We start from the raw sequence: 72,089 nt of genomic DNA, 5'->3' as shown, positions 1-72,089 counted from the left end.
CCAGCCGGACATTGAGCACAGTTTCGCCTTTGTCTCCCTGCACTTGCTCCTCCCCTCCCTCTTACCAATTCTCACAACTCTGCTTTGGTTTACTGTACCCTACTATGCTCCTGTAACTGATGTAACTTGTAACGTAACAATCCTGTGGTAAATTGCTACAAATCTGTGAACCTACCTCTGACCGTGGAGACCTAACTTTCTGGCCGATGCCCGGTGGAGCTACATGATAGCTATAGAGGAGATGGGCTGTGGACTACCCCTTCGGCTGTCACCTACCCAGCCGGATATCGGGCAGACCTTACTTCGTCTCTCCGTCGTGCTCTCCATCCTACCCCTCTACTCCACCCCCTTTCTTCTTTATGCTCCACTTATTCCTCCTCTTTGCTCTCTAACTGTTTTCTCATTGAGACCTAGTCGCTTGACTGATGCCTGGGGGAGCTACCAGATAGCTATAGAGGAGATGGGCTGTGGACTTACCCCTCGGCCGTCACCTACCCAGCCGGACTTTGGACAGACTCTCCTTCGTCTATCCATCAATTCTGTCTCCATCCTTTTTCCCTCCTATACCTTTACCCCACCCCCTTACCTTTCTAAGCTCCATTTACCTCGTTTTCTGACGCACTTGAAATGTTTTCTTGTAACTGATGTAACTTGTAACTGATGTAATTTTGTAACTTTGTGGATCCTTATGTAAATCGCTCTGATACCTCCGGGTCTAGCCTGTGCTATATAAAACTCATTAAAAAAATGGATTCTGTTGGAGTGAGTCCTGACCCCAAGTCAAAAAGGGTGCATTGGCAAGTCCCAAGGCATAACTAACCTGCCTCTCTATTACCTAGCATCTCACCTCCTGGTTCTCAATGATTGGCTCAGTGGCAGTGGTCTGACCATGCCTACAGGCTGTAACTTAATAAACTAGGTTTCCACCAAATCCTGGCAATGCTTTTGTGGCATGTTTTCTAACACACTCCCAGATGTGACCTGGTTTGTATTTAGTGGGTGGAGAGTGGCCCATCGACACAGAGTGGTGGTCCAAACTCGGTCAACAAACCCCCCTTTGACATGGCACATGGCTGAGAGAAGTAGCAGCATTGGAATGATTTGGTCGGTGGGACGCCATTGGCATTACACTCCTTGGTGACAAGTGGATGGGTAACTGCATGTCTTCCTTTAAAGAACTTTAGCACGCTTACCCTCTGTCCGAAAAGCAGTTCCGTAAATATTGTCTACCGCGCCATGCACTGTGGGTACATGTTCCACTGATACTTCGAAACCAGAGTTCAACCTGATAAAGACAAAAATCATGATGGGTGCCTTAGGCAGAGGGGGGATTAAAAATGTATTGCACACTGGTCATTAATGCCCTGGACATGCTGATGGCCCTTAGCGCCCATTGGGAGGTTTGGATCAGCCCAATAGATGATGAAGATTAGTGGGATGTGTTGATGGCCCTCAAAGTCCTCACTATATCATCCAGGCTCTGTTTGGCACAAACGTACTATCTATACACTGCATACCTCTCACAAGACTGGCTATACAAAGCACGGCTGCTCGCCAGTCCTGCATGCTTTCGATGCTCCTAAGTCTCTGCTGATTTTTATCATATGAAATGATCCTGACCTAAACTGTCACGGTATTGGGAATCAGTGATTGCCGAACTGTCCTATATTTTGAATTTGGAGATAGTGCTCTCTCCATTATGTATCCTACTGGGGGTACTTGAGGGTGCTGGAGGGATAGGTGCAGACCGAACTATCCTGGTGATGGCACTGATGGTAGCTAAACGTGACATAGTGGCCAACTGGAAGGCTTCCAAGACCCCGACAATGGCACAGTGGAGAAGTGTGGTAAACTGGTGTGCCCAGCATTAGAAGCCAGTGTAGGAGGCACAGGGATGCCCCGCTTAATATACAAAAGTATGTGGTAAATGGCTTGGGGAGGCAGACACACACTCATTATGAGGCCGATGTGATGAGACTGATGTCATTTTCTTGGTATGTACTTTCACACGCTGTAATAATCACTAATGTAATGGTATCAGCCTCCCTCGGGGGCCAATTGTCGGTTTTCAATTTGACATGTTGTAAATATAGGAAAACAATAACATTTACTTAGCAAAAAAAAGTGACTCTATTTTTCTAAATTGGTGTGGGATTTCTTGTGTTGAGCTTGCACTTAATTATTGTTTGAAGTGCTACGTAAATACTTTACACATTGCCTCCAAGTTAAGCCTGACTGCTTGCGCTAAGCTACCAGAGGGTTAAGCGCAGTTTCATTTGAAAGAAATTATAAGAAAAAAAATAATAAAACACATGTAAAAAAGAGAGAGTAATAGAGAGTGGGGAGTGGGGGAAGGCAATGACAGTAAAAAGGCACCACCTGAGGAGGGAACAGAAACAAGCATTGAAGAGACCAAGAAAACACATGCACTTTTTCAGAGTGCAAACTGCAAAATATAGGAATCTAGCTCTGGACTATAACTGAAACTCATTATTCATTAGATTGAGTGATTTTGCGAAATTCATATATAATCAAGAATATTTCATTGCTTGGATGAATAGATAACTGATTGAGTGCAAAGAGGCTGATGAGAAAAAAGAGAAAGTAGAATGAGTATTGCTCACAATGTTTACATACCCTGGGAGCGTGGCAAGCCGTCAGTATAGTGAGAGGTAAGGTGCCCCTGTTACTCAGGCTGTAAAATTTTGTTTTATACTCTCATTCAAATCTTTACTTGCATGCAACTGGTAGAGCATCAAAATGGAGCTCACACAGCATGTCAAGAGTTTCCATCATGATTTCAGGGCCATTACCAAGACGAAAGTGGATATCATTGAATGGATTAAATGCCCAGCATGAGTCACTGGTGTGGGCAGCATCATTACAACGATGCCGATAGTTACCAGCATTATTCTAAGACTAACATGAGTCCCATGCGATTACCATTATGACAGGATCGCCTTATTATGGCAAGAATTGCAATCATTATATTAACGTTTACCATCTTAATACTAAGGCCTAAATAATGCTAAAATTAGGTACCACAATGGCAAGGTGCCGACGTCTGTAAACACGTAAATACACCTCGGCCTTTAGGTGTCAAAATGAAAAATAAATGATAGGACATTTACACTGTGCCAGCCTGAAAGTAATTATTGTTTTTTTAATTGGAATAAGTCTTTCTTTTTTAAAACGGCATGGATTTTTTAGACCTGAAAATGATGAAAGATTCAGTGTCCTGGTTTGACTTTAAAACATCCATTTGATGCGCTTTTGTCAATACTTAGCAGGAGACGCACAGGCTTCTCTTGATGTGTTTATTTGTATTATTTACAACAAGGGGTGGTGATGGACAGAGTCTCTGAATTAAGCAGAGTACTCTCACCCAGTCAAGAGATCAGGGCTAGATCCAACACCGTGTGTACAGATATCTACATATCTCAATTACTGCACCTGTCCTGCAAACTACACTTGGTGATTAACTTATTTTCGGACACCTCTCACAATAGCAGTGAATACTTTACAATTTGGAATCAAAAATACAGAGTCAAACTACCTTTATGTTCAGGGTGAGTGTGATGTGGCTTATCTACCTTGCCACCACATGAGCAATTAACATTCCATTACAATCAAACCGTGGGTAATCTGCTAAATTCACAGGAAGAAGAAAGTTGGATGAGCAAGGCCGGGCACTGAAATTGTGGTAAACACAATGCCTGGGTGGAGTTCTAAGTGACAAAAAATCTCTGGGGAGTTCTGCAAGAGGGGGAGTGTAGCACAAAGTGCCGTTCACGCTGATCTTCCTGCTGCTCTTGTAAAAATTCTATCTGAGCGATAGCTCATGCTCGCCAGCTTACCATTGGCAAGCGCGAGCAAGGAAAAAAGTCTGTTGCATCATGCTGAGCAGCGTTTTCTGCACGCTACGAGCTGCCCAGAGTGCGTAGTGCAGAAAACTCCACAAACTCCAAGAACAGAGCAGAGTTAACCACCCAGGCCTAGAGAACACTATTATAAAGTCACTTAGATACTAGCTCAGATGTTTGAATATTCTATAGACTATTTTAGTCATTATCTGAGGACAGCTAAAAGCTTAAATTCAGATCTAGGAAGAGTCTCATCAAATCAGCAGTGAAAGGAGAGAAATTATCCCTTCACAACGCTATGAAGGAGAAATGCTCGATGGGCAGGCAAACACAAGAATATGGAGGAAGGTCATTACTCAGGAATTAGGAAGTGGAGTTGGGACGGGAGAAAGACAACAAAGTTATCCAATGATGAGCAGGAGGCTAATCAAAAGCTCACTCTAAGTGTGTAAGTGTATGTTTTGGAAGAAATAGATCTTTCCAAGACTGTATATAGTAGTATAAGTATCTTTAGTCACTTCTATCCCCTTCCTTTCTTTGCTCCATGCTTTCATTCCCATGTAGAATCTTGTCTTATTTTTATACCTGGAAATCAACGTGAATGAGTCAGAGTGGCAAAATGAAAAGCTAGACATATATATCACAATCCCACAAAGCATTATTGGGCCCACTGTCAAGCTATGTAATGCATTTAAAAAGTGCTTTCAGCAAACATGTGCCCTGGCATTTGATGTGGGACTGACATTTTTCAGTGCCACATTCCAATTGATTTCAAAGTCTAAAGGGCCTCATTTATGGCACTTGTGCCCCCCCAGAACGTCACTTTTTCAAAGTTCTGGTGGCACAATGTGCCACAGCATTTGTAAGAAGCCACGGAAAGGCACTTTACATGACTTGTCATGGCCTTATAAATATATGCCCATTTCACTCATAAAACTGTGTGAAAGGGGCATTCCATGGGTGTTGCTGTGGATGTTCCCATGCAACACCAATGGAACCTGACACCTACCCAGATGTATGAGAAATCGTAAACCTGGGATTGCATAAGAACCTAACGCCACCCAAGGGGTGGCATTAGGGGGGCGCAAGAGGGAGAAATGTATCAATTTCTCCACGTGCTTTTCTTTATCTATGTGTGCTGCCTGAATTGATTGATTTTGTGAAGGAAGGTGTCCCTTCCTGAACAAAATCAATTAGCTCCACAAAGCAGGCACCCTTGCACCTGCGTTTGAGCAGAGCAGCCAATTGTGCACCGGGGCTGGGGAAAGGACAGGAATGCGCTGTATCACATAGACACTGCACATTCCTGGCCTTTTGTTTTGACGTAGGGCAACGCAGCAAGATTCCTTGCAGCATTGTCCTATGTCAAAACCTCATAAATGAGGCTCAGAATCTTTTTTGCGCAACAGACAATATGGCCTTCCTACAGCTGTACTCTTGTACACATATGGTATTAGCTAACATGCATGGCAAAATAAAGGTCTATAGGTTGTAATTCTTTCAGGATTATTCTATTTAGTTAAAATCGTGTTGTGCACTAATTTGTGGTGCATTTATTCACCACACCACTTCCCTCTCAATGCTCAAGTGGAAGGTGTCATTTGGGCACAGCAAAAGGTTGTAAGCGCTACCGCTATGGTGGTGATTGTCAACCCTGTAACCTTTTGGCACTCCCAGTGATTTGTCATATGTGACTACATGACTTTCAGAATTAGCTATGTCTTCAGCTTTTGTTACTATACACTTTATTTTTCAATACATACATAACGTCTTTGTAAACATCTGTGTATCTTCACTTCCTGTGATGTCATCTGCGCATTCAGGTGTGTGATGTATTTTCTCTTACCACTATGAATTTGCTGAATGATATAATATCTCAGCGCACCTTTTATTGCAAATTTGCGATGAACAAACTAAAGTGCAAACTGATATTGCGATCCGGGGTCTCTTTCTTCTGTTCACAAAATGATCGTGCAGAATTCAATTTACTTTACCCCTTTCCCGTCCCTTGAATGCATGCAAACCCTATATCTTCAAATGAAATCAGTGACACAGGACTCAAATCAAGCAAACTGCTTGGGACAACAGTACTTCCTTAACAGATGTTGATTTGGTCAGAAAAAAAAAATCACATTTTAAATGCTACTGAAAAAATTCTTCTTGTACTTAAGCCGCACACAAGAACATTCTAGTAAAACTGCGATAATATGTGTTGACGGTTTCATTGATAGCTGACTGTAGACACTCCAAAAACTGACCGTTTTATTATGTTCCTCACGAGTGTGATGGCTATAAAGCGTTGCGAATCAGACGTTACGCACAGTGTACAGCCTCATTTAACAGTTAGCAGAGAGCCATTTAAATATGTAATCACTTTGAGCAGCGAGCTACATCGTGTGCGATTTAATAATGTCAAGCCTGTGCCAAGACACTCAAGCTGCTTTTAGGCAGAAACTTCTTGATGGCTCAATCAGCTTATTGTTATAAAACCCTTTCCATATATTATGATCCCCTGAGATAAGAAGGACTGGCGTGTTTATTCTTTCGAATACATTCTCATTAAAGTAACTGCAAAAATGTGACATTTACATCTATACGACTTGTTTCCTGTTTTCCTCAAAATGTACTATTTATGCGTTCGCTCGTGAAGCTGGAGTTTTAATTAAAGACTTAGTTTAACAGACTTTTTAGTAATGGTGTAACCTCGTGGGTATAAGGACATTTTCATTGCTTTGCAGTGAAAAAGAATAAAGGTATCAGCATACATAGTAAAATTCGTGACATTAGTATGTTAACCACATATATGCGAAAACTATATGAATGTCCCAACCCACCCAGTTTCGCTAGAATATTTCACAGACTTTAAGAAATCAATTCAGGAGCAATGATGGGCAGTTGCCACAAGCTAAACACCACACAAGTGTAAAACTACTATAAAATACGAATAATGGTCTGCCATCCAGTTACTAACTTTGCATAATGTTTTCAACACCAAAAGAAAATGCTCGGCATAACCCAGCTGTCGTTTTTGTAGAATCAAAAATTTTTAAAAAACATTGGATACACGTTTTTGCAGTTGTGTGGTGGGCATATCGTGAGGTAAGAGAAGTACTGCGGTGGAAAAATGTACGCTGGCATGCTACTGACACCAGCGTGTGAAGAAGATAGCACAGAGATTTAGACACCCCATGTTTAGGAACGAGGGGAAGGTTTAGGTTATTCATGGACAGACTTGGAATGGCCATACAAAAAGTGTCTATTCCGGAGATACTTTGAAGGAGAAAACTACTAAACGTTGTGAGGTAATTAGCATACCAATCCATGTGCAAGAAGGTGGTAATATACATATATATGTTGAGACTCTGTATACTTAGCCCCAGGACAAATATACTTCCGTGAATGCATGAAAACGCAAATTATAAGGGAACATCCATGAATTTCATTGTTACTACCCTTGGTACCTATTTATATACAACACCTAGTGCCCACTGTACGGCAGTGCACTGTAGTTACAGCAAATCAATCCTGTGTTGTTAGCATGTGCAAGGCTAAACAGAGGATGAGCATGTGTTTGCCACTGCAAGGGCACACACGCACACACACACACACACACACACCCCTATACATATATGTGTGTTTGTGTGTGTGTGTGTGTGCGTGTGTGTGTGTATTACCTAATGGTGGTCACCAGTAGGTAGTTATAGTTAGGACCCAGTTACCATAGGAAAATCACAGCATTCTATTGACAATAATTTTGGCACCGATTGACAAATCTTCGCAAAATTTTCAAAACAAATTCTTTGTTGATATCAGCTCCTATGTTGAAAGATTGGGTGTGATTCGTCAAGGGGGCGCTGAGAAAACAGGAGGGTCCCAAAACATGTTTTCTCCATGTTAATTTCCATAGGAAACTATAGACAAGGCTACAGGTCGAACGGGTGAATGGAATTACCCCAAATTTGGCATGGAGAAGGGTCTTGGTCTAGAAAGCCCGCTTTTGTTTATTTGGTGTACATCCGTTCAGTAGTTTTCGAGAAATATTGAAGTTTACAGATATCGATATTTGGGAATTCTGCCATCTGATTAGATGATGCGTTACGAGCACAGGCTTGCTGCAGATTGGCTGTGAGCAGTGCGAGTGGTTGCAATTAGGAGGTGTTGACTGCCATTTTGTGATTATGTTGAAGTGAGTAAGGGGAAAAAGGGCAAAAAAGTGGGAAAGAAGAGGGTAGGAGCACTGTAACCTTTGTGGGGTGGTTAGGGTGTGCTATAGAGGGGGTGTGAAGAGTAGTGTTCACCCCTACCGGTGTGAAAGTGGTGGACTATGGAAATTAAGTGAGGTATTGCCTAGAGTCTGATGATGCTAAGGTGAGCTGGTGCGGGACTCGGGGATTAAAGTCTGAGCCCAAATTGTGTTCCTTATGCTGTGAAGTCATGTGCCGTGGCCGCTGCACTTCAACTGTGGAAGTAGTGTCAGCATGTGTTTATACCTACTAGGTTGAAGTACTGACCCTTATTGGTCTGAAAGTCCTGGGGTACAGATAATATGTGAGGTACTGTCTAGAGTCTCATGCTGCTAAGCTGAGCTAGTACCAAACTCGGGGATGAAAGCATAAGCTCAAACTATGTGTCATATGCTGTGAAGTCATGTGCTCTAGGCACTGTGTCATACCTGTCCAAGTAGTGTGAGCATGTAGTCATAGCTACTTGGATGAACTTTTGTTTTGAACATTGTAGTTTGTATATGAGGCTTAGAGGGTGTTATAGAGGGAGTGTGAAGGTACATTTGTGTGTATCAAATCAATTTGGTATTTGTGAAGTGCTAACTACTCACTCCTATGGGTCTGATGGCGCTGGGGGAGTAAGCTGAGCTGCTGCCGGACTCGGGGTAAAGGCATTGAAATACTGACCTCTACCGGTGTGAAAGTGTGGTGTACAGAAATTAAGTGAGGTATTGCCTAGAGTGTCATGCTGTTAAATTGAGCTGCTGCTGGACTTGGGGATGAAACTGTAAGCCTAAACTGTGTGTGTTGTGCTGTGAAGTCATGTGCTCTGGGCGCTGTGCCACACCTGTCCAATTTTTATATGGTGCTTAGGTGATGTTGTATAGGGAGTTCGAAGGTAAATCAATACAGTATTTGTAAAGGGCAAACTACTGACCCCTATGAAACCTATGGTGTAAGTGCGCTTGACAAGTTCTTTTTAACATAACATATGGGTGAGTAGAGCTGGTGATCAAAGCGAGAGGTCTGTGCTGCAAAATGAGAAGGTCTGGCCACTGCGCCACAGCTGTGTGGAGAACACATTTTGGCGAGGGTCCGGGAGTTGCCGCTATCTGGCCCTAACATAGCGGGCCTAAGTTGCAAGTTATAGGGTGGCTCTAAAAAGAGCCCTTGTGTTCATTAGTTGGAGCTACGTATAAGTGCGGATGCACAGCTCCAAGTTATTCAGGAAAACTCGGTTTCCCTGATCTGTGAAGTGTACTCCATCAATTATGTACATATCCGCCATATCAAAACGTATACTGTTGTTGTATATGGACCTCATTTTGTGGTCTCTGAGGTATGCAGAGACAGCTTTGGTGACTTTTTTCCAAGATTTTTCAATCAGAGGGCAACATTTTTGGACCATTTCCACTTCTGTATTTGGCATATATTGGAATATACAAAGAGAGTTTGAAGCAGAAGTAACATCAATTGTCCAAAGGAGTCCTTCAAAAGCATTTCCAAACCTACCCCAGTCAATGTGCCTAGGTCGTTTCCACCACAGTGCAAAATCATGAGGCCAGGGTGTTGGAGAGGCAAACAGGTTTTAACAAAAGGCAACAGTTGGTTCCACTTCAAGTCCTCTCTGTCCAAACCATTTAATGTCCACATTTTGTAAACCGAGGTCTAAGTCAATACGTCTCTGTTCTGTATTCGTCTTGCACCAGAAAACAAAGCAATGTCCTACAATCCACACTAACATTTTGAAGGTATGGCTGGAAGGTATGGAAAGATGTCTATAGCTCATGCAGTTCTTTTGTAGAATAAGAGATATGTTTAAAGATGGGGAACTAGCTCCTATTCACATACAAAACGGTACCCGATTGGGAGATGAAATGCATTGTTTTTTAAAAGTAGGGTGCACAGGCGTTTTGTGGAAAAGCATCTTTGTGATTGGTGAAGAAAAAGCAGTTTGAACGTGGAGTACATATTATAGGATAACATTTGATCAACTCAACCACACCTGCTTCTTGCATTTGGAATGCAGTGTTCGAACCTATAACAATTGTGAACTTTTAACCTGCACGTGCCGTTAAATGTTGGAGAAAATGTTGCAAAAGCATTTCTTAGGTTTAAACAAATTTATGAACTTTTAACCTCCACGTGTTGTAGAATGTTCTAGAAAGTCTGTTGATAGAAAACGTTGCATTTCGGACTTGTGTACTTAAATATTAAAAAAAACTGTTTTTATGGAAAATTAGAAAGACAATAATAGAGAGAAGGTTTTGAAAGCTAAAAGAGTCAAATAACTATTCTAATTTGTTCTTTGCTACCTACTTGCGGTTGCCAGTAGGTAGTTATAGAGTTAGGACCGAGTTTCCATAGGAAGAGCATTTTTTGTCTTGATATATAACTTTGGCGTCATTTGATAAATCTTCATGAAATTTTAAAAACGTATTCTTTGTTCATATCAGCTCCTATGTTTTAAATGTGGGGATGATTCATGAAGGGGGGGCCGAGATAAACGGGGATCCCAAAATGTGTTTTTTCCATGTTAATTTCCATAGAACACTTTAGAAAAGGCTACAGGTCGAACGGGTGAACGGAATTACCCCAAATGTGGCAGGGAGAAGGGTTTTGGTGTAGAAATCACGCTTTTGTTTATTTGGTGTAAATGTGTTCAGTAGTTTTTGAGAAATATCGAAATTTACAGATATCGATATTTGGGAATTCTGCTTTCTGATTGGCTGAGGCATTACGAACAGGAGCTTGCTGCTTACAGGCTGCGAGCGGTTGTAGCTAGGAAGGGTTGGCCTCCATTTTGTGATTCCGTTGAAGCGAGTAAGGGGAAAAAAGGCCGACAAAAGTAGGAACGGAGGGTAGGAGCACTGTAAGCTTTGTGAGTGCGAAGCGAAGTAGTCACTGTTACCGGTCTGAAAGTGCGGTGTTGCCCAAAGTGACATGATGCTGATACGATATGGTGCTACACTCAGGTATGAAACCAAGAGCCTAAACTGTGAGGTCATTGCTGTAAAGTGATGTGGTCTGGTGTTTATAGCATACGTGTGCAAGTAGTGTTAGTAGGCGTTTATACCACACAGGGAGTGGGAAGCGAACTACTGACCGGTATTGTGTTTATAGTATACCGGAAGCGGGAAGCGAAGTACTCACGCCTACCGGTGTGAAGACTTGGGGATAAAACCAAGGTGATTGCTGTAAAGGGATTGGCTCTGGGTGATGTAGTATAACGGTGCAAGTAATGTTAGTTGGCGTTTATATCATACAGGGAGTGAGAAGCGAACTACTGACCGGTACCGTGTGTTTATACTATCCCAGAAGTGGGAAGCGAAGTACTAATGCCTATCGGTGTGAAGAGTCAGGGATGAAAGCGAGCTGATTGGTGTAAATTGATGGGCTCTGGGCACTGTAAGATAATAGCTGCTGTAGTATAAGTGTGTAAGTAGTGTTAGTATGCGTTTATAAAATATAGGGAGTGGGAAGCAAACTACTTACCCCTAGCGGTGTCAAGACTCGTGGATAAAACCATGAGCTTATTGCTGTAAAGTCATGTGCTCTGTGTAGTATTCCAATGTAAGTCCTAGTAGAATGTTAGTATGTAATGCTACTAGAATGTAAGTATGTAATTTTAGATTTTAAGACTGTCATGAAGGGAACCCTATGGAGTTTGTACACGGTGCTGGAGAAGACGGTTGCTTTGCTGTCTGTTCCTGTTGGTGGCTGTTTCAGCTGTCTTGTTTTCCTGTAAATCTACTTATTGGATCCACTGCTGTCTGCCTCTTCACTACATAAATTTGGCAAGGAGCAGGAGAAGGTAAAAAGAAGGCACCACTCACCAATATTTCAAAATTGCTTCCGTTGTGCTGAAGACTTGTTTTTTTCGTGTAGCTGTTTCTACTCATGCCAGGGGCGTTGGCCTATTGAACTATGTCATTCAACTTCTGGTAGGATTTATATTTTTAGATTTTGCGCTTCCTCTGCTTCTTCACTACATTCTGGTCGCTGTACTACACATGTGTGTGTCGTGTTACTATGTGTTTATACTAACAAATGCATCATGGTCCTAGGGAGGGTGACCTCTCAGGTGCAGCTCATACAATGTTCCAGGGTGTGCATTCAAGGGACATTTGTGTTTGCTATTAGAGGGCTGGTGCATGGCTTACACCCTGTGATAGCAAATCCTTGTTTGACTATGTTAGATTTGGGGGTCTCTAGTTGGCACAGGTAGGTACATGTGACAAACAGGGACCCTCTCCTCTAATCAGGATAAGGGTATTACCCTCCTAAAATAACCCCTGCTCACCCCCTTGGTAGCTTGGCATGAGCAGAAGGGCTTTACTTCAGAGGCGTTGTAAGTTAAGCAGTTGTGACCACATACAGTAACCCAGTGACAACGCTACAAATGGACACCACACAGGTTTTATATAAAAAATAAGTAGTCTTTATATAGAGTTACCACAAGACCATAAACAACAAAAATACACACTATGATTACTTTAAGATGGTAGATTTAAGCTTAGTTCAGTTTAGTTCTTAGATGCGACACTCTGCGTCAATGTACCTTAAGTTGCGTTGCGTTTCCACGACAAGCAATGTCGCAGCGATGAGAAATGCCGCAAAGTTCAGATACAAGGAAATAAAGATGTGAAGATCTTCCAGATGCGACACACTTCTAGGGGATACAAGAAGTTCTCAGTTCGATGTGTGGACTGCAGCGGCGACAACTTTACGATGCGACGACAACAGCTCCAGCGGCGACGCTCTTCTTCCGAGATGCGTGAAGCTTCCGCTCGATGTGGCAACTACAGCGGCGACATCCAATATGCGATGGCAGCAGCTCCGATGGCGGCGTGCTTCTTGGGGATGCAAGGTGCTCTTGGTCGATGCGGTGAATGCGACAGTTCCAGCGGCGACACCCTCCTTCGAAGTTGCGACGGCAGGCACAGCGACGACGACATGCTCCAACCTCGTTGCGAGATTCTTCTCCTGATGCGGTGCAGTGCGACAGTTCCAGCGGCAACACCCTCCTTCGGAGTTGCGACGGCAGCAGCAGCGACGGCAATACGCTTCCTCTTCATTGCGGCATGCTTCTCTCCCCTTGTTGTAAATATTTTTGTCCACCCTAAGCGCGGAAGGGTATACTCAGATGTGAGTCCCTTGCTCATTGCACCATCAGGATTCAAGCAAGCCGGGCCGAAGACGGCTGAAATGCCAGAAACCAGTCCCCGGAAGCTTGTTTCCTTCCCAGTGTAAGAATTGGCTTTTGTAGTCTGGTCTGCCCTGTTCCCATGATGCACTGGGCCAGGGACAGACTAATTTGCATACAGCCAGGTTCTGAAACTGGGATGGTGCAATGAGCTAAAAAACGGTGTTGGATCTAGCCCTGATCTCTTGACTGGGTGAGAGTATTCTGCTTAATTCAGAGACTCTGTCCATCACCACCCCTTGTTGTAAATATTTTTGTCCACCCTAAGCGTGGAAGGGTATACTCAGATGTGAGTCCCTTGCTCATTGCACCATCAGGATTCAAGCAAGCCGGGCCGAAGACGGCTGAAATGCCAGAAACCGGTCCCCGGAAGCTTGTTTCCTTCCCAGTGTAAGAATTGGCTTTTGTAGTCCGGTCTGCCCTGTTCCCATGATGCACTGGGCCAGGGACAGACTATTTTGCATACAGCCAGGTTCTGAAACTGGGATGGTGCTGTGGAAAAGTAAATTTTGCCATGTTCTGTGTCCCTACGCCTCATCCATCATATGTTATGTGTGCATGACCAATATGCATATGTTATTCCCCATGTCTGATTAATGACGCAATTACAGTTGTGTCCACCTCTGGTATGTCAGTTTCCAGTCCTCGTGAATACTACGAATATCATGCCTATGTAAAGTAATGTTGCCACGGTTCTCAGTATGCACGTTATTCCAGTATAAAGTCCCCGTTTCTAGGCCTCAAAAGGGCCCGGACATCAGATTCAGCTCCTGTCTCCTGAAAGCCTCGCTGAGGAGCGATACAGCCCCCACCTGTATCCTCGACCCTTCACTTACTTCCTGCCTCGCAGTGCCCGGTGCAGCTTGGCTCTGCCTCTGAGTCTGCCAAAAGTATGTTATAGTTCCAGTTATCAGTTCAGTCCTCCTTCTTTGCATTCCTAAGCTACTGAACTGCATCAATAGTTTCCGTCATTGTCTAGCCTATTCGGCTCCACGTTAGAGAAATACTGTATTAATGGTCATTTAATATTCTTCATCACGCACTACATGTAGAATAATGCATGGTCCAGTCTTAGAGTCAAGTTAGCTTTTCCCCTCATGACTTCTAGTTTATATCAACATGTTCCCTAAACATCAGATACCAGATAGGGTTTAGGTACATGTCGCTCCGACCCTCCAGACTCTAGTCTCTGCTCCTAGCACAGAGTTCGTAGCCCCCAGCTTCTCCTAGTAACACGTCATTGCCAGTTTTCGCGCACCATTAGGTTAGAGGTCCCGGCTCCTTAGGTAGCCCCCTCCAATGTTTCCGCCCATTCATGACATATTCTGTTACGTTTGCATCACATGCCTAAGTATACTCCCAGTTACACCTCTTTCTACTGTTATCTTTCGCGACTGCTACGCGTCACGCCTTCTGCTCCACCCACTGCTACGCCTACTGCAATGTAATGCTATGTGTTTGCGCTATGTATATAAGTCGATGTATTGTTATTAAAAGTTAGCGCGCTCATCCCAGATCAAGCCCCGGCAGCTGCTGGGCCCCAGTTGTCCTGCTGGGCCCTATCACCTCTGTTCCTATGCAGGTTGTCCTGATCCTGTCCTTATGCTGTAATAAACCTGCAGAAACTCCTACTACCTCGAATCTTGACTCTTATTTTATTGAGCTATCTGTTATTCATTCATACATTCAAAAATAGATCCGGTATTTTTTATTTATATACCACATAATGGCGCCCGAATAGGGACTTGCCCTTTCCCCACGCGTCGGTGAAGCCACGCCGACCCCCTGACCCTCTGCAGCCGTGACGGAACCATACCGGCCACGTGCAGATATTTCTGCTTCAAGTATCCCTCAGGCCCACGGAGGAGACGGAGGAGGCGGTCCAGCATCCGAACGAGACGGTGGAGGAACGCGGCGAGTCCCGACCAGAGCCCAAGCCGAGAGTCCAAGGTCCGAGGTATCCGGAGGCCCACCCGTAACTGAAGTCCGAAGTCCGAAGTTCGTCGTCGTAGCAGTCCAGTCCCGTCCGAGGCCTTCCGTTCCGTGCTGCCCGGTGAGTACCATTGCTGGGGTAGTATCTAGACAGGACCAATCTAAATTGACTCCTGGTCCGTGGGTTGGTGGTGCCCAGACTCACAAACGAAGTGTTCACCTAGGTGGATACGGGTCTTGATGCGTCCCTTTATGGGACCGGTATGTTCCGTACTGTTACAGCAGTGCATCCAGTAATTCTAGTCTGTTCCGTTCTCGAGAAATTCTGTTCTGTTCTGTTCTCAGTATTCCAGGTAATATTCTGTTCGAACTGACATTTATAATGTTGTTCAATGTATTTCCAATGTCGTGGTATGCCTGAATTGTTTTCCCAATTGTTATTGTTTTTCGTGTATTGTATTGTGTTCCGATTCAAGTTTACAATGCCGCTCTTTTCCAAGTTACGTCAGTTAAAAACTAGAAAGGGTTTATTAGAAGAAGCAGTTCCTGTTCCACCGAGGGACAGTCCAGGTCATTTTATGTATCAGAAACATGGCATAAGCGCCATAATGTATCTAGATTTATGGGTAGAGTATACCAAACAGTTAGAAGAAAAGTATAGATGGCCCGTATCGGGTACATGGGATGCCGAATGTATCATGCGAGTAGAAGAAGCATTATGGAAAAAGAAAGCCAGACAGTCACAGAAAGATGCCATCGAGTTATGGCGTAAAGAAGCTCATAAAAGAACGGAAAAGGAAGTCAGAAAGTCAGAGTTAAGTAGAGAATCCCAGGAACGAGCCCAAGAAAGAGAATTAATCGAGATAGGGGAACAAGTCAAAGCCGAACAGTCAGACAGACAGAGGCATGCCCTTATTAAGGGTATGTATCCTCTCCTTGCCGAAGGTTTGCCAAAAGCGACCCCAGAGGCATCCAGTAATTTCCCGCCACCATTAGTTCCGACCAAGCTACGTCACAAACCGACCGCAGCTGATATTTTTATTTCGTCCTATTTGGACGACACAGTCCCTGAATATGCAAATCCTGTTCGCGCTCCGCCCGTCCCTGTAAACCAGGTAGTTCCTGCGCCTCCAGACACCGGGGTGCCCTTAACAGCTCCCCCGGGTCAGCCCGCCATACAAGTCCAGCCCACGTTACAATTACCGACCCTGCCAGGACGAAGAATGTCAGTAGACGATTCTAGTCTAGGGGCCGCAGGAGGAGGTCTTCCTCAAACCCCGCCGCCACACAAGCGTTTAACATTACTCGAATTACATGCTCAAGCGTTACAGCGCACGCCCAAACATCAGTCTGTTACAGAAATCAGGCAAACCCTTAACGAATGTGTCTATGATCCGGTTCCAGGCGAATATAATATGGTTTTATATTCCTTACGTGTAAGGAGAGTGACCGAGTATCTAGTCACCTTGCCAAATATGAAAGAAGATCTAGACAGAATATATCGTTTCATCCGTACAGGGGATGATCCAGAAAGTATTGGCGAGATTATGTCTCAAAGGAAAGCCGAAATTCAGCTCATGATATTAAAGTTCCTGATCAATTGTCTAATAAGAGAACAAGACTACCCGTCTAAAGATCCTGCCGAAATGAGAATCCTGACAAGGTGGAGTGATAATATAGCCGAGGGTAAGCACAAGACCGTCGGTGCTATGGAGAGTATGTACAAGAAAATTCGTAAAGAAATAATAAGGTTACACGACCAGCGTAAAGCAGCACAAGTAAGCGAGAAAGAAAGTATCTCTGATCCTGAAGAGGAAGACGAGAATCCCGCCAGAATAGCGTATGTAGGAAAATCTAGATTTCCAGATCGCCATTTACGTCTAGAACACAAGTCTATTTTTCATCATCCAGCACCAGAACAAGGTTCTCTAGAACAAGTATTTCAAGCTACCGATCACATTCTGAAATCACGAGTCGGTTACAGTGAATTAAGTACTATGCATGAACAAGAACTAGCCCGATCAGCAGTCCGATGGATTACTGATTCTACCACTTTTCCAGACGAAATAGTGGCACAAATGTTTCTGAAACTGCCCCCAGCCGAGCAGCGACTGGTGGGCATGTATATGATCCAGCACCTCATTACTCTGTATGAGGGTCAACATTCTGATCCAGGCCCGTTACTCGATGTCCTGAACGAGTTACTCCAGTATAGATGGAGAGGTCTGGGTACCGATTTAGTTAGTGTCATTCTAGAACAGCGTCACAAGTATAGAACGTTTCTGAACCCGCATTTTGTTCATGTCTCACCCCCAGAAAGTAAATCATTCTACATAGACAGACAGAATCCGTTACGAGAAGTCCACCCAGTCCAAGGGGCGGGTGGCGTAATGCAACGAGTGTTTGTATACACTCCAATATCAAAGATGGAACTTCTTGAAATGAAGAAATTAATTCCCTGTCATGACAAAGATCCAGCAGGGTTCCATAGAGAATTAAAAGACATGCTCCGTATGGGAGAATACACTTACCCAGATATCATTAAAATGTTAAAGGTCCTGTTACCCGCAGGGGTGTATGAAAAGTTAAAAGAAAAAGAATGGGAGGTGGGAGAGAAAAAGATCGATTGGACAGCTCTAGAAGCTGAAGACAAGGCACGAGTACCAGGTACCGGTCTTGGAGATAAATGTAAAGAATTACCAGAATTATTGATTCAAGTTTTACCCAGATTATTGACAACGAGAAAAGAAGACTGGGATGCAATCTCAGCCTGTAAACAGAAACAAGATGAAGATATTAGTGATTTTTATTCTAGATTTGAAAAATGTTTCAGTATCAATAGTGGTCTCAAGACAAGTAGTGAGTCATACCCTCACCTTTTCGTTACTAAATTAGTCGAGAATTCAAGCCCACAAATTAAAAACCGAGTTTTGAAAGTCGAAAGCACCTGGCAAGCTAATACCCCGTCCCAGATGCTCCAGATGCTCCAGTATCACCAGAATAGAATCAGGGAAGAGCAAGAACACGAGAGAAAACGTATGAAAGACACGAAAATGAAAGTACTAGTTGCACAATCTGTTCCCCAAGACAGTCAGAAGAGGGGTCCAAATCAAGCCAATCAAGCCAGTCATCCTGCAGCTCCCGTTAAAGGGAACTGCAATTATTGTAAACAGCCAGGTCATTTTATAAACGAGTGTGCAGTCCTGAAACACAACATAGCTACTGGTAAGACTAAAGAAAGACCACGTCCGCCTAGACAAGAACAAGTTTCACAGATTCCTCAGCCACAGAATGCACAACAGACAGTTCCCGCACCACAGCCTATTGCTGCAACACAGCACGTTACATCGCAGATGTACCAGTATGCACAGTCCGAGTATCCAGAGTACCAGCCATATTCATGAAACAGCCTAGAGAGGGAGGTAGGCTTGCCTCTCATCGAGATACCTGTAGATCAAGAAGGTCCCTATGTTCACAGTCAAGTATTAGGGAAAGATAGAAAGTTTTTGATCGATACAGGGGCAAGTAGGACCACAATTAGTCACGCCGAAGTTCCAGGGGCTCCGCTCTCAGGCTCAAGAAATGTTTCCCTTGGATTTTCAGGAAAGCCAATAGTTAATGAGATATCTAAGCCAGTTACTCTAGAAGTAGGTCCATTGTCCCGCACTACTGATCTGTTACTTACTAAGTCATGTCCAGAAAATCTGTTAGGCATTAAGACACTGAAAGAGTTAGGTGCAGTCATTTGCTGTTCCCCAGAGGGAATACGTCTGTTCCTACGTGACTTTAAGGGTCACTATGTATTACGAGATTTTGATTCAAGATTGTCTAAAGTTCCACAGCATTTATGGGCGCAAGGTCCAACTGATGTAGGTTACATGCAAATCACACCCCATCGTGTGACTCTCAAACCAGGTGTAGTGTTACCCCGAATCAGACAGTACAGATTGCCACCCGAGGCTGTAGCAGCCTTATCCAAAATTATTGACGAGCTCATGGCTCAAGGAGTAGTTGTAGAAACTGACTCCAATGTATGTAATTCTCCGATCATTCCAGTCATGAAACGTACTGATCCAAATGCACCCCCAGTATATCGATTAGTGATTGATTTACGAGAGCTTAATAAATGTATTATTCCGCAGTACCCAGTTGTCCCAGATATCTCTTCCCTGTTAACTGCTATTGATTCCGAAGCCATGTTTTTCACTGTCATAGACCTCAAGAATGCATTTTTCAGTGTTCCCATTCATCCAGACAGCCAGTTTCTTTTCGGATTTTGTTTAAATGGAAGGAGCTATATGTTCACACGCGCTCCTCAAGGTTTCACAGAAAGTCCTAGTATTTACAGTCAAGCACTCAAGAGACAACTAGACAACATTCACATGCCAACTGACACTGCCCTACTCCAGTATGTCGATGATCTACTGATCACAGCCCGTTCTGAACGTGACTGCGAGCGAGCATCACTTACAGTCCTGTATTTCCTTGCCGAGATGGGGCACAAGGTGTCACCTTCGAAGCTTCAATTCTGTGTCCAGCAAGTGGTATACTTAGGACACTTACTGTCCAAGAGGGGTAGGCAGTTGACACCAGACCGTATCCAGTTAATAGCGAGTCTTCCCCAGCCCAGAACCCAGAAGGAGGTACGTGCCTTTATCGGCCTTACTTCTTATTGTAGACAATGGATTCCCCAGTATGCATTTCTAGCCAAGCCACTGATACAGTTAACGACACAGGAGGCAGCCGTATCGACTGTCCTCCCTTGGACATCTGACCATACACTTAGTTTCAATGAGTTAAAGAAAGCCCTATGTCAAGCTCCAGTTCTAGCTACACCGAACTACAGTAAGCCTTTTACACTTTTCGTTATTGAACGCGAAGGTACAGCATTATCTGTTCTCACACAAGATCAAGCAGGACAATACAAGCCCTGTGCTTATTTTTCGAGCACATTAGATCCAGTCGCCCAGGCGTTGCCTGCGTGCCTCAAGTCAGTTGCAGCCACAGCACTAGCTATCAGACAAAGTGATTCCATAGTTTTAGGGCATTCCCTGACAGTACAAGTTCCACACTCCGTAGAAGTTCTTTTAAACCGAACACAAACACAGCACTTGACAATTGCACGTTTAACAGGTTATGAATTGACACTGTTCCAGCCACACATAGAAATTAGACGCTGCAACGTTCTGAATCCTGCTACACTGTTACCATCAGTTAATTCAAATCCAGACCCACATGATTGTGTGGAAGTAGTTAATATTACGACAAAGCCAAGACAAGACCTGACAGACATTCCGTTACCAGATCCTGACCTGACACTTTATGTGGATGGTTCATGTATGAGAACTAGTACAGGAGAACTAGTCGCAGCATATGCAGTAACTACTGACACCGAAGTTATTGAAACACACCGTATTGATACCCTGTCCGCTCAAGCAGCAGAGCTAGTCGCTCTGACACAAGCCTGTATACATGCCAAGAACCTGAAAGTTAATGTTTACACAGATTCACGTTACGCATTCGGAGTTGTACACGACTTCGGAGTGCTCTGGCAGGAGAGAGGTTTCATGACTTCTCATGGAACCAAGATTCAGCATGGTCTCCTTATTCAAGCCCTGTTAGATGCCATACATTTACCGACATCTATTGCTATCATGAAATGCAAAGCACATACGAAAGTTACTGACATTATTTCCCAAGGTAATGATCTAGCAGACCGCACAGCCAAGCTTACAGCACAGACTCCAGACATTCCAGTTAACATGACACATACTCCAGATCTGACTACATGCATGACAGTTAAGGACCCTACACAAGATGTCATAGATATCCAGTTACATGCTACTCCCGACGAAATCAAGAAATGGTCTGAACAAGGAGGGGTCCAGACAGATCAAGGATGGTTAACGAAGGGTAGAGCCACATGGTTTCTCCCCGATTCTATGGTTCAAGTCATTATTAATACCGCACATAGTCCAGCACATTTAGGAGAAAAAGCTATGTTAGACAGTATTCAGAACATTTGGTTCAACAAGCATTTACGAGCTGCAGCCAAGCAGAAAGTCCGTACCTGTATGATATGTTGTCAGTTTAATCCAGGTAAAAGTGTCCCGGTGGAACAAGGTGGTTTCCAGCCCCCTGACCACCCTTTTGAGGTCCTCCAGATGGATTATATTCAGATGGAGCGATGTCGAGGTTTCAAGTATGTCCTTGTAGTTGTATGCGCTTTGTCCAGGTGGACAGAAGCATATCCAGTCCCAGATTACACAGCCGCGACCACTGCCAAGCAGTTGGTTCGTGAATTCTTCCCTAGATACGGACTCCCTAGAGTCGTATATTCTGATAATGGCCAGCCATTCTCATCCGAACTCATGAAGCACGTTTCCCTGTTGTTAGGGTACCAGTGGAAGTTTCATTGTGTACGCCATCCTGAAGCAGCCGGTCTGGTCGAGAGACATAATCAGACCCTGAAAATCCGTATTGCCAAAGTTTGTAAAGAAAAAGGTGTGGACTGGCTAGTAGCTCTGCCAGTCGCCCTGTTTTATATGCGCATGGTTGCACATTCCAGATCAGGTCTGTCCCCGTATGAGGTCGTATTCGGCCGCCCCCCTAACATGTGGGGTACTCCTAGACCCCGAAGTATTACCGATGTTTCATGTAATATGCTGACAGATTACCTAGCTTCCTTGATGTCTGCCCTCAACTCATGTCGTTCACAGGTTGCTGCCGCCTTTCCAGACAATACCGAGGTGGCACCACATGAAATCGTTCCAGGCTCCCTAGTGATGGTCCGGAATTTCGACAGATCAAGTCCGCTGGAACCACGTTGGAAGGAGCCACGTCAGGTCCTCCTCACCACCCGTACAGCCGTGAAGTTGGAAGGCAGAAAAGGATGGATCCATCTGTCTCATGTTAAACTTTTTAAAGGATTGAAATCCGTTTCTAAAAACATTTCCCAGGATTCGAAAGATTGCCAGAACATTGTTTTAAAGGACTGTCCCGCAAAAGACATTATTACAACCCCTCCCTTGTTAGAGAAAACTCCGCAGCAGGAGTATAAGTTAAAGCTCAGGTCTAGTAAAATAAGTCAGTCAGTTTGATTGTATAAGTCCTCCCCTAGGTGAAACGGTTAGACTGTTTCTGACATGTATAAAATAGACTCCCATAGTGAGAGAGTCAGTAATAACTCAATTCAATGTATCGTTTTTCTGAGTTTCGTATTATTCATCAGCATAATGATTTCCTGCACCAGCTATGCGTTCTATTTGTATTTTCCAGTTCCTCATGTAAATATGTCTGCTAATGCTACAGTAGAGCACACGTTTAGTGATCTGCCTCCTCACGAATATTCTTACCGCCTCGCTATGCGCAACAACACATTTATCCGTATGTTACATTATTCACACCAGACCAGCAATGCCACTAATTGTTGGGTGTGTGGTCGACTCCCCCCTTTTCAGACACCGAAGGGAGTTCTGCCACTCTTTCCTTATCCATTCTCACATAATGGTTCGTGTGGAGCATGGTCCACGTTAACGTCATCCGCAACAGATATGTCTTTTCTTAACAGTACATGTTTCCCAGACAAGCAAGGTCTTCCCCACAGAACAGGGTTAGATCTAGAAAATGAAGTGTATAATTTAGGTAATTATTCGTCGAATTTTATGGTCCTGAATGTTCAGTCTGATACTACTCCAGACTTACCTGCTATTTCAGTACTACCTGTCAAAGGCGAATTATGTGTCCGTAGTTATGGTTCCGTACACGTAGGACATAGTGATTGTACTACTGTTATCCAGTATAGTGACAGTGGGAAATCTGTTTTCAAAGCTTCACGTCATTCTTATTTTATTTGTGGTCAAACTGCATATGTCCGTCTGCCCCTCGATTGGGAGGGAACCTGTTACATTGCCTTCCTACTGCCACCTGTTTTCCTAGCCCCATCTGATTATCACAGAAACACACATCTAGTACACATTAGACATAGAAGGGAGTCCCCAATTGTCGATTATACTGAAACTACTCTAGAACAGTATACAGATTTCAATAAAGGTTTCTTCTTCTTTGTAGGACCTGTCCAGAATAGTAAACTGATCCGTAGGTTAACAAGAACCCTTGAAGCTGTAGTAAATGAGACTGCCTCTGCTCTAGGTAACCTAACCGAAGAACAATCTGCTATGAGATTTGTCGTTTTGCAAAATCGTCTCGTCCTTGACGTCATACTGGCCGATAGGGGTGGGGCCTGTAGAGTCATCGGATCTAGTTGCTGCATTTTCATTCCAAATAACGCGCCGTCTGTTTATTCAGCTATAACCAGACTTCATAAAATTGCCCATCTGTTACACCAAGATCCAGGCACCTGGACATGGTCCGGTTGGTTCTGGAATATAATTTCCGCCTGGGGATGGAAAGTCCTGTCCTTTCTAGGTATTGCAGTAGCGATCATATTTAGCTGCTGCCTCTGTATACAATGTGGCCCTGCGATTTGCAGCATGTGTGCTACCTCTTGTATTCCTAGTCCCAAGCCCCGTTCTAAGTCCCGTTCCAGGATAATTCGAGACGAGCAAATGGTACTGTATGAAATGATAGACGGTATCATGAAAATTGATGTTTCCTGATGGAAACGTAGTGACAAGGAGGGAATGTGGAAAAGTAAATTTTGCCATGTTCTGTGTCCCTACGCCTCATCCATCATATGTTATGTGTGCATGACCAATATGCATATGTTATTCCCCATGTCTGATTAATGACGCAATTACAGTTGTGTCCACCTCTGGTATGTCAGTTTCCAGTCCTCGTGAATACTACGAATATCATGCCTATGTAAAGTAATGTTGCCACGGTTCTCAGTATGCACGTTATTCCAGTATAAAGTCCCCGTTTCTAGGCCTCAAAAGGGCCCGGACATCAGATTCAGCTCCTGTCTCCTGAAAGCCTCGCTGAGGAGCGATACAGCCCCCACCTGTATCCTCGACCCTTCACTTACTTCCTGCCTCGCAGTGCCCGGTGCAGCTTGGCTCTGCCTCTGAGTCTGCCAAAAGTATGTTATAGTTCCAGTTATCAGTTCAGTCCTCCTTCTTTGCATTCCTAAGCTACTGAACTGCATCAATAGTTTCCGTCATTGTCTAGCCTATTCGGCTCCACGTTAGAGAAATACTGTATTAATGGTCATTTAATATTCTTCATCACGCACTACATGTAGAATAATGCATGGTCCAGTCTTAGAGTCAAGTTAGCTTTTCCCCTCATGACTTCTAGTTTATATCAACATGTTCCCTAAACATCAGATACCAGATAGGGTTTAGGTACATGTCGCTCCGACCCTCCAGACTCTAGTCTCTGCTCCTAGCACAGAGTTCGTAGCCCCCAGCTTCTCCTAGTAACACGTCATTGCCAGTTTTCGCGCACCATTAGGTTAGAGGTCCCGGCTCCTTAGGTAGCCCCCTCCAATGTTTCCGCCCATTCATGACATATTCTGTTACGTTTGCATCACATGCCTAAGTATACTCCCAGTTACACCTCTTTCTACTGTTATCTTTCGCGACTGCTACGCGTCACGCCTTCTGCTCCACCCACTGCTACGCCTACTGCAATGTAATGCTATGTGTTTGCGCTATGTATATAAGTCGATGTATTGTTATTAAAAGTTAGCGCGCTCATCCCAGATCAAGCCCCGGCAGCTGCTGGGCCCCAGTTGTCCTGCTGGGCCCTATCACCTCTGTTCCTATGCAGGTTGTCCTGATCCTGTCCTTATGCTGTAATAAACCTGCAGAAACTCCTACTACCTCGAATCTTGACTCTTATTTTATTGAGCTATCTGTTATTCATTCATACATTCAAAAATAGATCCGGTATTATTTATTTATATACCACAGTGCAATGAGCTAAAAAACGGTGTTGGATCTAGCCCTGATCTCTTGACTGGGTGAGAGTATTCTGCTTAATTCAGAGACTCTGTCCATCACCACCCCTTGTTGTAAATATTTTTGTCCACCCTAAGCGTGGAAGGGTATACTCAGATGTGAGTCCCTTGCTCATTGCACCATCAGGATTCAAGCAAGCCGGGCCGAAGACGGCTGAAATGCCAGAAACCGGTCCCCGGAAGCTTGTTTCCTTCCCAGTGTAAGAATTGGCTTTTGTAGTCTGGTCTGCCCTGTTCCCATGATGCACTGGGCCAGGGACAGACTAATTTGCATACAGCCAGGTTCTGAAACTGGGATGGTGCAATGAGCTAAAAAATGGTGTTGGATCTAGCCCTGATCTCTTGACTGGGTGAGAGTATTCTGCTTAATTCAGAGACTCTGTCCATCACCACCCCTTGTTGTAAATATTTTTGTCCACCCTAAGCGTGGAAGGGTATACTCAGATGTGAGTCCCTTGCTCATTGCACCATCAGGATTCAAGCAAGCCGGGCCGAAGACGGCTGAAATGCCAGAAACCGGTCCCCGGAAGCATGTTTCCTTCCCAGTGTAAGAATTGGCTTTTGTAGTCTGGCCTGCCCTGTTCCCATGATGCACTGGGCCAGGGACAGACTAATTTGCATACAGCCAGGTTCTGAAACTGGGATGGTGCAATGAGCTAAAAAACGGTGTTGGATCTAGCCCTGATCTCTTGACTGGGTGAGAGTATTCTGCTTAATTCAGAGACTCTGTCCATCACCACCCCTTGTTGTAAATATTTTTGTCCACCCTAAGCGTGGAAGGGTATACTCAGATGTGAGTCCCTTGCTCATTGCACCATCAGGATTCAAGCAAGCCAGGCCGAAGACGGCTGAAATGCCAGAAACCGGTCCCCGGAAGCTTGTTTCCTTCCCAGTGTAAGAATTGGCTTTTGTAGTCTGGTCTGCCCTGTTCCCATGATGCACTGGGCCAGGGACAGACTAATTTGCATACATCCAGGTTCTGAAACTGGGATGGTGCAATGAGCTAAAAAACGGTGTTGGATCTAGCCCTGATCTCTTGACTGGGTGAGAGTATTCTGCTTAATTCAGAGACTCTGTCCATCACCACGCCTTGTTGTAAATATTTTTGTCCACCCTAAGCGTGGAAGGGTATACTCAGATGTGAGTCCCTTGCTCATTGCACCATCAGGATTCAAGCAAGCCGGGCCGAAGACGGCTGAAATGCCAGAAACCGGTCCCCGGAAGCTTGTTTCCTTCCCAGTGTAAGAATTGGCTTTTGTAGTCTGGTCTGCCCTGTTCCCATGATGCACTGGGCCAGGGACAGACTAATTTGCATACAGCCAGGTTCTGAAACTGGGATGGTGCAATGAGCTAAAAAACGGTGTTGGATCTAGCCCTGATCTCTTGACTGGGTGAGAGTATTCTGCTTAATTCAGAGACTCTGTCCATCACCACCCCTTGTTGTAAATATCTCTCCGATGCGGAGCAGTGCGACAGTTCCAGCGGCAACACCCTCCTTCGGAGTTACGACAGGAGGCACAGCGACGGCGACACGCTTCTTCTCGTTGAGTCACGCTTCCAGCTCCTTGCGACACGCAGTTCCTCAGAAGGCCCAAAACAGCAGCAGGCACTTCCAAAGAACTCTGTGGAGCTGGTGGGTGAAGTCTGTTGTCCCTGAGACTTCAGCAGGAAGCAAGCTCCTTTCCAAGCCCTTGGAGATCCTTCACAAGTTGAAAGCAAAGTACACAAAGTTCCTTTCTCCTTCCTTTGGCAGTAAGGCAACCACTGCAGGCTAATCCCCCAAGCAGCACTTTAGCTTGGGAATAGTCTCCCCTCAGTTTCTTCAGGTTCCTCTCCTCAGTAAACGTTTTTGCTTGTAGTTCAAAAGTGATCTGATATCATGGGATCAGGGTCCCAATATTTATACCCCAAAATCCTTTGTTCTCTGAGGGGAGCGGGGCCTTTGCCCAGTCCAAACCAGTTCTGAAGCACTCTGTTTACCAGACTTCTCCTTTCCTTTCACAGTCCAGGGCATGCACATCAGACTCCCCACAGGAGGTGGAGCCAGCATTGTGGAGCACTTTGTTTACAGGACTCCTTCTCTTCTTTCAGTGTGCAGGGCAGATACATCAGCCGCTCCCCAGGGGGTGGAGCCACCATTGTGGAAGGCAGGCACAGCCCTATTCAAGGTTCAGGTGAAACTCCTCCCTCCCAGAAAGATGCAGATCTCTCTATTCACCACAGGGTCATCACTGATGTCACTGACCATGTCATGAGTGATGTAATATGTGACATCATCAGCAGTGCATTTTCAGGGATGTTATACTTAGAAATGATAATTTAAAAAAACATAGACAAGCATAGAAATTCACACAAAAAAACAGGTTTCAGGGGCGTTATAGTTAGTTGGACATTTATATATATATATATTCACTGAAAAAACCATAGGTTATAGACCATATATAGTTAGGAATTAGCATTTAAGAAACCTTTTTTTTACTCACACAAAACCATTGAAATTCCATATATAGTTAGTTGTACTAACTATATATCGCGCACCCGCAATCCACTGCTGATCATGTCACATATTACATCATTCATGACATGGTCAGTGACATCACTGATGACATCTCAAATGACATCACTGATGACATCACTGATGACATCTCAAATGACATCACTGATGACATCTCAAATGACATCATTGATGATATCACTGATGACATCACTGATGACATCATTGATGACATCTCAAATGACATCACCAATGACATCACTGATGACATCACTGATCACATCTCAAAAGACATCACTGATGACATCACTGATGACATTATTCATGTGATAATACGATGAATCTCTTCAGACTCTAATAAAAACTTAGATACACTCAGTGTAAACAGACACTCACAGACTGTCACTCATCCATGGAGTTACTCACACACCTAGTCAGTCATGTAAAGAATCAATCACACCTCCATTTCCTCAACTATACAGTTATACACACCTTACTTATTCAAACATATACTAACACATATTTACTCTCTTATACAATCCCTGATACAAGTTCACAATGATCCATACAGCCACTCACACATTCACTGGCTCTTATGCATAGGTATTTATATATGTCAACTCTCACATGTACTGTGTTTTACATATGTACTTACTTTGACATGTAGCACTTAGATATCCATTCACTCACCAATACACTCATGCACACAGTCAACTGCCCATACAGCTGTTTCCACATGCACTTTTGAACCCATACATCTAGTGAATCAACTGCTCACACATCTATGCACAGAGTTATACACCTCCCAGCCACCCACACACACACTCAGTCTCCCATACAAATACTTAGGCAATCAACCAATAACCCATATAGTTACTCATATAGCTACTGATCAACACATGCAGCAGTTTACAGAACAACAGACATAATGATGCACAAATTAAGACAGTTTAGTCACTAACCCATGCACTCAGTGAGACACATTTAATCAGTCACTCATACAGTCAGTCATGCACCTAATAAATCCTTCATCCAGACACTTATAAATCCACTCATTCTTCAATATGTAAGACATATTTTAACTTTATAGAAACATACAGTCACTGGATGTTGTCATCAGTGATGTCATCAGTGATGTCATTTGAGATGTCATCAGTGATGTCATCAGTGATGTCATTTGAGATGTCATCAGTGATGTCATCAGTGATGTCACTGACCATGTCATGAATGATGTAATATGTGACATGATCAGCAGTGGATTGCGGGTGCGCGATATATAGTTAGTACAACTAACTATATATGGAATTTCAATGGTTTTGTGTGAGTAAAAAAAATGTTTCTTAAATGCTAATTCCTAACTATATATGGTCTATAACCTATGGTTTTTTCAGTGAATTTTCAAGGTTTTGTAAATGCTAATTCCTAACTATATATGGTCTATAACCTATGGTTTTTTCTGTGAATTTCAATGGTTTTTTAATAGCAAATATCAAAAGCTTTAAAATGTATTATTCTTTAAATCAAAAAATATATTTTATATGTTTATTAATAAAAAATGTATGTATTTTTTTTATTATTATTTTTTGTTTCGCTCCCGGTCCGCTAACCGGGTCGCTTCCCGTTAGCTCAAAATGGTGCCGCGACCCGGTCCGCAAACCGGTAAACGTTCCGTTTGCGCAACTGCCGCGTTAGAAAACAACATCGTGACGCGTCGCGTCAGCGTGACGTATCGCTTTGTCGCCTGAAACGTCATATGACGCGCCGCGTTAGCGTACCCAGAAGTGAACCGGTACGCGAAGCGAGGCGCGAAGCGAGGCGCGAAGCACAGCTTCCCGGAAGCGATCCGGGACGCGGCGCAAAGCGCGTAACGTAAACACAACAGGTCATGTGACTTGTTAATAACACTTTTCATTGGTTCATTTCACTTTTGGTTTCCTAATGATGTAAGACTAGGTCATGTGACCTAAAAGTAAAACTTTTCATTGGTTTAGAAGTATTGTTTTTCCCAAATGATGAAAACCCCTCCTTCTTTCCTCACTCTGACTTTCATCTTTGTGAGAGGAAGACCCTTTGTGATCACTGAGCAATGGCTTCATTAGTAGCTTCAGCTGGTGCACCCCCACCACCTCCACCACCTTCAAGGAAGAGAGGACCACCTGCTGAAGTTATCATTCAGCAAGAGGAGGAAGAAGAGGAAGAAGAGGAACAGCAGGAAGAGAGGCATTTTTTGCCTGAGGAGCCCAGGAGGTCTCATCTGAAAGAAAACTTTATTTGGCAATTTTTTAAATATCCTCGGGGCCAAAAAAAAGTCAATGCACGGTACGTAACTTGCCTGATCTGTAAGAAGGATTTGTCCAGAGGGACAGATAAGAAGTACAGTTACGGGAATTATACTATGCATCGCCATATGGAGAGGTGGCATCCTATCAACTACAGTGCTGCACAGTTACGTGACCAGCAAGATAATCCCCCTTCTATGGCCAGAAGATCAGTTGTACAGGAAGTAACGGGACCAGAGGCGAGGGAGATGGTCCCAAATATACAGATGAGGTTCGGGGAAGTGAAACAAGTGTGCGTGCGTTGTAACCAATTCATTTGCTACAGAGAAAGTAGCATCACTCTGATCAACAGAGCTATCGACAATCATGATTGTCCGAAACGCCCCAGAGAATAAATTCTTTTTTTTTTGTTGCTCCTGTTGAGCCCTTTATAATGAATCGTTTTCGTTCCCCCCCCCAAAAAAAACCAAAAAAATATATAAAACCGTTCAAAAAATACTAAAAAAGTAAAAAAAAATTCAGAAAAATAATAAAAAAATATAAAACAACAAAAACAATAAAAAAAAAGTTCTTATCAGAACTACCTCCCCTTTATAAAAAAATTGGTAGAATATTTAGCAATCTGCCAACATCTATTTCTTTTGGTTCGCTTCCCGGTTCGCTCCCCGGTACGCGAACCGGGAGCGAACCAAAAAAAATTTTTTTTTTAAAAAGAAGAGTAAGTATAAGGGAAGGAAACAGAGAGTAATGTTAAAAGAAAGACAGCTATAGAGACTAAACCAAAGATACTGTTTAATAGATCTATTTACCGAAGAAAAGATGGAAGAGGGTATAATTGAGAAAAACAAAATAGATAAGGAAGTGAAAGAAAAAAAGGAGAGTAGAGAATGTGACTGAATGATTAAATTAAGATTAAAACATTGGAATAACAGAGAGAAAAAACACAATGCAGAAAAGAAGAAGTAACAGAAAAGGAATGATTGAAACAGCAAAGAAATATAAATAACATAGGGGCATATTATCAACATAGGCGATAAAAGTTTTGCTGCTTTTATCAGCAGAAATCTGACGCTAAAGACGCTTTTGCGGCAGTTTTCTGCCGATAATGACTGCTTTTATCGGCAGAAAACTGCTGCTAAAGCCGCCTTTGCGGAAAAAAACTGCCGCTAAAGCTACTTTTGCGGCAGTTTTCTGCTGATAAAAGCAGCGATAATTTTATTGCCTGTGTTGATAATATGCCCCTTAGTGTGCTTGAACTACAGAGAGAAAGCATAATGAACAAGTAGTGAAAGAGTGATCAGTCAGAGACAGTGAGAGTAATAGAGACGGAGTGAGTGAACAAGAGTGAGGAAGTATGAGAAGAGAGGGACTGAGAAAAATAGTGGAAGGAGTGGAGTAAGTAAGTAATAGAGAAAGGAATGAGGGAAGTAGCAAAGGCAGGAAAGTGAGGGTTAAAGAAATGAAGTAGTGAAACTAATAGCAGTTAAATGTGATAGAAATGTAACGAAAAGAGTACAAAACATTTACCTTATAATTGTCGTTAACTTAGTCACTTGTTATTTTTATACTTTCAATCTGTGAAAGAGAGAACAAACATTTGAAAAATATTAATACATGTATTTAAAAATTAGAAAAGACAAGGGAAAAGATTGAAGGACAAACAGTTTTTCAACAACTTTGACACTTACAGAAGCCTCTGCTTCTCCATGCCCCTACACAGTCCTAAAAATATACATTTTAAACTAACAGTATCTTGATGCAGATGAAGTGAGGCCTATCTTGCAACATGGTGCATCTTTTGCACTGCTGCTGTCTCACAAAAGTGATGCAACGGCAGCGCAAAAAAGGTGCACAGCCATCATAAAATTGTCCCTAACATTTTAAATGATTGTTTCAGGATGCCAATAAGGTGTGTCCTATCCAGAGGTTTGTTTGAGGTGAGGCCTACTCAGGGTTGCAGATGAAATTTAGGCTTGTTGAAGAGTACAGAGGAGAGCATACATGTCCATGCCTACCAATGAAGTGAGTCATGTCCACTTCACTCTTGAACAAAGGCCAGACCTCCTCTGTTTCCTTGGACAGGCCTAAACTTGATCTGCACAATGTGATGTGTAATGTTAGGAAACACAGGTGATGTAATTGAAAAACATGCAATTTCTTTTGCTCATTTCACAATCACATCAATTGTGTTTCCTTTGCTTAGGTATCTCATTGTGCAGATGTAGTCCAGCATATGAAAGAGTACCCAGAAGTGCAGCACTGCATGCAACAACTTTGACACTTACTGAAGCCTCAGCTTCTGCATGCCCCCTACACAGTCCTAATTATATACATTTTAAACTGACGGTATCTTGCTGGAGATGAACTGAGGCCTATCTTGCAACATGGTGCATCTTTTACACTGCTGCTGCGTCACAAAAGTGACGGAACAGCGGCGCAAAAGAGGCGTATGGCCATCATAAATCTGCACTTAACATTTTAAATGATTGTTTCTAGATGCTGATAAGGTGTGGCCTATCCAGAGATTTGTTTCAGGTAAGTCCTACTCAGGGTTGCAGTGAAATTTAGGCTTGTTGAAGAGTATAGAGGAGATAATACATGTGCAGGCCTACCAACGAAGTGAGTCATGTCCACTGCACTCTTGAACAAATGTGAGACCTCCTCTGTCTCCTGGAACAGGCCTAAACCTCATCTACACAATGTGATGTGTAATGTTAGGAAACACAGGTAATTTAATTGAAAAACGTGCAATTTTTTTTGCTCATTCCACAATCACATCACCTGTGTTTCCTTTGCTTACGTATCTCATTGTGCAGATGTAGTCTATCATATGAAAGACTACGTAGAATGTGAGCACTGTATGCAACAACTTTGACACTTATAGAAGCCTCAGCTACTCCATGCCTACTACACAGTTCTAAATGTATATCATAAATACAAAAAGTACAGAATTAATTATACATGTTAAATGGTTTATTTTTGCTGTTCTCAGAATTTATCAAATTTCACTAAAAATAGTGACTTGAAGGTATTCATCATATAACAGCGGGGAAAAAAAACACAATCAAAATGATTGTGTTTAAAAAACCCATATAACATAACCAATCAGAAATCAGAACTCCTGAAAAGTAACTTACTTTCCATGACGTCGAAGGATATCCTATGAACAGCTTACACTCTGTTGTGCTGCTATTATTTTCAGCCCGCCACTTTCTGAAAGAAAAGCTCCATCGTTTTGAAAAATATGTTACATACAATAAATGACTTCTCGCTCTCTACCGCACGTTTCCACAAGGCCAAATCATGTAAGAGCCATTTATAACTCTTGGAATTCTTCTAAGCAAATCCCGTCATTTTGTATTTCCGCAACTTTCAGAAAGAAAACGTTCAAGATCACTTTCACAATCCTGGACTAGTAATATCTTACCCTTCTTGCTCACTCATGTTCTACATTTCCTATGACACTGATACTGCTTACTATGAAGCAGACTTACACTACCTCTATGACTACTACAATTATTTAATTCTCTGCATCACTTTTAATCACAAAGCAATATAAAACAGTAGATAAAATTATATCAACCCCTAGAATCATTATACGCCAGTTACCTACCCTAAATTCTCTTTTCTGAAAACAGAAAGTAAGAATATTTTTAAATAAAAAGGCAACATTGTATCGTAGTCAAATGGGAATAATTTCCGAAACAGCACATTTTTTTACATTTTCAATAAGCTGTGTAAAAAGCGGATCTGTCAAATGACCATCATGCCATATATTAGCTGCAGTTACAAATGTTCTTCCTAAAATCAACGACTGTGTAGCCACAACATTTGTAATTAAAGTTGAAGACTTACTTTCATCAGGTTTATATAGTTGGATTTTCAAAATGACATTATAATCAAAAGTTTGGACCAATAATCTAGACAGCATTCCCTCTACTCCATGTTTTGATTGGCTGCTTGAATTAGCTTATAAAAAGAAACAGTTTTTCTGAACTCATACAAAGTGCAGTTATTTTTCCATGACGTCAAGTGTTATGGTAAGAACACCGTTTGCTTTGGGAAATACTCTGTTGTCCTTCAACTAATCTCTGCCCACCACTTTCTGTAAGAAAATCTTCTTTTTTTCCAGGAACTATTTAAAACTCAAAAATAACTTTTGACTCTGTACTACACTTATCCTCAAGGCCAAATCGTGTAGGAGCCATTAGAACTTCTTGAAATTCCTCAGAGCACATCCCGAGATTCTTTTCCTAAAATTTTGGTTTTAAAAACACCAGGTAAGAGTTTTTAAGGTCATACGGCAATTTTTTTGTGAAAATTAAAACAGAATCATTGCAGAATGACCAGCCATTTCTAGACTTTAAATAAGCTGTGTAATGTCCTGATGATATTGAAGGACCGTCATGATATATAATTGCTGCAGTTACAAAAGTCCTTCCTGATATTGACAACTGTGAAGCCACAACATTTTTAATTAAAGTTGTCAATTTTGTTCCATCAGGCCTACATCGTTGGAACATTAAAATGACATACTGGCCATATGTTCGTATAAATAATGTTGACAACATTTGAGACTTACATTGGCAACACTCCATGTTGTGATCAGCTGCTTTTACTAGCTTACTAAAGGACACTGATTTACTGTCTGGCAAAGTTAAATATATAAATTTTTCTGAGTCTACACTAGTAGTACTTGATACCATACAGTTCTCGCAGTCATGCTGCCATTGATAAGAAAGCCCAAACAGGTGATCTACATCTACACCTTCAGCATGCAATACATCAAGCATATACATTAAAAACTCCTGACAATCTTGCTGAATATTTTGAGAGAATTGTGTTTGGCCTGAACATCTGTCTAACAGATTTCGAATTTCAGACACACTTTCTATTTTTGTTCTATCAGTGCTACATTTCTCTAACACAGAATTTAACAAACTGCAAAATCTTTGATCAGAATTGACCACAATCTCTTCTTTTACATTTTCTAGAGAAAACAAAACATTAACCACTACATTAGCATAGCAGTTGACACCAGAACTGTTTTCAAATTGAAAACCAACAACATCTTCAACAGAATCCTTTTTGTTTCTGCTTATAATTTCAGGTTCATCGACTTTTCGTCTTTTTCCTACAACCTCCCCAGTATTGGTCACATTTCTTCGTTTCCGGCCTACCACACGTTTCTCAAACAAAGGATATTGAGGCAAATGTGGCGCATACTCTCTTCTTAATCTATTGTATTCCTTAACACAATCTAGATCCGCACAAATGTTTGTGACATCACACTCAATCAAGTACAATCCCGATAAAGTTCTAACTCGTGACAATGCCACATAAGCCATACCCTCCTTGAACACAGAACTGCCAATATTCACCAATGCACTGTCTATACTTAAACCTTGCGATTTATGGATTGTCACCGCATATGCCAAGCAAATGGAAACTGCTTACGGCGAACATATAAGTCTTTCACAAGCAAAAATCTAGCAGAACAACGACCAATTAGCTGTACTTCCTCAATGCCACCAAATTTAATTTTTAAAAATTCAATTCCATCTCTATTTCTGTATTTTACAAAATCAACAACATTACCCATTGATCCATTTACCAGACCTCTTTCAACATGTAAATTCCTTCTTAAAATTATACGGCAGTTTAAGCACACATTCAGAGTCTTTTCAAAACCTGCAGTTTTAGATATAGTCTTCTCTAATGAATCCAATTTTGTTTTCAAATTCTCAGACAAAATAATTGTTGATCCCATATGCTCTACTCTGTCAATAGCTTCCAGTTTCACAATCTGTTGCTTTTCTAAATGCAACATTTTGTTGTTGAATTTGGCACATTCTGCAAGAGTTGGCATCAAACATATTCCAGATTTCTTCTCAGTAATTTTCTGAAAAATATTCTCAGGCACAACATCTTGTTCTGGATATAAATTTGACAGTAATCGTGCATGTAAAGCTTCTTTCCCATGCTCGGTCACTTTTCCAATTCTAACATCTTGTAGAATAGTCTTGTAAACTTCATCCTTCGCCTGACGCATATTTTCATGCAGTTCAGCATAATTGAAGTTTAACCATATATTGACGTTGCCAATGCTCCCTAGGCACTTCCTGGTATCTTCATGCGTGAGCATTTTGAACACAGGTTGCCCTTTCACTGGTGTCAGCTGCAGAAGATCTCCGAAAACAATGATGTGTTTGCCACCAAATAACACATCATACTCTGTTTTGAGAACTTCTTGCATTCTCAAATGCACAAAGGCAAGCATGACATTGGAAACCATGCTTACTTCGTCAATGATAAGAAGTTTCATTTTCCTCAAGATTCTTGAAACTTCACAACAAGCATCTCCAGATAGCTTGTGATATTGTAATTTGTTGTCATGCTCCACTGGCAGCATCAGTAAACGATGTAAAGTAATCCCTTTAATGTTATGTGCTGCCAGTCCAGTTGGAGCGGTGACAACACAAGACAGCGATGACTCTGTCCTTTCCTGCAAATAACATGAAATTGCTTTAATAAGGAAACTTTTTCCAGTTCCCGCTTCTCCACTCACGTACAGTTGGACAGGCTTCAACGACGTACATGAGCACTCTTTCTTGTCATGACTTAATCCATGATCAATTTGCATGGTAACTTCGTCATATATTTTCCTCTGCTCAAAGTTGAGTTGTCTTTCCAACTCTTCTAAGTACACTCCTTTCTCAGTATCTTCTTTGATGTTCCTCTTGAATATGTAATTTTGAAGAACCTCATACAGACAAACATTCTCGAGGTGACTGCTTCGATTTGGATAATATGTATCCAACATGTTGGTCTTCAAAATGTCGGTACTGTTTGGCTCCTTTTCCGCCAAATACTCAATTTCCCGCACAGGTTTCAGAACTCGATTACGCGTTGCAGCAAGACCAAGACTCGCCCAAACGATACTCCTGGACTTGGCATAGAGACTTGCTGAAGACAACCGGTCAGAACATTCGTAAGCTCCGATTTCTCGATGCGACAACATCTTCAGACTGAAACTGTACAACTTCTTGCTGAGGCTCTTTTCATGGGAAATGTCCTCCCACATATCCTTCAATTCTGTCTTCTCTTTTTTGGTGATGTAAGATGTCACATACCGAGCCACAGCCATACAGTTATCAGCCACAAACTGTATATCCATGTTAGCATTCCACATGGACAAAATCACCGGGTTGTAGTCGTTGATGTACTTAGACTCTTCGTTCCTCTTCAAATTGTATGTGTTTTTAGGTGATTTCTTCATCACATTATGTCGCAGTGAAGACATCAAACTGTTTACTCTTCCTTTAGAAATCACCGGTCGTGGAAAGCCGAAACGACATTTGGTGTAGAACTTGTCCTTGTTTCGGAATTTACGACGACAGTACTTTCCACATCGATGGCTTTGGAAACGTAGACCTTTTTCTCTTAGGCTTTTCTTCTCCTTTGCGTTTGGAACAGCACACGTAGAATACTGTTGTATGAAACTCATCACTGAGTCTTCTGGATCCGTTCCAAATTTAGGTGCATCCTTGATCCACAGCAACATATGTATATGAGGAGCACCTCTTGCTTGGTACTCCTTTCTCCAGAAGAAATCCAACACCTCTCCAAGAGGTGGATTCTTCTTATTCATGATGAAAGACATCATAGCTTCAAATCTATGATTGAAGTACCTGCATACATTGACTGGATCCAAAGAGCACAGTTCTCCGGGTGTCTTGAATTCGATGTTTTCGATGTTTCCATTTGCCTCTCGTAGAAATTCAAGTAAGTCTTCCCAGCCATACTCGGCACAGCTCAGAGTGAGGAACCATGTGGGAGTTCCTAAGTTCCTCAGCATACATTTTAAATCACCATGACGACGGTACCAGTACTCATTAGTACCACGCTGACACGCCATGAGATTAATCAGGTGAGAATCCAAAATACTGTCCTGGACATTGACTTTATCCATAAAGTCACTTGCCGAGATGTTTTGCATGTGTATACCACTTTTCAAGATGTGGTTCACTGCATATGACAGTCCAGACAGATCGCTTTCAAACAGGAGATGAAACAAATAGGGAATGCATTGTCGAAACCTAGCATCTCCTGCATACAATCACAAAGTCCGGTATTCAGAAGCAGGAATTTGATGAGGTCGCTCATCATATCTTCCTCCCTGACCTGTTGGAAAAAGCTGTGGGAAACACCGAGCTTCCAAACTTTCCTCCCAAACACTAATGGGACTCCCTTTGGCTTGTTTCATTTGAAACAACTCAATAGCATTCCCCATGACTTCCTTGGAATGCAAAGGATGAACACTATAATGTTCATATATTTCTTCACTAGTAGAGGGTTCTACTTTCTCAATTTGACCAGCACACAAATAGCTATCCTCTTCCTCACTTACTTCCTCCTCTGCAACATATACATTCCTTTAGTATTTATTATTTTTTTTCAAATACAATGTTGCCTTTTTAACTTTCCTAACATCCACTAAATCTTGCCATATTTTCTTATTCTTTGTCGGAACCCCATTAACTAAGATAACCAGAGGTTCCTCTTCCACTTTTTCTACTCCAATTGTGTTAATGTTTTTCTTCAAATCTAGAGGCAAATAAACAACTCTTCCCTTTAATCCTCTCTGTAAATCTGATGGAGGCAATTTCCCTGTCTTTGGCTCCATTCTTACAATAGCCTGAAAGGGATGGATACTTTGAATCAAAATAGATTCATAAGTATTTAAATCCTTCAATTCAGAAGGAATCTCAACCAATTCCAGAGTATTATGAACTGCTCTAGCAGGCATCTGGTTTTGATTTAATTTGTTACAACAATAAGTACACACACGTTGATCCAATCCCAAATCAAAACAATTTTCTACCATCAAGTATGTTGTGAAATCCTTCCATTCACTATTATTTTCCCTTTCACTTTTTGCATATAAATCCACTAACTTAGTCTGATTCTTATAATAACTGCGTCGACAACACACACAAGTGAAATTTGGCCTCTCACTTGATTTCACCTCAAACGTCGCAATTTCCCTCTGGAAATTATCTGTACTGGAAACCTGTACACTATCTTCCACATTACCCGCTTCTTCTTGGTCAATTTCAACATTCTCCTCTTTACTTCCAAAGTAACAAAACTCAATTTCTTCACATATATTCTTCACATCTATTTCAGAACCATGCAAAAGAGCAGCGCATAATACAACATTCTAACTAATTTACTCACTTTATTATGATGCACTGCTAGCATCCTGAAATGATGAAAAACACTCTGGCATACTCTCCTGGAAAGACAAGCCAGTGAATGACCATGCAAACCTGTCACTTCTCTCACTCTGCAAGGATCTAATTCTTGCAACAACTTCATTTTCTGCTTCAAACTTTTCTTATTAAATGAGCGTACAAAATCACAAAGCAGATTGATGGAATCCTGTCGCACACTGCAAATACTACTACACTTCCAGGTATACACAGGACCCTTAGGACGTCTTCCTAAAATCTCATTACCTAACACCTCTTCTGCCTCTGTTGTCACAAGTTTTTCTTTTTCAACTGGACAACCATCTTTCACTTCATAAGCTCGACCACTGGTGTCAACTGCATGCACCAAATCATTATTCTGGAAATAACTCTCCTCATTAAAAAATGCCTCACAGCTTGAACTATGCATCCATTCTCCAGAAAAAACTTCACAAAAATTACTACGATTAACTATTCTCTTCCATCTACTATTTCTTTTGAAATCATAAATTGCCTTGTTTAGCTTCCTAATTCTATTGATTATCAAAATAAATAACTTACGTTTAATTTCAAATGCCTGATCAATAACTTTCTCAACTATTTTTTTTCTCTTATAAAAAACCACTTTCTGTTGACCTTTCTTAATATTTTTTAACAAATTGCCAATTATCCTGTTGCGGAACATTCGTTTACGAATGTCCCTAAACTGTTGTTTCCTTCTACTATCATGCACAGAGTTATCTCTTGCTCTAGCAGTAACATTTTTCATTGGCCTTTCCTTTCCGTTTGATTTGCTTCTCTTTTTCTGGACTGAAACATTTTCTGTAGTAATATTTTTTTTACTACAGATATTTCTTATGAATGTTTTTGTACTCTTACCCGGTGCTTTCTTGGTGACTTGACAAATCTTTTTGTTAGAGGACTGCTGCTTTTTTTCATTGACCTGCTGTCTTTGACGTTTTGCAGCCTTTCTCAGTCTTTCTTTGGTTGGCATGCTGAAATCTTGAAATGATCTGCAGTTGAATCTGTGGTAAAATATATTAAAAAATGTTATTAACCACTATTACCCAACAGTAAATCAATAACAGTAATCAAAAACTTAAAACACTACTTGACATTTTTACATAGAAGAATTTTTTAGTGCTTGGCAAATTTAGAATACAGAAATAGCAGAAAAGAAATGGAATTTATATTCATTTTACCTGTGCTGTTTTATATGTGAATCTGATCTAATTTTATGAGCATATTTTAATATTTTATTGAAGACACTACACATAACCTGTTTTTGAAGGTGTCTTTATTTTTAAATTAAACGGTTTACATTTTTACTTTTTATTTATTATAAATTTTTAAAATAAATGTTTATAGTTCCATAGGCTCAAGCACGTCAGCTTCCCATCCTATGTCATACAATTCTGACAAATCTGCATCCTCATCACGTTCTTCTTCATCCTCAGGATTTAAATCATCCAAGGGATCAACATCCACTGATGTTTCAATTACGAGTTCAATGATGAGGTCGAAATCAACTGATTGCTGATTGTCGCTCATGTTGATGTTGTCTTTATCTTTAAAGAAAGATAACAACAATGAGATGTTGCAGAGTAAGAGACAAATCTCAGAGATTATAATAGTAAAATTGTTTAACAATAACATTTTGTAACATTTTGCACCTATTATTTAGCCATGTCCAGCGATGCTGAGGAGGTGAAGCCTATGTCCAATTTTTCAGTGAACAGGACTCATCTCTTCTTAACCTTGGATAAGCCTCACCGACTCTGTGTCCCCTGCACATACTTAAATGTAAAGGGGCAGATTTATGTTAACTGGCACATCCCCAGGGATGCACCAGTTAACGTGCACCGCTGCTCTGCCACCCATGGTGTGCCGCATTTACAATCAGATAGGACAAAGCTGCGTCAAAACCCTGCACCTGCTTGAAGCAGGCATAGGTCTTGACGCAGCATTGTGGAGATGGAGCACCCCTGAGCCTTGCTGGAGCTGCATCGCACTTGCAATACAACTCCAGCAATGCGCCACCTTTACGGCACAGATGCGTCACGCATCTGTGCCGTTTTTGCCCCATGGTGCGCCGCATTGTAAATGCAGCACACCATGGGTGGCGGAACAGCGGCGCAGGATGACTGGCACATCCCTGGTGATGCGCCAGTCATCATAAATCTATCCCTAAGCTTCTTATCTTGTTAGAGATGAACTGCCATATGTATCATCAAACTATTTTGCATTTCCTAAATAGCGAATTTTAAAGAATAAATAGCGATTCTTTACCATTCCTAATTTGCGATGAGCAAATTGCTAATTGCAAATTACCCATTCATTTCCATGGGCCAGGACGCCCATAGGAATGAAGGTGCAATTTGCGATTAGCAATTAGCTCATCGCAAATTAGGAATTTTTCCAAGGGTGCAGGGGTGTCTCAAGAACACCCTGCTGCACCCCTGAAAAAGAAATTTGGGGGCATATGACGCACATACATGCCCTAAGGGCATGTATGGGCGTCATATGGCACCTTTTGTTTTTTGGAAAAAAAGCTTTTTGAAAAGAATTCGCAAATTATCACCAACTAGAAGTTGGTGGTAATTTGCAAATCCTTAATGGCATTTTTTGCATATTTTTTGTTTGATACATTGCATTTAAGGAATTGCAAAATTTGCAAATCCTTAAGTGCAATCGCAAAATAAGGAATAGCAAATTTTGCTATTCCTTATTTTCCATCAAACTTGTTTGATACATACCATTTGTCTAATTAGCATTCGCAAAGGCCGAAATTCGCAGAATTTCGGCCTTTGCGAATGCTAATTAGCTTGATACATATGGCCCCAAGTGAGGCCTGTCTTGCAACATGGTGCATCTTTTGCATCACTGCTGCATCGGTTTCATGTGGCACGGTTTTTTTACAGCATAACACATCTGCCTAAATGCATCAATTTGTAATTTTGTCGCCTCATAGCAAATCTTTTGCACCGCCGCTGCATCACAAAAGTGACGCACAGTGGCGCAAAAGAGGCATACACCTATCATAAATCTGTCCCTAGCATTTTAAATGATTAATTCAGGATGACGATAAGGTGTGGCCTATCCAGAGGTTTGTTTAAGGTGAGGCCTACTCAGGATTGCAGATCAAAGTTACGCTTGATGAAGAATACAGAGGACATAATACATGTAAAGGCCTACCAATGAAGTAAGTCATGTCCACTTCATTGCGCCAGTCATCATAAATGTATCCCTAAGCTTCTTATCTTGTTAGAGATGAACCGCCATATGTATCATCAAACTATTTTGCATTTCCTAAATAGCGAATTTTAAGGAATAAATAGCGATTCTTTACCATTCCTAATTTGCGATGAGCAAATTGCTAATTGCAAATTACCCATTCATTTCCATGGGCCAAGAGGCCCATGGAAATTAATGGGTAATTTGCAATTAGCAATTAGCTCATCGCAAATTAGGAATTTTTCCAAGGGTGCAGGGGTGCCTCAAGAACACCCTGCTGCACCCCTGAAAAAGAAATTTGGGGGCATATGGCGCACATAAATTTTAAAAACATTCCTTTACCTCAAAAACGATTTTCAAGTCATAATTTAAAAACACTGCCCACGGGGAAATGACTTAAAATGTCCTTAAGACACATGAAAGTGTTTTTTTAAAGCCTTTGCAACTTTTTTGGGTCACTTTTAACATGGCTATGTAACTCAAACAGTCAAAATCTAAATTTACCATGCACAGGTGGGAGCATATTTACAAGGAATTTGCTCCACGGGGAAAGGTCTTTTAATTTAATATGGGAAAAATAACATCAGAGACACTGAAATGCCTTATAAAGAAGCATACACCATTATGTCCTTGTCATAAATTTTAAAACCATTCCTTTTCCCCAAAAACGATTTTCAAATCATAATTTGAAAACACTCCACATGGGGAAATGACTTAAAATGTCCTTAAGACACATGAAAGCGTTTTTTGATTGCCTTTGCAGCATGTTTGGGTCACTTTTAACAAGGCTATGTAACGCAAACATTCAAAATCTAAATTTGCCATGCACAGGTGGGAGCATATTTACAAGCAATTTGCTCCACAGGGAAAAGTCTTACATTAAAATGGGAAAAATAACATCAGAGACACTCAATTGCCTTATAAAGAAGCATACACCATTATGTCCTTGTCATAAATTTTAAAACCATTCCTTTTCCTCAAAAACGATTTTCAAGTCATAATTTGAAAACACTCCACAGCTCCTATGCACAAAAAAACCCTGTCAGTACTAATACTTCACATTTTCTCCAATTACAATTTCTCAAAGAAACAAAATCTATTTGTAAAACACTTGAGACAAAGCAACATTTGAAAAACACAACTTTCTTCATAATTTTCTCCTTAAAGCACACTATTCTCTATCTAAATTAAAGAAATCTTTTCTCACCTTAGCAAATACTTTGAGTTTCAAAACAGTCTCAGAAACACACCAATTTGTCTTCAGCAGAGCAAAAGGTATGCACTCCAGAGTCTGCAGCTATCAAAAGCACAGAAATGCTGTAATTCTTCACACATATCTCTCATGTCACCCAATCAAAACTCTTCCCTCACTTTTTTTCAAATCAAAACCCTTCCCCCCTCTGCCCTCTCTGCTTTTTTTGCATAGCAACCACCTCTTGGAAGACCTCTGGTGTTTGCAAGTTCACACAACAATGTTGCAATTGAACTCTGAACTCTCAGTGCACCTGCATATCCAGTGCATTCTTTCATTTAATGATTTTTTCTTGACCACTCAAAATACATCATTCAAAGAACTCATCCATGCACCCTAACTTTCTGTTTTCAGCAATCAAAATCCACCAATCACTGTTACTGCTTCATTAACACAGAAACTCCACAGTTTTTTTCATTTTAAACTCTTATTTTTTCAACTGCCATTTCATTGCCACACTTCATCTGACTGCAGGAGAACCTTCTCTCACCATGTTTTCTGTCTGGATTGTTGGACATAGTTACATCTATTGGGCTCAGAGGTATGCTGAGAACAGAAATTTACCTAACCTCAATTTACAAGATGTGGAAATTAAGTGGTTTGGCCACAGAGGATTAAAATGTCACCAATTGATACCATTGGTGAAAACCTTTATGCATTTGCCAAAACCTGACCTGTTAATTGTGCACTGTGGAGGTAATGATTTGGGCACTTTGACTGGGGTAGGTCTGGAAATGCTTTTAAAGGACACCTTTGAGCAATTAATGGCACTTTTTCCTCAGACTGCCTTGGTATATTCAAATATATGCCAAAGACAGAAATGGAGGTGGTCGAACCAATTTTGTCCACAAATTGAGAAGTCGGGGAAGCATGTAAACAAATCTGTTTCAGCTTACATGAGAGACCATGGAATGGGCTCCTTGTACAACAATAACTTGCGTTACTACATGCAAGATATCTACAGAGGAGATGGAGTTCACTTCTCAGATGAGGGCAACAGAGTTTTCATTCTGAATTTAAGACTGTGCATTGGTACCTACTTATAAGTACCTAAATGTACCATAAACCCAAAAGCTCTTCTCAGAGCTACCCTACATCTGATCACTCACAATTATTATTTTTCTCTAACTTTTTTCACTAATTTTCAACAAAGTACGCTCCCCGGGGCGCTACCCGGTACGCGAACCGGAAGCTAACCTCGCGAATTTTTTTTAAAAAAGGTTTTTTTTCGCACATATAAGCCTCCTCAGCCACCCTCAGAAAACCTAGGGGGTCAAGATAAGTCTACCGTGCCCCCTTCTACCCATTCTGAACATTATTTGCCCTCCATCTTGTATCTTAAGTCGACCGAAACACAAAATGGTGGACTCCCGTAACGCTTAAGGTTCGCGTACCGGGGCGCTCGCCAGTTCGCGTACCGGGGCGCTCCCCGGGAAGCGCACCATCAAAAAAGGTGGGAAAGTAATTTACAGAAAAACGACTGGAGACACTCTCACCAAATATAGATTAGCTCATACTACATACCAATCCCTACCATTTTCACAAATTTGATTGAAATTCCATTTAGCCATTTAGCCTGTAGACCTCTCTAAATACCCTGAGGTAAATTACTTCACAAAACACATCTGAAGTGTTGGAATTGACAACCAATGAAAATGTTACTTTCATTTTCTACTTTTATTACCTGACATTTGATTGGTTATGTACCTGAATATATATTAAAAAAAGAGAGAGAAACACAGCCATTTTGACTACTACTTCCTGAAGTACATTGCAAGTGCATTTTCACTGACAACTTAAACTTGTTTTTAATAGGTAAGATGTTATTTTATAAATTTGAAAGGAGAACTATGTTATGCACTTTAAATTAATTTGGGAAAACATTTTCAGATAGTTATATACTGTCCCTCTGTAAGAGTTAGACATTGAGAAAGGCTTTTTTATTATAATTATGGATTGATTTAGGTTTCTGTGCTATAATTATGAAATTACTTAGACTTCTTCACAGGCACTTTTTAATAGTACTACTTCACGCCTGAAACCATACAGTGCCCATAGATAACTTCTCTGTTATAAACTCACAAGTACCTGTCTGAACTTAAACCCAACAGTGCCCTATCTCTACTGATATATTTATTTTTTATGCAAATTACAGCAAGAAAATGGAAGGAGAGCAGATTATTTCCTTCAAAATTGTTCCGGAGAACAACACAGAAAAAGATATTGAGGACAATGATGACTCAGATTTCATGGATGAATCACGGGACCATGAATTAGTTCAATGTGTAGATGCAGTAGATTCGCTGATTGAAAATGAGGACATTTCCGACAATTTGTTGTTAAATGTTCTGTTAAATTTGGAAAAAGATTCACAAAAATAAAATTATTTAATAATCAAAAATTGTTCGAGACTTTAATCATTTTTATATGTAATTCATAAACTAGTACCTAATTGATTATAATGTAAAGTCAGACTTATAGTATACTGTGCAACTTTTTTATGTTACATAGTAATTTTGCTCATAGTTACTTCCTTTCTCCAACTATATTATCTCCAATGTGTATTTAACAACTCTTTTTCATCTCCTGCCTCCATGTTCTTTCTGCTTTCCTGACAGACTATGATATGGATTCCATATTCCACAATAACTTCTGAAACAACATGCAAGATATCTACAAAGGAGACGGTGTATATTAATTTTTTGACTCTGCATTGGTACCTACATATTGCTACTTAAATAAAATAAAAAATAAAAAAAAACAACAAAACGAACAATCAATAAACATACAATATTTTAAAAGTCTATCATTCTTTTTTCCTCATAGTACGCTCCCCAGTACGCTTCCCGGTTCGCGAACCGGGCGCTCACCACGCAAAAAACAAAAAAATTTTTTTATTTTTTTTTGCCCTGCGGGGCCCTTTTAAAGCCTCCACATCAAACCTAGGGGGTCAGGGAGGATCTACTATGCCCCCTTATGGTAATTTCCCCTTTTGTTTTGGCCTCCTTTTGTCTCTCGATCCTACCGAGAGACAAGATGGCGGCCGCTCCGGACTGTTTAGAATGTTGACAGACACCGGAGAGCCAATCAGCTTCGCTTCGCGAAGTTCCGTTACGCGTAAAGTACGCGAACCGGAGCGCTGCCCGGAGCGCGCTTACAGATATATATCTTTTTTTAAATGTTAATTTCTCAAAATCCACTGGAGCACATATATTGAGACCTAGCAAAGGCACATCGGGCTAACAGTCCCTACAATTTTGCCAAGTTTCGTGCAAATCCATTCAGCCGTTCGGGCTAAAAGTGAGGCCAACCGCCCTATGGAAATTAACATTGGAAAAACACGTTTTGGGACCCCCTTTTTTCTCGGCCCCCCCTTGACGAACCACCCCCAAATTTTCAGGGGCTGCTCAGAAACAAAATGTTCCATTTTCCTGAAAATTTCAGCAAATTCCGTCCACAAACGCCAAAGTTATTAGACATAGAATTTTCAAAAATCCCATAGAGAAAAAATCCTAACTATATATACCTACTGGCGACCGCCAGTAGGTAATATATATTTATTTATGCTGTCCCATTCCTGTCATTCTACTTTTTCGTTAAAGATCCAGTGACAAACTGCCAGATACAGATGCTCAATAGGTTACTTATGTTGCGTGGTGTTGTTTTGAGTGCCCTTTAAGCTTGTGGACCCACACTCCATTTTCTCTGAGACCCTCATTACACGTAGTCAATACATTCCACTGGGCTGCAGCAGGAGTTACCAGGTGTCGGAAACTGGGTTATTGTTATGGTAGATGGTAACCCCTACCAACTTACAAACACAGGGGGGCATATTCTCAAAAACGTGTGATAACCATTGCAAATGTAATTTAACGCAACTGTCAACATTGCAGCCTATCGTGGGAAAATTACGCCGTGTTGACCAAGCATTCTCCAACATGACGGTGCCATGCGATAGTCGCCAGATAATGCAGCAAATGTCCCCGTTAAAATCAACGCCATGCCACCAAAATGCAAAACGCGAACGCAAAAAATCCTGCGATGAGGCCAATCGCGGTACAAAAAGCACCGAAAACCAAACAACCAGCCTGCATATCCCACGTGTCTGGCGGGAAAATGCACCATATAAGCAGTGATTCAGAACAAATGACCATTGTCCAAATCAGATATGCAATTCCCCACAAACAGCCACAATGTACCACGAGATGCATCCAGTATGTAACCTGTGCCAATGCGAAAACAAACATGGCACACACCATGAAACCGCATCTTCCCCTCACATGCAGAGGGACATACAACACCCCCTGCACACCGACATGCCATATCCATGATCAAACAAGAATGAAAGCACTGACTAATGTTGGGGCAGTGACCCCCCTTTACGTACATGTTACCCATTTTGTGGGACTTGAGACACAGGGTGCATCCCTGCATCATGGTGGCACATATCAGAGCACAATAGAATCCCTGTTGTCACTTGTAGACCATATATGATAGCCAAAATGAAATGATTTGTGACACATGTGAAACGCCCAAGAGTGGGATACCTTAAGAACTATATAAGTGCCTGTATATGTGACATGCATGCAGGGAATGTGTATCAGAATGCTTTTATTAACACATGCAGTGCTTGTGGTCAGTCAACGTACTCTGGGCGGAGCATTGGAGCTTCAGATGGGGAGGAAACTTCAACTTAACAAGAATTAACTGAAGCAGCCATTTCTCAGTTTGGAGCCAACACAAGCCCATTCAAGCCAAAGTCCAATTTTACGCCAAATATGCCCAAGGACACCATCGACACCCTCCACGATGTAACAGTGGAGGATTTGAAAAAGCTGCACCATAAAATCAAACATCAAAAGAGATATAAAAGTGTACAGGAAAAGGACTATGCATCCCTAATCAAAAGATTGAATAATGATCATCAAATTATTGTCACTACTTCGGACAAGGGAGGCAACTTTGTTATTTGGCCACAAAAATAATATATTGCAGAAGCGCAGAAACAACTAAGCGATCCTTTGTGCTATGCAAAATCGACTCTCAAAAAATACAATGTTGCCAGAGATCAACTCAAAAAAATACTTTTAATATGGAAAAGGGAGGGGATGATTTCAATGCAAGAATTTCAATTCCTACATGTAGATAATCCTGTCTTACCAAGGTTATATTTAATACCCAAAGTGCACAAAGAGATATTTCCAGTTCCTGGGCGTCCCATCGTATCAGCCATTCAAAGTGTTGCGGAACACATCACTGAATATATTGACTATTTTTTACAGGACCTAGTAACAAGTTTGCCAGCTTATATTAAAGATGCCAGTGATTTTTTTTAAAAAGATCAGGAATATCCCTTGGATTGGAGATTTGACATTCATTACTTTGGATATTGAATCTCTTTACACGAATATAGAACATCATACTGGATAAAAGACATTGGAACATTTTTAGGAACTAGACTATTACATTGTTATAGTCATAACAAAATGATAGTGTAACTTGTAATCTGGTATTTAAACAATAATTATGTTATATTTGGCAACAAAATACATCTATAGAAGAGGGGTGTTGCGATGGGGGCCTGTTTCTCTCCCAGCTATGCGTGCTTGCACGTAGGTTGGTGGGAGGTGCCATCACCGCTATGGACCCACACACTGTGACGTCAACCAGAGAATAAATTGTCAATGATGTAATCCCTAAGGGCTATTCCTGCTGTGGCTGCAGTGGGGTTAGGCCCACCTGCCTTATCTTTATCATCATCGTCCGGTGCATCTGGCACTCATATCCATGGGGCCTTGCTGCGTACACATATGTTGTGCAACACACAACAGGCAACGATGATCTAGCACACGAGGTCTGGCCTGTACAGGAGCTTACCACCTGTGACGTCCAGGCACCTGAAACAAGACTTCAACACGCCAAATGTGTGCTCCACCATGCCCCTGGTGCGTTTGGGGGCCACATTGTTCTGCCTCTGGGCCTGTGTGTTTGGGGCACCGAGGGATGTCATCATCCAAGCGAAGAGTGCATAACCTTGGTCACCTTTGACAGTGCAGAGGAACATGAGTCACAACAACGTACTGCATGATGTGTTGGCAGACTCACTGGTTCATTGGTGTGGGATATGTGTGACCTAGTGATTCCTGAATGACATGTACTGCGTGTTGCACAGGAGCTGCATAACTGTGTACTATGTAGCCTCACTGCTGCACCTCCCCCAAGCACATTCACTAGTGTGCGCAGCAAGATTACATGTTGCGTAGTGTAAGCCACCATTCAGGGGTTGGGTGGTGCTGGCAACAACCACAACAGTGAGTAGACATTCAGCAGTACAAGGTACTGAAATCATGTGTCCCTGACTTGAGCAGCACAGAGTTTGTGGCCCCGGATACACAGCAGCCAGCACAGGCACACCGCCATGGAGCGGTGACTTGCGGGCCCTGAGGTAGGGCCACACAAGCTGAGCGTGTACTCATCAATGTCCAAGGGGGATGACGCATAGGGTTGCGGAGGACAGCGGAGGGTATCCCTCCAGAGCATGATGCAGAGGGCAGAGGTTAGCAGGAACAGGCACATGGCGGAGTTGAATGCTACAGACTCCACTTTGCCACCTTGTCAGTATCAGCTACATGTGGAGGGAGACAACCTCCAGCCCATAGGCCCACACGCCACCAATGTACAAACAGAGATAGATCATGAATTTCAGGGCACACGCTCAGGGGCACCAGAGCTAGAAGGGGATGCAGTCTACGATGAGGCCTGACGATGACATTGACTCTGCCATGTAGAGGGAAAGACTCAGTTCTAACTGTGTGACCTACTCTACCGCAGTGTGTGCCTGAGCCAGCGGTCATCAGGGGCCCACAGCCACGTGTGGTAGGCATGCGCTGCACAGAGTCAGTGGCACCAGTGCAGTTGTTTGGTTGTGTTCCATCACCTCCGTAAAGGTGAGCCTTTTCTCCTCCAGACTGAAGCGCGTCTTCCTCTTACTACTCTCCTTGCGTACTGTGACATGTACACTGCCATGAAGATATCAAGATTCAGTTCCAAAAATCCTACCACGTTGGCCGCAGTGTCAATGGTGGCTGCGGTCAGCGCGGGTTAACTGCTGTCCAGCCGTCTCCTCCTGGATCTCTAACACATGACGTTGGAATGGCATTTGTATATGATTTGTGGGTGACATTGGTAGTGGCTGCAGAGCAGAGCATGTGTTTAGCCAGCAACAATGTTGTGTCCTGCCGGTGGCGGGCTGCATTGGATTGGTGTGAAGCCTGCAGGACCGCAGTGTAGGCTGATGGACGCAGTCAGCTACTGCCCACAGACACGTTTGGTGCGAGTCCTATGCACAGCCTTGGTGGCACCACATTGAAGGGAGTATAGTGAAATAACATCAGCCATAAAAAAGTGTTCTCTGCCATGGTGTGATCAGGATTCAGTTCCAAATGTGTTTCCTACTTGTCCGCTGTGTATGCCGGTGGAATACGTCAACGAGAATAGAGTTCTGTGGGCCTGTTTTGCGGAGCCCGTGATGGTCCGAGGAGGCTGAAAAGGTCTTTGGCCCGGGGCTTGGAGCTTGCACGGGCACGTGGTGGGCCCTCTCCGACACACGCCAGTGTCGGCAGTTGGGCATTGAGGTCTGGGTGTGCAGGGGCGGGCAAGACGGGTTCGGGAACCAGCGGCCCGGGGAGAATCAGGCCCACATGATCGCAGCCAACACCGCTCATGACGTCGGCTTCATGGCAGGGTGAGAGGCGCAGCCCTGGCAGACACGTTGGGCATTCCAGAAGAGGACGACACCCAGAGCTACATGCTTTTTATTCACACTCCTATATACGCCAGGCAAGCCCTCTCTACACACGCTTATTTATTTATTTATTTATTTTTTGACATTTCTAAAGCGCAACAAATACCCGTAGGCGTCTTGGCGCTAAACTGCACTTATTTATCACTGGGAAAGCTAGAAACCATGGTGGGAGATCATTGATCAAAGAGCCAAGTTTTTAGGTGTTTACGAAACTGAAAGAGGGAAGAGCTTTGCCTGATATGTTGGGGAAGAGTATTCCACAGTTTCGGGGCAGCCACCAGGAAGCGGCGATCGCCCCAGGAAACTGTTCTGGCCCGTGGAACAGTTAGCTGATTGAGGGTGGCTGATCGGAGCAGTCTGCTTGGTTTATAGTATTGGAGTTGCTCTTTCAGGAAATATGGACCTTGATCATTAAGAGCCTTATAAACTATGCATAAGGATTTAAAATGTATTCTGTTCCGGATTGTGAGCCAGTGATATTACTTTAAGATTTTTGATGTGGGCTCAAACTTTGTTTTCCTCGAGAGTAGGCGAGCTGCCGCATTTTGAATGGATTGTAGTTTCCTTATGACTCTGGATTGTGCATTAAGGAATAATCCGTTGCAGTAGTCCAAAGTAGATAGGACTAACGAGCTAACCAAGGTTTTAATGGCTGTTTCCGGGAGAAAAGGGCGAATCTTCCTAATCATCTTCAATTTAAGATGAGCTGTGGATGCTGTTTTTTTTGCGTGGTCCATAAAATGTAATCCATCGTCGAAGATGATGCCCAGGTTCCTGACCTTGGCTGTTGGATTCGGGGGGGGTGCCAAATGTTTCTGGCCACCAGCTTGATGGCCAGCTTGGGAGAAGGGGTCCAAAGATGATCACCTCAGTTTTATCTGAGTTCAGTCTCAAACAGTTACTGGCCATCCATTCTCCTATGTCTAGCAGTCCTTCATTGAATTTCTTTGCTACTTGAGGTCCATCACCTTTGATAGCTAACACCAATTGGGTATCGTCAGCATAGGAGGTTAGGCTCATCCCATGTGCTTTGATGACATTAGCAAGGTCCGACACATAGATGTTAAAAAGTGTCGGACTAAGGGATGAGCCTTGAGGAACTCCACATGGTGACGATTGTGGTGTCGATTGAAAAGGTCCTAAAGTGACCGCTTGCGTTCTATTGGCTAGAAAAGATGCAAGCAGGTCCTTGGCGGAGTGACAGAGGCCGATCTTTTCGACACGGTCGACCAAGATGGTGTGGTCGACCGTGTCGAAGGCTGCGGACAGGTCCAGCATTACCAGGATCGCTGTTCCCCCTTGATCCCTAATTGCCCTGATGTCATCAGCAGCCTTTATCAAGGCTGTTTCCGTTCTATGGTATTTCCGAAACCCGAATTGCGTGTCATCCAAAAGATGATGTTTTTCGATATATTCGGATAACTGGGCATTCATGGCCTTTTCAACTACTTTGGCCACGAAGGGGAGACTCGCAATGGGCCTATAGTTTTTCAGATCTTGTTTATCAAGGGAAGTTTTTTTTAGTAGGGGTTTTAATAAGGTGTTTTTTAGCGGGTCTGGATATATACCTGAAAGCAGAATTGAGTTGCAGACTTGGGTAAGTGCTGGAATAATAGAGTCCATTACAGGCGGGAGAATTGAGAAAGGACAAGGATCCAGAGCCGATCCTGTTTTTATTGTTGACACAATTGTTCTTATGTGGTCTTTTGTTACTGTTTGAAAGCTTGAGAACATGTTTGCCATACGAGGCATGAAGGAACTGCCTGTCCCTGGAGGTGGTTTAGCGGAAAAAATTTGGTAGATCTCATCAACCTTGATGTAAAAATAGGTGGCCAGGGAGTCACATAGTGCTTGTGATGGGGGAGGAGTGAGATCTGGGGTGTTACCTGACAGGAGTTTAGTAATTTGGTACAGTCGTCTGCTTGAGTTTTTTGCTTTATAAATTTGATCCGAATAAAACGCTTTTTTTGCCTTTGTGATCATACCTTTATAAAGTGCCAGTGACTCTTTATAACATATTTTACTGGCTGTGTCGTAGGTGTTCCTCCATAGTCTTTCTTTGTTCCTATTCATTTGTTTTTGTGCCCTCAATTCTTTAGTATACCACGGGGCAGTGGGTTTAGCTCTGTTTCTAGAAATTACTTTAGTCGGAGCTAGCTGATTTGCTGCCTGACCCAGCCAGGACTGAAATTGTTGTAATGCAGAGTTTGGTTCACCGGATATGATTGGGCAAGTTTGGTCCAGTCTTGTTCTGAGGTCATCCTGATTTATATTTTTCCAGTCTTTGAACGATTTTTGAGATGTTGGGACTGAAATTTTATTGGGAAGGGTGTTAGTGGTGAGCTTGGCAAGTATAGCACGGGGGACGTAACAAGCTACATTTCTGCAATCTTCCCCACTGGCTGAAGTGACATGGTTGCGTCCACTTTCCACTACACTCCAAACACCAGTGGTGTGTGTCGACATGGATATGTGTGTGGTCTGCATCCTGCAGTCTGGCCATCACATCCACGCCACACTTGTGTAGTGAGGTTATGGGATTAACTGCAGACATTGCTAAAATAGCATTACTTAGTATATGCTTGGCCGCCATCTTGCCGCTTTTGCACGCTTTACTACATGGCTTTATTCTCGTGGATAGATTGCTAGTGCATTTTTGCATGAGAACTGTCTGCTTTTCACACATTTTGCTGTACACTATGCTCCTCGTCTGCACAGCCTGTTCAATATCGAATAACAATGTATGCTGTTGATTCACTTTGGTCAGTCCCACGCACATAGACAAAACAGTGAACACAGTGGCAATACTGAAAGTCGAGTGCTTTTAATATGGCATTGCATGCATGAAAAGGCACTTGGAGAGATTAATTTCAATGAAGAAGAGCTGTGCTTGTCCTGAGATGTAATATCTTTCATTTAAACGTGGATGTATGGGGTCCCCCTGACAAGCCTAGAGGTCTTCTATACTTATAATAAACTAGCTTATAGCACGGGGAGGGAGGTAAGACACAGTTGTTCTGATTCCACTGTCAGTATAATATGATTTCTCCTTTTCTGCTTTATGGAAGTGTAACCATGCTGATCTATTGTTCTTATGCATTTTGCTGCTAGAATTCCCTTGTGTACTGCATTATTGAGCATGTTAGTTAACAAGAACATTTTAAACTACATTGTGTCTCTGTTTACTCACGTTGTGGACAAGTATGAGTGTTTGAACGAAAGAGTGTTATTCTACCCACGATTCCTGGGAGTGACGTGTTCTAGGATGTCTAATCATTGGTAGCTTTGCTGTAGTACGGAGAACGAATGAGACACTATAGCTAGTCGGATTGGGGTTCTGGGCACCGAGGTGGGTTTTCTGATACACCACTACACCGAGGTCCTGGTTTCCTGCACATAGTTCTGTGTATGTGCAGACTCCCTGCAACACTTGGCATTGTGTACACGCTTATTCATGGGTCACTTGCCTCCTTTGCACATGCCTGGTTCCCACCTCTCCCTAAAATCTGCTATTTTGTGGCTGAGGTGCCATGCCGTTCATGGCTTGTGTACATGGCTAGCCCAGGTTCCCACAGTAAGTTGTGCTGTCGGGTCTGGTGGGGCGGCATGTTGTATATGGGTTTGTATCGTGTGCATTCCCAGAGTTGTGAGTTGCATGATTGTGAAGTTGAGGTGTGTGGTGTGTTCATTTGGTGCTTACCCACGAGCTGTGCTGTTCCATAGGTGCCATTCTGGAAGCGTTGGTTGATGATAGACTGTCCGAAGATGAAGGAATCATGCACACTGCCGGATTAGTTGGCGACGACATTAGTGAAGAGTCCCTGTGGTCCACTATTGCCTGCAAATTGATGGAATGCGTGTGCTTTCTGTTGCGATAATTGTGTGCAGTCTCAGCAGGGGACACAAGTAGGACGTGTGTGCAGTCTATTGCCCCCAAAACATGTGGGAATCCAGCTATGGCATTGAAGCCTTGCTTGGTCACCAGCTCTTCCTGCGCAGTGTGGGTGAAATGTAGGTACTGGGGTACCAAGCTGATGATGGCATCCAGGACAGGTTTGGTTGTTGGTTAGAAAGTACCAGAGGCCAACAGATGCAGCACAGCCAGCAGCTTTTTCTGAGGAGGGATGTTGGTTGTCCGCTGTGTTGGTACCAACAGCCTGTGGGCAATGATGTTCAGGATGCAGGGGATGGTTGTCCTTTTGAGCCTGTAGTGGGCAATGACATACTCTGGTTCATGTCTGAAAGGCTGGTGCATTTTTTGAAGGCCCACGGTCTGTGTCTGCGCTGCCTCTGTGGTGGTCCAGGGGGTGGTGCGGGAAGGTTCCGGGAGGTGGTGGTGGGCCTGGGGGTGGTGGCGGGGGGTGTTGTGGGCCTGTTGGGGAAGCGAGCTGCATGATCAGTAGCTCCATGGCATCTGTTGTTCCTCAGGTGTGGCTGTGGGTGGGTTCCCTTTCATGGTGCAGGCTGCCGTCTGGCTTTGCACCAGGTTAGGGCATGTGTTCATTTCCTGCTGCTAACAGGCCTTATTGAAAGTTTTGTGGTCGTATCCCTGATCTGGCTGGTCATTGAGAATGGTGGGGAGTAGTGTTGGCGCGACATAGGAACGTCTACTCTGCATCTCATTAGCAATAGTTGCGGGGGTCATCTGTGGTGATGTTTTTTGCGGCTGCTATCACAGGTAAACTGGTGCTATGGGCTGTTAGCACCAGCTTGTGAATAGGGTGATAAATTTATCGTGACTTTGGTTGCAATAAAGTGCCATTATATCGGCGATGGCTCCTTGAGAATATGTCCCAATTTGATTAGGTAAACACACAGTTCTGAGAGAATCTCTGCTCAATCACTCATAGCTATGGAAAAACAGCATGCAATGCTCGCCCAAAGAAATGTGTATCAAATTCAAGCTGAATTCTTAAACCAATCTAGAAAAATAGAAAGAAATGTAATAGTCTTAACAACACCAATAGCATCAAAATGAGCTAAGAAGAACCAACGACATGACTGTTTAAAGCCAAAAGGTGTTTCCTCGAGAAATTTTTAAAATTACTATGTCCCTTTGAAAACCACCAGCGCCCCCCTTACCTGCAGAGGATAAAGAGGAAAGATGCAAACATTTGGCTCTGTTCTTTCATAGGAAAATTGAAGACATTTATTCCACCTTTCCCCCCTGGGCAATGCCAATCCTGCCCGAGGTGTCTGAACATTCTACCGAACTCTCTACCCCCGCTATTGACATAGTCCCCCCCCATGGATATAAAAACCTTAAAAATGTATTTTGCCCAATTGAAATCGGGCTCCCCACGTACCAGCGCCCCCCCCACTATCCTTAATAAGGTTTTTGATGCTATTGCTCCTTTTATCCTGGCCCTTATTAATATCTCCTTTTCGACCGCGATGGATCCTTCTTCTTGGAAGAGGGCTATGGTCAGAGCCCTGCTGAAAAAACCATCCATGGACCCTGAGGTCCTTGCGAACTACCGCCCAATCTCACTCCTGCCTGGGATAGCCAAAATTAGCGAAAAATATATTAATTCTGTTCTTTCTACATTTCTTGAACAAAACAACTGCTTACATCCCTCGTAAACTGGCTTCAGACCCGCCCAAGGCACTGAGACGGCCTTGCTAATGGTCATTGAGGAGTCACGAAAAATTCTTGATGCCGGAGAGTCCGCAGCTATTATATTACTCGACCTTAGCGCGACCTTCGATATGGTCAATCACCAACTACTGGTATTAAGATTAAGAGAATGTGGGGTGACGGGTCCGCTCCTGAACTGGCTGGAGTCATTCCTTTCAGAAAGGTCCTTTCAGGTCTTTGAGGATAATGTTGTGTCAGACAGTATGCCGTTGAGATGCGGGGTGCCTCAGGGCTCCTCTCTAAGCCCCATGCTTTTTAATGTATACATGCGCCCCTCAAGCAATAATTCTGCCAGCCTGGCCAATTGCCTCGAAAGAGTGTCCGCATGGATGGATAGCTCCTTTTTAAAACTGAATGCAGCTAAAACAGAGCTTATGTTTTTGGGGATACCTTGTAATTTTGACTCTAACGCCTTTTGGCCATAATGCCTAGGCTCTGTGCCTCCTCCCAAAGACCATATCAAAAGTCTTGGGGTTTGGTTGGATAACAGCCTTAATTTTGGCATACAGGCGAGTAAAGTAGCAGGCGCCTGTTATGGTATTCTCAAAATGATAAGAATGGTGTTACCACTTCTGCCTTTCAATGCCAGGAAACTGCTGGTTCAAGCCTTGATCCTTTCTTGGCTAGACTACGCCAATGTGATCCATTTGGGCGCCCCGGTTACGACTATCAGCAAACTCCAAATAGTTCTAAATTGTGCTGCACGTCTTCTGATGCAGGTCCATAACCGAGAATCTGCTAAACCACACATCTCCTCTCTGCACTGGTTGCCAGTTGCTCACAAATCTCTCTCCGATACTGCCTCTCCGATTCTCCATGCCATCATTCCCCGGTATCTCCCCACGAGGTCATTGCGCTCTGAAAAGAAACATCTTGCCATCATTCCTAGAGTGAACCGAGTGCGGAGTGGGGGCCGGTGTTTCGCCGTCATTGCTGCAAGAAGCTGGAACCTACTGCCAGACCACATCAGGCTTGAGACCAATCACTTACGGTTCCGCAAACTTCTAAAGACTATGCTGTTTCCCTGAGTTGGCTGCCGTCCTGGGTGTTGGCTTGTCTTCAGCGCTGGGAGGCCTCTGGTAGCCATGCGCTTTACAAGTGTACACTCACTCACTCACATAAAGTAAAGTACCTTTGAAAAATAACAGCTTGTGACTGACCAGGACTTTGGCATGATTTCAAACTGACCAGAATGGAGTAGAGGTAGACTACATCAAACAGGTCAAATTGGTCAAAATGTTTAACTTTGGGCTCAGTCTTTGAAATGTCTTTGAAATGTAAGTCAGATCTTCCACTGGGGCAAGGTCCAATACTGTGGCTGGTGAGTCTCTCTTCAATACGTATTTGTCATCATTGAGCCCCCGTTGAAGCCACTGCTTTTGGTGTCAAAGCTCTGGAGAAAAAAAAGATTTTAAGGCTTCTGAGGGTGTGCCATTGGTTGGATAGATTTGCCATCTCACCCCATCCAGATTTCTGATTTTGGGCTTAGTGACTTTTTTGGAAGTCTGAATCCTCCAATGGAGCATGCTGAACACTAGCTTGGCAGAGTTCCATAAGGATGGATGCCTTTACCAGGAGGTCCTGCTAAACCTGTTTTCACTGCTACAAAAAGTTCCAAGTAGAACTAACCTGGTTCACTTGTCCACCTGGGGTGCAATCTTTGAGGATATTGTCAGCACCTTATGTCAGTACTCTATAGTATGAAACAATTACTAAGTCCCACTTTTCTCCAACTGCTGGTAAAGTTCCTTTCAGTCAGTCCTGCAGCCTCTAGCGCCTGGGGACAGTGATTTAGGCAAGTTTCTTTCTCTCAAGCCAGTTTTCCTGCATGTTTGGTCCTCTGTGGTCACCAAAACCCTGTTGGACTCATCATTCCTTTTGCTTTGTTTGTCCCTGAAGCCGGTGAACCAGAGGTCTTTCACTTGACCCTTGAAGAGAAGTTCCAGTCTCTGCTACGAGGCAACAGAAATCCTTGACTAAGTCCTCTTCTTCCTGCAGGAGTCAGGAGTTTTGATTTTTCTTTCAGGTCAGGTCTTTCTAGGTTAAATAATGTTCTAAGGTAGTGGGGGTTGAGGGGCCAGATTAATTCATTTCACTTGGCAGTCATTGGGGATTTTTTACCATCCAATCCCATGTTCTCAAACATCCATCCCCTTCTGCAGCCCTTCTTCTTTGCCTTACTGTAAAATTACCTAAGAGCACATACATCATTTAGGGTTCACCAACTGTTACAGGCATCTGTGTGAAAGGGGAGTGCAATGGGTGTTTCTCTGGGAAGTTCCACCACAACACCCATTGAATTTTGACGTTGCTCCAGATTTACAAGCATCTGTAATTCCGAGGAAGTGCCAAAAACGAATGCCACTGAATAGCAGGAGTTAGATTGGCGCAATGAGGAGAAGTACTTTTTTCCCTCCTCGCTTTTGCTCTTTCTATGTGTGCTACATTCTGCTGCATACCTAGACAGAGCAAATTGTCTTTAAAGATTGTTCATGTGCAGGAAAGTGCCCTTTGCTGCAAATAAATTCCTGCAACACAGGCACCCTTGCTCCATGGTGCACTAGTGTAGGGAATCATCCCTGTAACGCAGGCACCCTTGCACTATGGCACAAGGGTGTCTGTGTTAACGTTAGGCAGCTTTTATTCTTGTGAATACAGTGCATCCTTGCGTTTTTGTAAATGAGACAGCACTTGTTTCTTTGAAAATATAACCCTGAGTGTAATACAAATGGAGTTCTATTAGTTGAAATATGACCCTCCCTGGTAGCTGAGGTAAGTAGAAAATGTTGTTAAATGTATGTTGTGTGCATGCTTGTGGGTGAGAGTATGTTTATTTGAGAGTGTGTGTGTGTGTAAGTGTGAATGTGTGTGTATGTGTAAGCATATGTGTGCGTGAAAAAGAAGGTCAAATAGTTTGTGATGTCTCTTCCTCTATCCCTTGCATTTTAGTGAATTGATGTTCATGTCCAAGAGCCCCTGTTTCAATATAACAGAACTCTTGTACCACCAGGCAGGCCTGTCTCCAGCTATTTTGGCACTCCTCTATTTATATGACCTCTCCTCCCACCTGAAACAGCCTGGAAGAGAGGTTTTCTGTGGCTTCCCCAACTCAAAAGAGGTAACGCCAAAGCTATCCTTTGTTCTACCAACTGTTCTTTCCCACTCCCTGATAGCTAATCCCTCATAATTGGTCAGCAGTTAAAGCCTTCCTGACTTTTTTGGGCTCAGTGACAGGCCATTGTATTCTGAGCCAAGAGTGTTTTCCAAGCCAAAAATGTGTTTTTTAGCTCTTGAAGTATATTGAGAGGCAGACGTTGTTGAAGGCTAACTCTGGCTTAGGCATCTTACAATCCATCTTTTTTTAAAGTTACATTTTCATTTCCGTTTAAGAGTTCAAAAATCTGATTTCACCTTTAAATTAAATTTGAAAATCAAGTAAGTGGTGGAAATATGACAGTAAGGGCCAGATGTACAATCGTTTTTTGTGGTCGCAAATGGGAAATCGGCCCGTTTGCAAATGTAAAATTACCCCATGTACAAACTCTATTTAGCTACTCAGTAACCTTTTACCAACTCGCAAAATAGGGTTTGCGACTCGCTGTTAGGAAGGGGTGTGCCAAGAGCGTCCCTTCCCAATAGCAACTCGCAATTCAATATATGATTGTTTTGAGACAACAATTGCGGTCATAAAAAGACTTGCAATTTCCCACCTACTTCAAGTAGGTGGTAAGCCACTTGCAAATGGGGACCCCTTCTCCTTTGTGAATGGATGCGAAAATATTTTTTGAAAGCAGGCAGTGGTCCCATTTAAAAAAATAACTGCTTTATTTAAAAAGCAAAAAACACAGGTGATGGACAGAATGTAGAACAATGTCATACATTCACCCCAGTACAAGGATCTGGGCCTAAATCCATCGTTTTTTTGCACTCCACACCACCCTGGGTTAGACACTGGCTATATGCAAATCAGCTCTGACCCTGTGCCTCATGGGAACAGTCCAGTCCGAACTACCAAGCCATGTCTTTCCCAGACCGGAATCAAGCATCCAAGGACCGGTTTCTGGCTATCAGCCTTCATCAGCCTGGATAGCTTGACTCCAGTGGTGTGGAGAGCCTGGGACTCATGTCTGAGCATCCCCAGCCCACTCGGGGTGAAATTGCAAAAAACACAGGTGATGGACAGAATGTAGAACAATGTCATACATTCACCCCAGTACAAGGATCTGGGCCTAAATCCCTCTTTTTTTTTTTTTTTGGTTGTGTTTTTTGCAATTTCACCCGAGTGGGCTGGGGATGCTCAGACGTGAGTCCCAGGCTCTCCACACCACTGGAGTCAAGCTATCCAGGCTGATGAAGGCTGATAGCCAGAAACCGGTCCTTGGGTGCTTGATTCCGGTCTGGGAAAGACATGGCTTGGTAGTTCGGACTGGACTGTTCCCAGGAGGCACAGGGTCAGAGCTGATTTGCATATAGCCAGTGTCTAACCCAGGGTGGTGTGGAGTGCAAAAAAACGATGGATTTAGGCCCAGATCCTTGTACTGGGGTGAATGTATGACATTGTTCTACATTCTGTCCATCAACTGTGTTTTTTGCAATTTCACCCGAGTGGGCTGGGGATGCTCAGACGTGAGTCCCAGGCTCTCCACACCACTGGAGTCAAGCTATCCAGGCTGATGAAGGCTGATAGCCAGAAACCGGTCCTTGGATGCTTGATTCCGGTCTGGGAAAGACATGGCTTGGTAGTTCGGACTGGACTATTCCCATGAGGCACAGGGTCAGAGCTGATTTGCATATAGCCAGTGTCTAACCCAGGGTGGTGTGGAGTGCAAAAAAACGATGGATTTAGGCCCAGATCCTTGTACTGGGGTGAATGTATGACATTGTTCTACATTCTGTCCATCAACTGTGCTTTTTGCAATTTCACCCGAGTGGGCTGGGGATGCTCAGACGTGAGTCCCAGGCTCTCCACACCACTGGAGTCAAGCTATCCAGGCTGATGAAGGCTGATAGCCAGAAACCGGTCCTTGGATGCTTGATTCCGGTCTGGGAAAGACATGGCTTGGTAGTTCGGACTGGACTGTTCCCATGAGGCACAGGGTCAGAGCTGATTTGCATATAGCCAGTGTCTAACCCAGGGTGGTGTGGAGTGCAAAAAAACGATGGATTTAGGCCCAGATCCTTGTACTGGGGTGAATGTATGACATTGTTCTACATTCTGTCCATCAACTGTGTTTTTTGCAATTTCACCCGAGTGGGCTGGGGATGCTCAGACGTGAGTCCCAGGCTCTCCACACCACTGGAGTCAAGCTATCCAGGCTGATGAAGGCTGATAGCCAGAAACCGGTCCTTGGATGCTTGATTCCGGTCTGGGAAAGACATGGCTTGGTAGTTCGGACTGGACTGTTCCCATGAGGCACAGGGTCAGAGCTGATTTGCATATAGCCAGTGTCTAACCCAGGGTGGTGTGGAGTGCAAAAAAAACGATGGATTTAGGCCCAGATCCTTGTACTGGGGTGAATGTATGACATTGTTCTACATTCTGTCCATCAACTGTGTTTTTTGCAATTTCACCCGAGTGGACTGGGGATGCTCAGACGTGAGTCCCAGGCTCTCCACACCACTGGAGTCAAGCTATCCAGGCTGATGAAGGCTGATAGCCAGAAACCGGTCCTTGGATGCTTGATTCCGGTCTGGGAAAGACATGGCTTGGTAGTTCGGACTGGACTGTTCCCATGAGGCACAGGGTCAGAGCTGATTTGCATATAGCCAGTGTCTAACCCAGGGTGGTGTGGAGTGCAAAAAAACGATGGATTTAGGCCCAGATCCTTGTACTGGGGTGAATGTATGACATTGTTCTACATTCTGTCCATCAACTGTGTTTTTTGCAATTTCACCCGAGTGGGCTGGGGATGCTCAGACGTGAGTCCTAGGCTCTCCACACCACTGGAGTCAAGCTATCCAGGCTGATGAAGGCTGATAGCCAGAAACCGGTCCTTGGATGCTTGATTCCGGTCTGGGAAAGACATGGCTTGGTAGTTCAGACTGGACTGTTCCCATGAGGCACAGGGTCAGAACTGATTTGCATATAGCCAGTGTCTAACCCAGGGTGGTGTGGAGTGCAAAAAAATGATGGATTTAGGCCCAGATCCTTGTACTGGGGTGAATGTATGACATTGTTCTACATTCTGTCCATCAACTGTGTTTTTTGTTATTTAAAAAGCAGCCACAGACATGGTGGTCTACTGACCCCAGAAAATCACCATCCCTGGGAGTTCTAGCCATTCCCAAAGAAAGAATGAATGAATATCAGTCTTATAGAGCACAAACTTTGCCCAGCGTCAAGGAGCTACGGATAGAGCGGGAGGTCGGAAGAAACGCAGAAAAGGCCTAGCAATTGAGAGTGAATAGCCATGTTTTTAATGCCTGGCGGAATGAAAGGTAAGAGTCTTGCCCTGATTTCGATAGGGGAGAGAATTCCAGAGCTTGGAGGCAGCAACAGAAAAGGCTCTTCCCCCCTACCTGGCTCTCCTGAACCTGGGATGAACCAACCAGTTTTTGTAGGCAGACCGCAGTTGTTTGGTAGGGATATACCGTAGTAAGAGCCGTTTAATGCCTTCTGGGCCTGTGTTGTAATGATATGACAAGGCAATGGGCCTTGAGCAGAATTATTTTTCTATAGGAAGCCAGTGTAGTTTACGAATGGATGCCGAAACAGAATGGAATTTGGGAAGATCCATTACAAGTCTGGCCGCTGCATTCTGTACAAGCTGCAGTTTATGGTTAAAATCCTATTGATGTCAAGGAGGAGCGCATTGCAATGGGGTCGCAAATTGCACCTGCCTCATGAGTATTAATGAGGCATGCAATTTGCGACCCTATAAGGAATTGCAAACAGCGTCTGAGACACTGTTGTACATTGCAATTGCGAGTTGCAAATTGTGAGTTGCAAAACAACACAATTTGAGACCTGCTAATTGTAAGGGTTATACATTTGGCCCTCAATGTTTTAATCCGACCTAGGCCTGTCATATTGAAAATGTATCTGTACCTGCACAGCCAAATAGCTTTTAGGCATTCAGTTACTATGTTATGTTATGTGCGATCTCTTTTATAGCGCACGGCTACCCCAAAGGGTGTCCCGGCGCTTTGGCAAAGAGACCTGAATCCAGAAAACACCAAACAGCAGCTCACAAGTGGTCAAAGAGGTCAAGCAGAAAAGAGCTAGGTCTTCAACTCCTTTCTAAAGGTAAGGAGACTATTGGCTTTCCGTAGAAAGACCGGGAGCCCATTCCAATGGAGGGCCGCCAGATAGCAGAAGGACCGTCCTCCCATCCGAGCACGTTTGATAGGCGGGACAGCGATCGTAGCTGATGTAGCCGATCGCAACATCCTCCTGGGCGCATAGAAAGCCATTCGCTTCCTGATATAATTAGGGCCTACAGAGTGAAGGGCCTTAAACGCCAGAGTAAGGGTCTTGAAGACGATTCTTTTTGAGATGGGGAGCCAGTGTAACTCTTTGAGCAAGTTGGAGGCTCTAGCTCTACAAGGAAGGCCAAAAATGGCTCTTGCCGCCGAATTCTGAACTATTTGTAGTCTGGTCAACAAATATTTCGGCAATCCCAAATACAAGGCGTTTGCGTAATCGAGTCGCGATCCGATCAACGCCTGAACAACAATTTTTTTGTATTGTAGGGATAGCATCGGAAGGAATTTTCTAAGCATCTTCAAGATGCCGAAACATTTCCCCGATAATCCAATGACCTGGGTTCTACAAGAAAGGTCGACATCACAAATCACACCAAGATTTTTGGCAAGCGTTGACACTTTCTCAGGAGGAAACATGTCCTGAGGCCACCACGATTTCCAGCATGGGTCAGGAGCACACCCAAAAAAAAGCAACTCAGACCTGTCTGAGTTGCATTTTAGGCTATGCCGTTGGAACCAAGCAAAGACTGAGCTAAGGCAGTCCTTGATTCTGGCACCATCAAAAGCCTCTCCCTTCCTGCAAGTAAACAGGAGCTGGGTGTCATCAGCGTAGGATATGATCTGGGCACCAAAAGCCTCCGCCACCGCCACCAGAGGGGCCATATAGATATTAAAAAGGGTGGGGCTCAGAATGGACCCTTGAGGAACCCCCACCTCTAGCGGCGGCATTTCTGCGGAGAACGGTGGTGCCCAGATCACCTGTCGGCGGTCCGAAAGAAAGGATTTAAACCAATCCAACACCGTCCCACGAAACCCGATCTCCCAGAGTCTTAAAAGGAGACCGTCATGTGGGACGGTGTCAAAGGCCGCCGACAGATCCAGCATGACTAATATAGCCTTTCCCCCTAGATCGAGAGTCTCCCTGATAGCTTCGGTAACCTCCAGAAGGGCTGTCTCCGTGCTATAATTCGCACGAAAACCCGATTGTGTATCATGGAGGATGTTGTTGCTCTCGATAAAGTTGGTAATCGAGAGCTGCACATGTTTTTCAACAACCTTCGCTAGAGCAGGGAGAAGGGAGATCGGTCTATAATTAGCATGCACCAAGGGGTCTAAGGTAGGCTTTTTGATTAGTGGCAGAATCAACGCATGTTTCCATGCCGGAGGGACCACTCCCGTGGTCAAGGAAAGATTCAGCAGAGGGTTCAGCAAGCTATTAACAGCTGAAGCCACTCTGCCCAAAAATTTCGCCGGGCAAGGATCCAAAGGTGAGCCTGACTGAAGCCGGGACAAGAGATCATAGGAGGTAGAACAGGACATTGGAGGAAAGACCGAAAATATGGGCATATTGTCTTCGCTCAAAGAGGGAAGAGAGATAGATCTATATACTGACACTGTAGGGTCTGGCACAGAAAAAGACTCCTGAATCATCTTAATTTTTTGTGCAAAGAAAGCTGCGAGTTGCCTTATCCACTCTTCAGTGTGAGAGTGGGGGGGTGAGCAGGCAGCAGGCGACGCAAACTCCTTAACTATTCTAAAAAGTTCCTTGCTCATATTGACCGCTTCGTCTATTCTACGTTCCAGATATTCTTTTTTGCTCTCAGCAATATGTTTATGATAGACTTTAATAATATCACGATATTTTAGTTTATCCTCTTGCTCATATTTTCGTCGCCAAACTCTTTCAGTTTTTTTGCACTCTTGGCGCATTTTTCTGAGTGAGAGGGTAAACCATGGAGCGGAGGTAAGACACAGGGCTGATTTGGCTATCTTCACAGGAGCTAACTCGTCAAATCTGGCGGTCAACCACTTATGAACCGCCTCCAGATTAAGTTCCAGATCGTCTGTGAGCTCGCAGGGATGAAGGCGCAGAGCATCGATCAGCATTTCCACCGAAACTCGGTGGAAGGCCCTTGATCGACGGATCACGCCTTTCTGCCCTCTCTGACCTGTCGTGGTATAATAAGGAACATCAAAATGTATTAAAAAATGGTCTGACCATAGCACTGGACGCGGGGATGACACTACTATCTGCCTAGTAGAAAAAATTTGATCTAAGATATGGCCTTTATTATGGGTAGGGCTATCAATATAGGGAACAAGGCCAAGCAGTGCCGCGACCTCCTGGAGTTTAGATGCATTAGGATCCGCTACCAAATCCATATGCAGATTAAAATCCCCCAACAGAAGACAATGCGCTGATCGCATACAGGGAACAGAAAGTGCTGTCTGTAAATCGTCAAAAAACGTGCCAATGGGTCCCGGTGGTCTGTAAACAAGGAGTCCAGTACACGTCTGACGAGATGAAAGACCCAGTTTGAATCCCATGGCTTCACAGCCAGATATATTTTCCACCGGAAAAGAGGAACAGATTATGTCCTTTTCCACAATGAGAGCCACTCCCCCTCCCCTCCCCTCAGCTCTGTCATTTCTAAGGATGGTATAGTTCGGGGGTAGCGCATTGGCCAGATCAGGGCCTGAGCCCTCCCCGAGAGCCATGTCTCTGTTAGAAACAGACAAGAAAGTTGAGAGTCTGAGAGTAGGTCCCAGATGTCCGTGGAATGTCTGCCAAGCGATCTAGTATTCAGAAGAGCGCATTGACAGTGCTGGGAAGGAGGTGGGACCATCGTTTCCAAGGACACAACAGGCCGCCAACCACAGGTCAGACAACCTTTCCTCAGAAGCCGCCCTCCCGGTAGTATACACTGACACCATGGAGAACGGTGGCTCAGGTTAAACAGCTCCGCTGAGCTATAAACAATCATCCTAGATACAGATACAGGACTTAGATGAACACGAAAAAGTAAAAGAGCGAGCCAGAGTCCTACCACAGCGCTACCGATGCGCGGACGAGCGCAGACGGGCAGGACTCTGGCGCGACTCAGGAGCAGTGAGGGCGCCGCCGCTGCGCGTCACCGCTGCGCGATACAGGCGAGCTTTAAATATCGTGCTCTCCGCGTCCCTGATCACCTGGACACTCCAAGATGGCGCTCACACTCCTCTACTCAAGGCAAGATGTCCGCCGGCAACCACAACCTCCCCAGAACCAGGTCTGCCGAACAGCGGTGGTTTTTCCAGCAATTATGGTGCAAGGTAGGGGGCAAGCGGGGAGCTAAAAACAGGGAATAACGAAAATAAAATTAAAGCAAATCCAAAAACGGAATCTTTAAAATGATGTAGTGCAAAGCACAGGAAAACGCGACCAGCGCGACCAGCAGCGAGGCGCTGAAGTAACTCTCAGCCTCAGGATACCTTACCAGGTAATCCCCTCGTGATGCTCGCCCTAAATAGCGTGCTCTCCGCGTCCCTGATCACCTGGACGCTCCAAGATGGCGCTCACACTCCTCTACCCAAGGCAAGATGTCCGCCGGCAACCACAACCTCCCCAGAACCGGGTCTGCCGAACAGCGGTGGTTTTTCCAGCAATTATGGTGCAAGGTAGGGGGCAAGCGGGGAGCTAAAAACAGGGAATAACGAAAATAAAATTGAAGCAAATCCAAAAACGGGTCTTTAAAATGATGTAGTGCAAAGCACAGGAAAACGCGACCAGCGCGACCAGCAGCGAGGCGCTGAAGTAACTCTCAGCCTCAGGATACCTTACCAGGTAATCCCCACGTGATGCTCGCCCTAAATAGCGTGCTCTCCGCGTCCCTGATCACCTGGACGCTCCAAGATGGCGCTCACACTCCTCTACCCAAGGCAAGATGTCCGCCGGCAAACACAACCTCCCCAGAACCGGGTCCGCCGAACAGCGGTGGTTTTTCCAGCAATTATGGTGCAAGGTAGGGGCAAGTGGGGAGCTAAAAACAGGGAATAACGAAAATAAAATTAAAGCAAATCCAAAAACGGGTCTTTAAAATGATGTAGTGCAAAGCACAGGAAAACGCGACCAGCGCGACCAGCAGCGAGGCGCTGAAGTAACTCTCAGCCTCAGGATACCTTACCTGAGGGCATACCTTTTAATATGGACTTTGCCTTTTTTATATATTTTCGGGGGGGGGGGAGTTTAATATAGCGCAAACTCGACCCAAAGGTATCAGGTAGCTTTACATGAGCGCCAATTGTGTTATGGATGAACACATTCATTTGTTTGTTAGGTACGAGGAGATTAAGTGATATTCCTACAATCACAGGATGTTGAGCTCCCCTGCCGGAGTGGTTAGGCCTGCCGCACTGGGAGGCAGAGACAAACCAGGGAGCGGAGATGTGGATGGTGTGGGGGGAGCAGCATTCATCGCAACGCCTTGTGGCAGCAATGCCATGAAGAGGATCTGCAAGGCATGGTAGATGCCAGCTACATTCCACTGATGTGCGTGGTACCTGCCTTCCTTTCCACCTCCATCCACACCATGTCCACCATGAGCCTCCGCAAGTGTGCCAGCTTATGGCTGGTATCGCTGGAGCCACTCTGAGCGGACAGGTGTTCTTCTCTCTGCGTCATGACTCCAGCGATGTCAGTCAGGGCTCGTTGGAGACCATCGAGGGGGCCTACACACCCAAGGATGGCATCAAGTTTGGTTGCCATGATGCCGAAGCCCAATCGCACCTGCTCTGCGGTCTCCCTCTGGCACTCCAGCACAATGCGTTAGAAGGCCATGTGTTGTTCCTGGGGGTCTTGGGGGATTGCTGGGGCTATGGGTGCCTCCTGCTGGGTGGTTTGGGTAGTAGGTGGGGTCGTCTCCATGTAGCTGGGCATCCCTGATCCTGGAGGTGAGTGACGGATGATGTCAATGATGTCTTGGATAGTTTGGGTGTCGATGTAGGTGGTGTCCTCCTCGTCATCAGTGAAGAGTGGCTGGGACTGCTCTGCAGGAGGTGTTGATGGCGCCCATTCAAAGTGAAGGGGAGATGGTATATTACAATGTGTCCACATGTATGTAGCCACATGGTACATTTTGACATTCAGACTGCATGGCATTGTACATTGTGACAGTCTTTAGACCTGGGTGAGAACCCAGAGTCATTGTAGGTGTGCACTGTGCACTGCTTGATTGTGCATGTGTGCCATTGTGCCCATCTCCACCTGTCCCCCCAGTACCTGGTGGTCACTCACCCTGTTGCGGTTGTGTTGTGTCCTGTCGAGCAGTGTACGATCCCCCGACTCCGGCCACAGTCTCCACACTGATGACTGTTGATGCCAGCTCCTCCATGTCATCCAGCTGGAGCTGTGGCACTGGTCCCCACCTCCAGTCTACGTTGCTGCCGTCTAGTTGTCAGAGAGTTTCTCCTTGGTCCTCGGCTTGACGTCATTTCATCGCCTCCTGACCTCGTCCATTGTCCTCTTGTGCTCTCCGATGGCATTCACCTTGTCCATGATGTCCCGCCATATTCCATTTTTGGTGCCCAATGACACGTTGGAGGTGATAAACAGTTTGTGCCCTTATCTGTCCCCGAAATCCCGGGCTGGTGCTTGTGGGGTTGCGCTCGTCCACTACGCCTGCTTTGGCTGCATCCATGGTGCTTGGGTGTTGGTCAGTTTGGGTTTGGGTTTTTTATGGTGATTTTTCCCACCTGACAGGTGTGTGTTTCAGGCCTATCACTGCTTTTCGCTGATTTCCTCATCGCGCCTTTGCCCATCGTAGGTATTTTGGTGTTGTGGTTTGTGTTTTTTTCTCCATCGAGGTGGTTGTGTCATGGACATTGTCGCGGACATTGTCTGCAGTTTTGGCAGACTATCACATGTTGTGAATTCCACGTTGACACGGGGTTATTTTCCCGTGATAGGCTGCGATGTTGAAAGTTGCATTATGCTACTCTTGCAATATATCACTTTGGCTGAGCTGCAGTGTGCCCTCATCAAGTTCCCAGTGGGGAAAACCCTGGCACCAGATGGTCTCCCGGTTTCTTTTTATTGTATATTTCTATCTCAACTCCAAAAATCAATTGCTATGGCTTTGTAACTTGTTTAATGAAGTCACAGGCTTTACCCTCACTATGGGGCATATTATCAAGAAACAGCGTTAAAATTATCGCCGCTTTAGCGTGAAAAACTGCTGCTAAAGCGGCAATAATGAGCTTCATAATAGGCCCTTGTGAATTTCCATAGAAGCACAGGTTCTGGTGTGAACCTGGGCTTCTATGGGAATTTTCAAGGGCATATTATCAAGCCCATTATCGCCGCTTTAGTAGCAGTTTCCTGCCGCTAAAGCGGCGATAATTCTAATATGCCCCTATATCTGTTGTCAAAATAGTGCTTATCTGGCAAAGACCCCTCACTATGCACCTCTTACCATCCCATTGCCTTGTTAAAAATGGATGCTAAGATTTACTCCAAGATCTTGGCGAATCACCTCGACCCATATCTTCCTGGCCTGATTGACTCAGACCAGTCGGCTTCATCTGCCATTGCCAGGGCACAGGCTATGCTCACCAAATAGCCCATTTAGTTGAGAAAGCTTACCACTGGGACATCCCAACTTACCTTCTCTCCTTAGATGCAAAGAAGACCTTCAACCATGTTAGCTATATGCCGGGCGAAATATTTGCCGTAGGAATTCATTTTGCAGGCATGATCATAAGATAGCTTTTTTTGCTGACCATTTCCTGCTCACTCTGGCCCTCTTCCCTTTGTGCCCTAGTAAACATTCTTCAGGCCTTTGAAAAAATCTCAGGGATTAAAATCAATATGGCCAAATCCCAAACATTGAATTTAACAATCCCTCAACTGGCTGGCTTGAAATCCCTGGCCCCTTTCCAGTGGGCGGCACACTCACTTTGATATCTGGGTTTGAACTTAACCCCGTCCTTGACAACTTGGACCCACCACAATTGGTCAGAATATAGAAAGTCCGCCCTGGAGTATCTGGGTAGGTCTACCACTCCAGATATCTTGACTCTGCCACCCTAACATGGTTAAAATGTCCATATTTCAAAAAATCCTGTACTTGTTCCAGACATTGCCCATCCATATCCCCCAAAATTCTTTCCTTCACCTTCAACATGACCTACACACCTTTATCGGGGGTGGGAAAGGCCCAAGATTTTCTAATATGATTCCTATGCTTCCAAGAGACAGGGGGGGGCATGGATTTCCTTATCCTTTGGTGTACTATTGGGTGGCACATTTAGGTTATGTCTCTGAGTGGGTTGTCCATGAGAGCAAAAAGCACTGCTTCAACACGGACTGAGCAATAGAATGTCACCCCCTTTGGGACTTAGCCTGGCTTCCGAGGCATCTTAGACCCTGCACTGCCTATACTGCCACCCCCACTAGCACAGTTCTCGACATTTGGGACAAGATAGCAACCACAACGGGTCTCACCACTTTCCCCTCTCATGATACTCCCCTGACCCTTAACACAGATTTCCCCTCATCCTTATAACCAAATTCTTTGCCCTCTTGGAGGGAGAGAAAATGTTGTACATTCCAGGACCTTTTTGTGGAGGCTCGTTTAATACTTTCGATCAATGCAAAGGGGACCTTTGCCTCTCAGACATCTCTTGATTGCAATATTATCAACTGAGGCACTGGCTGCTTCAACCCTTCAACTCACTGGGGCAACACAGAAACTCATCCCCTTTGAGACATTGGTGAGTTCCTTTGACAGCATGTAAGGTGTGATG

This window comes from Lissotriton helveticus, chromosome 6 (genome assembly GCF_964261635.1).
Source record: "Lissotriton helveticus chromosome 6, aLisHel1.1, whole genome shotgun sequence".
Classification (NCBI taxonomy): Eukaryota; Metazoa; Chordata; class Amphibia; order Caudata; family Salamandridae; genus Lissotriton; species Lissotriton helveticus.
This window is presented reverse-complemented; position numbering follows the sequence as displayed.